At 41.8% G+C, this 72,089-nt stretch overlaps 2 protein-coding genes and 1 long non-coding RNA gene across 5 annotated transcripts; 2 read left to right on the forward strand and 1 right to left on the reverse strand.

Moving 5' to 3' along the window:
• Positions 1-14,465: 14,465 nt before the first annotated feature.
• ercc4 (excision repair cross-complementation group 4) lies at positions 14,466-24,764 on the forward strand. 2 transcript variants are annotated; one of them, XM_017687890.2, is made up of 12 exons: positions 14,466-14,898; positions 15,438-15,618; positions 16,934-17,129; positions 17,477-17,684; positions 18,256-18,436; positions 18,538-18,660; positions 21,004-21,111; positions 21,211-21,360; positions 21,481-21,778; positions 22,435-22,527; positions 23,531-23,643; positions 23,818-24,764. In XM_017687890.2, the coding sequence occupies exons 1-12, from the start codon at positions 14,722-14,724 to the stop codon at positions 24,558-24,560; spliced, it is 2,571 nt and encodes an 856-aa protein (XP_017543379.1). In that variant the 5' UTR covers positions 14,466-14,721; the 3' UTR covers positions 24,561-24,764. The 2 variants fall into 2 exon arrangements, with proteins under 2 accessions (XP_017543379.1, XP_017543378.1); XM_017687889.2 differs by having other exon boundaries at positions 14,467-14,898; positions 21,211-21,778.
• Positions 24,765-56,196: 31,432 nt separating this feature from the next.
• On the forward strand, positions 56,197-64,704 carry LOC119264943. Of its 2 annotated transcripts, XM_037543939.1 has the most exons (18): positions 56,197-56,832; positions 57,592-57,917; positions 58,052-58,166; positions 58,274-58,336; positions 58,428-58,811; positions 58,911-59,009; positions 59,085-59,317; positions 59,827-59,997; positions 60,106-60,199; positions 60,344-60,691; positions 60,814-60,876; positions 60,986-61,040; positions 61,155-61,246; positions 61,342-61,456; positions 61,534-61,644; positions 61,925-62,092; positions 63,033-63,185; positions 63,326-64,704. In XM_037543939.1, the coding sequence occupies exons 10-18, from the start codon at positions 60,359-60,361 to the stop codon at positions 63,529-63,531; spliced, it is 1,296 nt and encodes a 431-aa protein (XP_037399836.1). In that variant the 5' UTR covers positions 56,197-56,832; positions 57,592-57,917; positions 58,052-58,166; positions 58,274-58,336; positions 58,428-58,811; positions 58,911-59,009; positions 59,085-59,317; positions 59,827-59,997; positions 60,106-60,199; positions 60,344-60,358; the 3' UTR covers positions 63,532-64,704. The 2 variants fall into 2 exon arrangements, with proteins under 2 accessions (XP_037399836.1, XP_037399835.1); XM_037543938.1 differs by having other exon boundaries at positions 56,197-57,917; positions 60,106-60,205.
• A 3,133-nt stretch (positions 64,705-67,837) lies between these two features.
• LOC119265034 lies at positions 67,838-69,848 on the reverse strand. The gene is made up of 3 exons (XR_005131354.1): positions 69,777-69,848; positions 68,222-68,265; positions 67,838-68,037 (listed from the first exon to the last, which is right to left on the reverse strand). It is a non-coding gene; the product is annotated as an uncharacterized LOC119265034 (long non-coding RNA).
• Positions 69,849-72,089: the final 2,241 nt, after the last annotated feature.

A 72,089-nucleotide genomic window follows, 5' to 3' on the forward strand; every position in this document is an offset into this window, starting at 1 on the left:
GTCCCATAAAATAGGCAAATCAAAGTCTTATCATATCAGACAACCATATTCCTGAAGAACAATCTCTCCTGCATTCATGACATGAGGAAATAGTGATATTACAGAAGGAATTTTGAGTAATGTATGTTATGTCTAATTGTCTAGCACTTTTTGAAGTCCCATAAAATAGGCAAATCAAAGTTTTACCATATCTGAAAAACATCTTCCTAAAGAACCATCTCTAATGTAGTGTTCCTACGAGGAACAAGTGTTAATACATCAGGAAAGTCTTATCATATCAGACAACCATATTCCTGAAGAACAATCTCTCCTGTATTCATGACATGAAGAAAAAGTGATATTACAGAAGGAATTTTGAGTAATGTAATGGCAAACTTGTGAAAATTGTCAGTGTGATTCTGTATATAGCAGTATATGAAGTCCTACAAAATGGGCAAATCAAAGTTTTTTCATATCTGACAACTATATTCCTAAAGAACAATCTCTAATGTAATCTTCATACGAGGAACAAGTGTTAATACATCAGGAATTTGAAGTAATGGCATGGCAAACTTGTGAAAAGTGTGAAAACATTTCTTTATAGATCACAATTTGACGTCCCATAAAATAGGCTAATCAGAGTATTTTAATATCAATCCATGATATTCCTGAAGAACACTCTCATTTGTATTCATGATATGAGGAAGAAGTGATACTACAGTAGGAATGTGGAGTAATTGAAAGGCAAACTTGAGAAAATTGTCAGTGTGATTCTGTATATAGCAGGATTTTAAGACCCATAAAATGGGTAAACCAAAGTGTTATCATATCTGACGAATTTGGAGTATTGGGATGGTAAACGCATGAAAATTGTCTGTGTGCTTCTGTACATTCCATTATTTGAAACCCCAAACAACACACGAATCAAAGTTTTATCATATCTGCCAACCATATTCTTAAAGAACAATCTCTATTTTAGTGTTCTTGAGAGGAACAAGTGTTAATACATCAGGAAATTGGAGTAATGGCATGGCAAACTTGCGAAAAGTGTGAATACGTTTCTATGTAGATCACAATATCTTCTTCTTTCGGCTGCTCCCTTTAGGGGTCGCATTGCGGATCATCTGCCTCCATCTTGCCCTATCCACTGCATCCTCTACCTTTACACCAACCATCTCCATGTCCACCTTCACTACATCCATGAACCTTCTCTGAGGTCTACCTCTTCTCCTTCTACTCGGCAGCTCCATCTCTAACATTCTTTGACCAATAAATCCACTATTCCTCCTCAACACATGTCCAAACCATCTCAACCTGGCCTCTCTGACTTTATCTCCAAACTGCTCCACCTTCACTGTCCCTCTGATCTGCTCATTTTTAATCTTGTCCATCCTTGTCACTCCCAACGAAAATCTCAGCATCTTCATCTCCGCCACCTCCAGCTCAGCCTCCTGTCATTTAGATAGAGCCACAGTCTCCAAACCATACATCATAGCAGGACACACTACTGTCTTGTAAACCTTCCCTTTTACTCTTGGTGCTATCCTTCTGTCACACATCAGCCCTGACACCCATCTCCACCCACTCCATCCTGCCTGCACCCTCTTCTTCACCTCTTTTCCACATTGTCCATTGCTCTGGATGGTTGACCCAAGATATTTGAAGTCATCCACCTTTACGACCTCTACTCCTTGCATCTTCACCTTTCCACCTGCCTCCCTCTCATTCACACACATGTATTCCGTCTTGTCTCTACTGACCTTCATTCCTCTCCTCTCCAGTGCAAACCTCCACCTCTCCAGATTCTCTTCCACCTGCTCTCTACTCTCACCACAGATTACAATGTCATCTGCAAACATCATGGTCCATGGAGCCTCCTGTCTGACCTCATCTGTCAACCTTTTCATCACCATTGCAAACAAGAAGGGGCTCAAAGCTGATCCTTGATGTAACCCTACCTTCATCTTGAAACCATTTGTCACTACAACTGCACACCTCACCACTGTCTCACTATCCTCATTGCAAATCATAAACAAAAATCAACTCTTTTAGATCCCATCAAATTACAACTGTACAAGTCCTTTAAACTCACTAAACACCTCAGCAAAATGCCATCAAACAGTTGTCATCAATTTATCTTATCAGATAGCGGGCATACAATTCATCAAATTTATCAAATAGCAAGCACACAACTTATCAGATCTATTACAGCAAATAGCGGGCAAACGATTTCTCAAATTTTTCTTATCAAATTGCGAGCATACAATTTATCTAATTTTTCTCATCAAATTGCGACCACACAACTCAGTGAATAGAAAGTTTTTATCCCACAAAATATTAGCGGAACATTGTTTGTTACTAGGCCACCATATGTCAGGACCAAAGAGCTCCCCATCCTCCTCTCTGAAGTACCTGACGATGTGAAAAAACATTACTAATTAATTAAAGTTAAATCAAAGTTTTAGTTTTAATGTAATCTGTTCTCTAATGTAAAAAGTGGGTAGTGAATTAAAAAGATTGAAAAAGCATTCTTGCAAAAGTTAAAGAAAAGTGAAGAGTCAATCTTGCAAAAAAGTCAAAGTCAGATGAAAAACCACGGTTCAGTTCGAAGGAGAGAAAAGGCCCTCTATTAGTTCCAATGTGACAAAACGGCACCCGCAAGTCCAAATGCACAGACACTTCAAAAACCATATTTTTTATACTACTCTTGGGCGAGATCATTGCCCCACCTTTTTTGATACATCCTGAAATCACCTTGGTTACCAATAGAACTGTATTTTGTAGCTTTCTTAGGAACCCTTGTTCCTAGTCTTAGAAGTACAAGGCTCATTTTGAACTTGTGCACTATGCTGGAGCAGTACCATATCATATCTTTGGATGGCTGGACAAAAACAAGGACCCTCTGAATGAAACAGTTGTGGGCTGCTTCAAAAAATCCTCCAACAAGCTGCTAGCAAGTCTCTATGAAAATTATATCAACTCAGACACAGCCGCTGACCCCAAGGCAGGAGGTAAAGAGAAGAGGAAAAAAGGCTGCATCATTTCAGACGGTTTCACAGCTGCACAAGGAGAATGTAACTGAAGTTTAAGTTGACACTATGCATATTGAATTTACTGTCCTGCAGTTTTCCTTTGTTATTTATTTTCTATCATTCTGTGATGAATGACTGCAAATATGGAAGGACTTTTATTTTGACACTGTTTGGAAAAAGTGAGTGAATGACTCATGCAGTTTAGCAGAACAGGCGCGAAGGCTGAAGGAGACAGGGAAGGGAGGAGAGAGAGGATATTCAGGAGAAACACGGCAATTTATGCCCCTAGCTAGAGTGGGAACAAGGTATTTTGTTCATAAACAGTGTTTTTGTAGCACATATGTATATTATCTGTGATATTTGTGAAAATTGTAATTTGTTTTTGTTTCTTTCATAGCTCTTACAGTGTGTTTGTGAGACCACACAGCATTAAACCTTCATAAACCATCAGTTGGCTTTACTATTTTCTGGCTGGGGGGCTACAGTAAGAGCTTGCCCTTACATCGATCCTGGTGGCCCGCTGTTATCTACCACAAGGGGTTCTATGCTGAAGGATCTTCATGGTGCTACACTGCTTCATAGGCTGGTGGACACTTTAACGTAAGGCACAGCCTCTTCCAAGTTCACTTCTGCAGCATATGGAACAGCAGCCTATAGGACTCGGTGTAACGGTCAATTACGGAGATATTTGCTACATATCCAAGGAAATTAAAGGCAGCGGAACTGTGAGTAACAATGGCCAAGTGAGGTGCTTTTCAAAGTTCATCATAAAAAGTGGATTGTAAACATTTCACCCTCATTTCACGTCTCCTGCACCAAGTAATATATCCAAGTCTAATCGGACACCTTTGTAAGGATATTATTGCAGTAGTTCATTCAAGTGTTTACGGACTGCTTTAAACAGAGTTTACAGTTAGGTAAGACACATCATTACATTGCTTTCAGTACTGGTGCATAAGGGTTGTATAATTATTAAGTATTTCACTAGTGATTTTCAACTCAATCATTGTGTTGAAGCCTGTCTGTTTCATTTCACTTAATGTATCACTTAATGTAATTAAAAATGTCTGAATCAGAATCAGATAATTCAAATATAGAAGAGTTTGAGGAGCAGGATGATAGTCTCCAACATAATGTACAGCATCCTGGGGCTAGGTCAAAAGAGTCATTTGAGAGGCTTGACCTTCAAGGAGCAGTTTCAAGCAAACGTGAAAAAGAATCACAAAGAAAAAAGACTGACAAAACTCCACTAACTCGCTGCTCTAGTCGACCACATTGCCCTACTGAAAAAATGCTTGCCTTTCAAAAAGAGGAAGCCCTGCGAAAGGAAAAAAGACTGCTTTCCATGTATGAACAATGGAAAATTCACGCACGCCAGGCAAGAGAACAGCTAATGTCAGAAGTTCCAGAGAGCCAGCTAGGGCTTCTTATTGACACACTGGAGAAAAATAAGGGTGATATTAAGAAAATGTATTCAGAAATTCGGCACACTGCAACACCACCTGCTGAGTTAAAACGACGAGTAGATGCCTGTGAAGCTGTCACAAAGGACATTGTCAAAATTGCCTATGAGAGAATTGTAGAAGTTGATGGTGAGTTTAATGCAGAGCATGAAAAGGGTCGGCTACAGGAGCTGCTAAATTGTGACTATGCACATTCAGTGTATGGGTCAGTCGTATCAAAGAAGAGTTCTAAGTCAAGTCTTTATTCTGCTACATCACTGGTGGTAGCAAAACGGGCAGAGGCTGCAGCAGAACTAGCAGCAAGGGAGGCTGAATTTGAGATGCTAATAGAGGAAGAGAAACAACTAGAAAAAATAGAACAACAACAAAGAGCTCTGGAGGCTGAGCGCCGTGAACTGGAGCGATTGCAGGCAGAAAAAGAACTGAAAGCTGCAAGAGCCAGGGTAGAAGCTTATGAACAGGAGGCCACTCGAGAAAGTGTCATTAATATTAGCACAAACCTCAGCAACAGATGTAAATGGGAAACAATCACTACACCTCCAAAGGCTGTTAGTCATTCCAAAGAGACAGCATCTCCTCTTGTAGAGGTTTCCCTTTTGGCCCAAGCCTTCCAAGATAGCGTGGTACTAAACAGACTTCCTGTTCCTGAGCCATTTGTGTTTAATGGAGATCCCATTCAGTTTATGGAATGGAAGTCCAGCTTTCAGTTCCTTATCGACAAAAGATGTATCTCTTCTGCTGAAAAGCTATTTTATTTAAAGAAATACGTAGGTGGCCCTGCTTGCAAAGCTTTAGATGGCACCTTCTACAGGAACGACAATGTGGCCTTTCAGGATGCGTGGTCCAAACTGAACCAACGATATGGCCAGCCGTTCACCATCCAAAGAGCCTTTCGAACAAAACTTGCTAATTGGTCAAAGATTCAGCCAAAGGATGCATTAGGGCTTAGAGACCTGTCTGACTTCCTCATTTCTTGTCAAGAAGCTATGCCCTATGTCAAGGGTCTTGAAATACTGAACGACTGTGAGGTGAATCAAAAAATCGTTCAAAAACTTCCTGACTGGATTGTCTCACGTTGGAACAGACAAGTCACACAAGCCCTAACTGAGAAACAAGAATTCCCCAGTTTCAAAGACTTTACTGCATTTGTGGCCATGGAAGCTGAAGTTGCATGCAACCCAGTAACTTCTTTTCATGCACTCCATTCCCTGGATCCCTCTTCTGATAAGCGTAATCCACGAGAACATAAAAAACCCAAGGCTAATGTTCTCAGCAGTCAAGCAGTTACAGACAGTGAGGGTCAAAATTCATCCAAGAAAGGTGTGAAACTCTCCTGTGTGCTATGTCAAGATCCTAGACACCAGCTACATGGCTGCCTCAAGTTCACAGCAATGTCCTTAGAAGAGCGCAGAAATTATGTGAAGGAAAGAAAGCTGTGCTATGCATGTTTGAAATTTGGCCACAGTGCAAAGGAGTGTCGTCATCGCCATACCTGCAACACTTGTAAAGGAAGGCATCCAACATGTCTCCACGACAACAGCTATGTAAAGAAAGAAGCCTCTGCACCTTCTGACACATCTATAAATAAAGCAAGTGAGAGTACAACCTCAGTGTCACTCAGCATAGCTGGAGAAAGTTCTCACCACACATCCATGATTGTGCCAGTATGGGTGTCAACAAAGAGTAATCCATGCACGGAAAGGCTAGTATATGCTCTCCTAGATACCCAAAGTGACACCACATTCGTTGATCAGGGTGTAAGTGACATTTTGCAAGCTGAAAAGTACCCAGTGAAGCTGAAGTTGACTACTATGAGTGGAAAGGGCGCAATCTTCCAAAGTGAAAGGGTATCAGGGCTTTGTGTGAGAGGCTATAGCTCAGCCATACACATTGATCTTCCACCAGCCTATACAAAAGATTGTATACCCGTAAACCACATGCACATCCCCACTTGTGAGTCAGCCAAGAAATGGGCCCATCTTTCAGACATAGCCGATGAGATCCAACCATACAAAGACTGCGAAATAGGACTGCTGATAGGCTACAACTGCCCAAGAGCAATGGCACCAAAGCAGGTTATACTGGGAGGAGACGACGAACCCTTTGCCATTCGCACAGACTTAGGATGGAGTGTTGTGGGGCGTTCTTCACCCGCAATGGATTCTCCCCCTCTCACTAGCTTATATCATCGCATTTCTGTCAAAGAGGTGCCTCTTGTAACTCCTGCAGATGTCATTCGTGTTCTAGAGTCTGACTTCAAGGATGGAAGGGATGACAGCAAGACGGTGTCTCAAGATGATGTCATGTTCCTGAACAAGCTGGGTTGTGGTATACAGAAGAATGCTGAGGGTCATTATGAAATGCCTCTCCCCTTCAAAAGAAGACCCAGTCTACCAGACAACAAAAATCTGGCTATCCTGCGACTCAACCACCTTAAAAGGAAATTGTCAAAGGACCAGAAGTACAAGGAACACTATGTCAAGTTCATGGAGGATGTCATTAGTAAGCGAGATGCAGAAGAAGTACTTGACATTGGACTTGAAGGTGAGAAATGGTATATCCCACACCATGGCGTATACCATGCGAAGAAGCAGGACAAGCTTCGAGTAGTGTTTGACTGTTCGGCACAATATAAAGGAACCAGCTTAAATGACCATCTTCTCTCTGGGCCCGACCTGATAAACAACTTAATTGGCATTCTTATCAGGTTTCGACAACACCCCATTGCATTAATGTGCGATGTTGAAAAGATGTTCCACCAGTTCCATGTACATGAAACTGACAGAGACTTTCTGCGCTTTCTTTGGTGGAGTAATGGAGACTTTAGCACTGAACCCAAGGAGTTCCGTATGAGGGCACATCTATTTGGTGCTGTTTCCTCCCCTGGGTGTGCCAACTACGGACTGAAATACCTGGCCAAGGAGAACAAGGACCAATATCCTCTCGGTGCTCAGTTTGTTACAATGGACTTCTATGTGGATGATGGGGTGGTATCTGTGAATAATGTCGAAAATGCCATTCAGGTCGCAAGAGAAGCACGTGATCTTTGTGCCAAGGGCAGTCTTAGATTACACAAGTTTGTGTCCAATGATCGAGCTGTCTTAGAGAGCATACCACCATCCGAGCGATCAGCTGATGTGGGGAACCTTGACCTCGCCTTTGATGACCTGCCACTGGAGAGGGCACTAGGTGTCCAGTGGGACCCACAGTCTGACCATTTCAAGTTCAGTGGCAGCCTTAAAGAACAGCCTGCAACTCGCCGTGGAGTTTTATCCACAGTTGCTTCTCTGTACGACCCATTGGGATTTGTAGCTCCATTTGTGCTCAACGGGAAAATGATACTTCAAGAGATGTATAGGTGGGGAACAGGCTGGGATGATCATATGGGAGATGAACTTCAACCAAAATGGGAGCGCTGGAGAAAAGATCTAGCCATCCTGAACCAGGTCACCATACCCTGTAGTTATACACCTGTTGGATTTGGTAAAATTACCAAGACTGAACTGCATCATTTTTCTGATGCAAGCACAAGAGGATATGGCCAGTGTTCGTACTTGAGGTTTTACAATGAAAGAGGAGATGTGCACTGTGCCCTTGTCATTGGGAAATCCAGAGTAGCTCCAACAAAGGTCACGACCATCCCTAGGCTGGAATTAACTGCTGCTCTTGTTTCAGTGAAGATAAGCAGCATGCTCAAAGAAGAATTTTGTTCTTCTGGACAGACTCCAAAGTGGTTTTGGGGTACATAAGGAATGAAGCAAGACGTTTTCACACATTCGTCGCAAACCGAGTTCAGAAGATTCACCTTGGCTCACATCCACAACAATGGAGGTATGTTGCGTCCAATGAGAATCCTGCAGATCATGCCTCCAGGGGCCTTACCCTCAGAGAACTCCTCGCATCCACCTGGCTCACGGGTCCGGAGTTCTTGTGGAAAGCAGAATTTCAACTGCCAGCAGATGAGACTCCAGAGCTGGATATAGGAGATCCTGAAGTTAGAGCTGCTCAGTCTTTAACAACTGAAACAACAAAGCAATTTAACATAGCTGATCGCCTGTCTAGGTTTTCTTCGTGGTCACAGGCAGTTAGAGCGGTAGCATGTATCCTCAGATGCATCAGCAAGAACAAATCAAACAGCCTCACTACAGTGGAGGAAAGAGAAAATGCAGAGAGTGTCATTATCAAGAATCTACAGGGAGAAGCCTTTCAAAATGAGTTGGGTCTTCTGAGCAAAGACATTCCTCTACCATCCAACAATAGGTTGCACCGATTAAATCCATTCATTGACAGGGACGGGGTGCTTAAGGTGGGAGGAAGATTATGTCTTGACAATTCATTCAAACATCCCATAATTCTCCCCAAAGATCACCACATCACAAGGCTCATCATCGCTTACCATCATGAAAAGGTGGAACATCAAGGCAAAGGTCTCACCCTTAATGAAATAAGGGCAAATGGTTACTGGATGCCAGGAATCGGACGTACATTAGCATCTTATATTCGTCGCTGCGTAAACTGCAGAAAGCTCAGGAAACCTGTAGAGGAGCAAAGGATGGCCGACTTACCCCCTGAGCGCGTAGAACAGTCTGCTCCATTTACCTATTGTGGAATGGACTGCTTTGGCCCCTTTCCTACAAAACAAGGGCGGAAAGTGTACAAAAGATATGGTCTTATCCTCACTTGCTGTTACTCAAGGGCGATCCACATTGAGATGCTCGATGACATGTCGACCGATGCATTCATCAATAGCCTTCGATGTTTCATTGCTATCCGTGGTGCAGTACGACAGATAAAATCAGATCAAGGGATCAACTTTGTCAGAGCAAAACGTGAACTCAAGGAATCCCTTAACGAAGTGGACCCAGGACGCATAGCTACATTCCTGGCAGAGAAGTAGTGCGACTTTATCATGAATGCGCCATGTTCAAGTCATGCTGATGGTGTCTGGGAGAGACAAATCAGGACAGTCAGAAATGTTCTCCGGTCCACAATTGCTCTCTCATCAGACAAGCTAAATGATGCCTCCTTACGAGCCTTCCTGTATGAAGCTATGGCTATTGTGAATAGCCGTCCACTTACAGTTGACAATCTCACAGACCCAGACAGCCTTGAACCTCTTACCCCTAATCATCTCCTCACCCAAAAGTCCAACAAAGCTCTACCACCACCTGGTGAATTTATTAGAGAGGACATGTATGGAAGGAAGAGATGGCGACATGTCCAGTATCTAGCTGAACAGTTTTGGAGCAGATGGCGCAAGGAATACCTCGCCACCATTGCTACCAGACAGCGCTGGCACTCGCCCAGGAGAAACGTCCAACCTGGTGACATTGTGATTTTAAGAGATGACAATCTACCCAGATATGAATGGCGACTAGGCAGAGTGTCAGAGACCACCCCTGATAAGGATGGGCTCGTTCGTAGAGTGCGAGTACAATTGGGTGATAGGCGTCTAGGTAAAAAGGGTGAACGTCTGAGCAAGTTGTCAGTCGTAGAACGGCCAGTTCAGAAGCTGATCCTCTTGCTGGAGACAAGTTGAACTCTTTCCTTAACTCTCCTCATGACTCCCATTCTCGCAAATTTATTTGTTTATCTAATGTTTTGGTACGGTTCGAGTTATGTTCTCACTCATAATTTTAGAATGGAATCAATAGGGAATCATTCATGCTTATAGGCTTCAAGCTCTGTTATAAGTCATTAATGATTGGTGGGAGTGTAACTGAAGTTTAAGTTGACACTATGCATATTGAATTTACTGTCCTGCAGTTTTCCTTTGTTATTTATTTTCTATCATTCTGTGATGAATGACTGCAAATATGGAAGGACTTTTATTTTGACACTGTTTGGAAAAAGTGAGTGAATGACTCATGCAGTTTAGCAGAACAGGCGCGAAGGCTGAAGGAGACAGGGAAGGGAGGAGAGAGAGGATATTCAGGAGAAACACGGCAATTTATGCCCCTAGCTAGAGTGGGAACAAGGTATTTTGTTCATAAACAGTGTTTTTGTAGCACATATGTATATTATCTGTGACATTTGTGAAAATTGTAATTTGTTTTTGTTTCTTTCATAGCTCTTACGGTGTGTTTGTGAGACCACACAGCATTAAACCTTCATAAACCATCAGTTGGCTTTACTATTTTCTGGCTGGGGGGCTACAGAGAATCTTAATAAGTTGATGATGAACCTGCGCAGCACTCAGCCACATTTTGTCTGCTGCATTATACCAAATGAGACAAAAACACCAGGAATAATGGATGTGTTTTTGTTCTTCATCAGCTGCTCTGTAACAGAGTGCTGGAGGGGATCAGAATCTGCAGGAAAGGATTTTCCAACCGCATCCTATATGCAGACTTTAAACAGCGGTACCATATTCTGAACCCTCACGCTATCCCTGATGATAAGTTTGTAGACAGCAGGAAAGCAGCTGAAAAGCTGTTAGCTTCACTGGACATCAACCACAACCAGTACAAATTTGGACACACAAAGGTGTTCTTTAAAGCACGACTTCTGGGGCAGCTGGAGGAGATGAGGGACGAAAGGCTGGCAAAAATTCTTGCGCTGTTGCAGGCTGTCAGCCAACAGAAAATTATGAGGATGGAGTTCCAGAAGATGATTGAAAGTAACCTCTGGGTATTATGTCCATCCTTGAAGAAGAGTGCATGTTCCCCAAGGCCACCGACAATAGCTTCAAGGCCAAGCTGTATGATAATCACCTCAGCAAATCTCCAAACTTCCAAAAGCCCAGACCTGACAAGAAGAGTCAGGAGACTAGAGCTTCAGCATTGACTGGAGTTTATTTCCACATACAGAGCGCAGTGGATCAACAGTCAATCGGCAGGATCAGGAGTCTAGTCTAACAAGAATATTTTGGAAGAACCTTACATACATTGAAAAACTAAGGAGGGGGAAAAGGAGTTTGAGGAGGGATAAGGAAGGGTTGCAGAAGGAGAGATGTAGGGGGTCGATATAAGGGGGTGGGGGGTGATTGTTATCACCTTAAGGTCGTGAGACAAAGGGTCATTTCAATACAAAAAGAGATAGGGTGCAAGGAGAGAGTGTGAGAGTTCTTACCGCTTAGGCAAGCGAAAGACCATTTGCTAGCACTGGTTAAGATTGTAAGAAAATAACAGAGCATGAAGAGGGAATTACTTTAGAAAGGAAAATGACATATGGTGACCATATTTTCTCTCACTAGGGATATCAACATATATTTTTATATATACTTCCTTTATCCTGACACACTAGGTCATCTCGACCAAGTATTGAGTGCTCTCCTCATTAATTTTGATTTATGGACTAACTTCTACCAGCTCTTATCTATTTCGTTCACTAGCGGCTGGCTTGTTTTCCCTGAATGTGCAGCGCTTCTCAGGCTGCTAGGCCAGGTGCACTCACCATCAAAGATCTCCTTTCATAACCTACAGTATCTGCTCCTGGAGCGGAAAAAGCCCGTATTTGGAAGTTTTGGGCCTGCTGTGCCAGCAAATGGGTCTGTTTCTCTCTATGTCTGTTTCTCTCTGTTAAATGCTCATAACTCTGTCTTTAATCATTTCAAAGTTAATGATTATTACAAAAGATTTATTAAAAGCTGATTTAAGGACATATTACTTAAAAAAAACCCAACATCCCCTACTATTTCATGAAAAGCTAATCATGAGATTCCATACTTATCAGCTCATTTGCATAGATTGCATAGATTATGGGTGCCATGGTTACATGTGAAAAAATACAAAGTTTGTGAAACTACTTGTGAATATAAGTCATACTAATATCAAACCTGGTTAGTAAAGTGAGATTAAGTACATCAAACTGATTAATAAACAATATTAATGTAAGTGTTTAAAGTTAAAATTTCAAATAAGAATTAAATCAAGTAAAACTTCAAAAATTATAAAAGTAAAAGTGTTATGGATTGTTATATCCTAAAAGGGTGCATAATTGATTACGTGAGGACATATTTCTTCTAGGACATAACTCTTCAAAAAACCCTGACAACTCTGTCATGTATTCAAGCTATGAGGAAAAAGTGATATTACTGTAGGAATTTGGAGTAATGGTGTTGCAAATTTGTGAAAAAATGTCTGTGTGATTCTATATATATATCACTATTTGAAGTTGCATATAACAGTAAGTGTTTTCATATCTGACCATCATAGTCCTGAAGCACAGTCTGTCATATACTCATGTTATGAGGAACAAGTGATATTACAGTAGGAATTTGGAGTAATAGGATGGCAAACTTGTGAGGAGTGTGAATTCGTTTCTCTATAGACCAATATTTAATGTCCCATAAAAGAGGCAAATCAGAGTGGTATCATGTCACACCACGATATTCATGAAGAACACTCTCTTATGAATTAATATTATGAGGCACAAGTGATATTACTCTAGGAATCATGAGTAATGGGATGGCAAACTTGTGAAAAGTGTCTGTGTGCTTCTGTATATACCACTATTTGAAGTCCCATAAAACAGGCAAATCAAAGTGTTATCATATCTGACAATTATAGTCCTGAAGCACAGTCTCTCATATACTCATGGTATGAGGAACAAGTGAAATTACAGCAGGAATTTGGAGTAATGGGATGGCAAACTTGTCAAAAGTGTCTGTGTGATTCTATCTATACCACTATTTGAAGTCCCATAAATCATGCAAATCAAAGTGTTATCTTATGTGATCATCATATTCCTAAAGCACAGTCTCTCATATACTCAAGGTATGAGGAAAAAGTAATATTACTTTAGGAATTTGGAGTAATGGGATGGCAAACTTGTGAGGAGTGTGAATTTGTTTCTCTATGGACCACAATTTGACGTCCCATAAAAGAGGCAAATCAGAGTGTTTTCATATCAGACCACAATATTCCTAAAGAAAACTCTCTCATGTATTCATGTTATGAGGAACAAGTGATAATACAGTAGGAATTTGGAGTAATGGGATAGCAAACTTGTGAAAGTTGTCTGTGTGATTCTGTATATAGAAGTATTTGAAGTTCCGTAAAAAAAGGCAATCAAAGTGTTATCATATTCGACCACCATATCCCTAAGGAACCCTCTCTCATGTACTCATGATATGAGGAACGACTGGTTTTACTGTAGGAATTTGGAGCAGTCGGATGGCAAACTTTTGAAAAGTGTGAATACTTTTCAGTATAGACCACAATTTGAGGTCACATAAAATAGGCAAATCAGACTGTGATCATATCAGACCACCATATTCCCGAAGAACACTCCCTCATGTATTCATGCTATGAGGAACAAGTGATATTACAGTAGGAATTTGAAGTAACGGGATGGCAAACTTGTGAAAGTTGTCCGTGTGATTCAGGAATATAGAAGTATTTGAAGTTCCGTAAAAAAAGGCAATCAAAGTGTTATCATATGAGACCACCATATTACCAAAAAACACTGTATCATGTACTCATGGTATGAGTACCAAGAGATTTTACTGTACAAATTTGGAGTAATGGGGTGGCAAACTTGTGAAAAGTGTCTTTATGATTTTGTATATACAGCTAATTGAAGTCCCATAAAACAAGCAAATCAAAGTGTTATCATATCTGACTATCATATTCCTAATGCACAGCCTCTCATATACTCATGGAATGAGGAACAAGTGATATTACTGTAGGAATTTGGAGTAATGGGATGGCAAACTTGTGAGGAGTGTGAATTTGTTTCTCTATAGATCATTGAAATAACATTCCTAAATCAGTCAAGCTGCCACCTTCATATCACTGCATCACTATCTACTTATACCTAGGCCAGAGAAAGAGCTTCTTCACAAAAAGATTTCTCATAACTTGCTCAACTTGGCAGAAGCCAGTGGAGAAAGCTGTCACTTTGTCTGTGATGGCTTTGATGAACCCATTCTTGTTATTTTGTCGGTATAGTCTTAGAATAAAGGCTTCCTGGCAGGAGTCAATTGTCTTATGGGCAGACCAGGATAAGCATGCGGTTATGCACCATTCCAGTGCAGTAGGGGGCGCTGATGGTGCATTACCGTATGCTTCTTCGAGCCGTTGTGTCACGTGATATCAAGCGTCTGGGTTTTATTTTTAAACCTTTTCAATGCGATACTGTGTTGAGTCTGTATTTAATGGGTTGTTCAGAGTAAGATGGTAATAGTTAGCTTGTTAGTTCGTTAAACACGTATAAAAGACTTGCGGACGTGAGCCAAAGCTGACTCTAATTATTATTAAATATAGAGCATCCAGACTTTGTTGACCGCCTGCAGCCTGAGAGAGATGGCGGGACCTCTGCTACAGTATGAAACCGAAATGTTTCTGAGCCTCTTCAGCACTGATGGTTTACTCGTGTCTGCTGAAGGACTCGGTATTGACCGTGTTTTACTGCAGTTTATGAAGGTTTACTCCGAGGAAGGAAGTCTAGTGCTGTTGCTGAACACAACCACCCCTGAGCAGGTAATATAACAATGCTACATTGCAACTAACAGTAAACAAACCTGTATTTTCAAAGTAGTGTAATACAGCTACAGTAAAGTCTATGCGCAATAAGTTTTAGCCACCTTTGTGTGAGGCGGGTGTTGCTAGACTTTGAAAAATATTCAAATCACACCTTTCAAAGTAAAAGAAAACGGGAGTCTGTCCCATCTACTGTGGGCATGTGCTGATTGGCCTGTTGATAAATTTGTATAGTTACACCTTGGGTGGTGTAACTGTTATTTTATATTGTTTTGCTAAAAGCAGTAGTCCCGTGTCACTGAAAGACAAGACTGTTGAGTCTAGTATGACGAATTAAGTGACAACTCACTATGTAAACATATAATGTGGTCTATATATATGCATTATTTTAGATGAGCTCAACAAACAAATGAGAAAATGCCACATCTGGACATATGGTTAAATATCCTGCAATAAGTACCAGGTGCTTCTGGTAATTCAATGTTAATTTGTAGGAGTATGTTTGAATGCGAGTTAACTAATGGTGGTAAATCCTGCAGGAATACTTCACAGAGCAGTTGAGAGCTGAGGGGGTGAGTCATCTTCCCCAGACTGTGAACAGTGATGTACAGAGTAGTGAGCGCTACCATGTTTACACACAAGGAGGAGTGCTGTATGTGACCAGCCGCATCCTGGTGGTCGACTTCCTCACCGACAAGATTCCTGCTCACCTCATTTCAGGTAATATGCATACTAGGGTTGCACTGAAATGGATTTTATTGCATTTTAATATAGGCTCTATACTATACTAAATACTATAATCCATTTTTAAATGCTGTAAGCAGATTATTTCAATGAGTTTGAAAAAAAATAAAAATAAAGGCCCTCCATTGTTGATTATACATGCACCAGTATGTGGCTTAGCACAAATTATATCACTTAAAATTATTGACTGTAGTTCCAGTACCAGACTGATAGTAATAACTAGATGTGCATTTCCTGAAGGAAGTCACGATATTCATAAAAATAAACCTATTATTGCATGTTATTACTATAATATTACAATTTTGCTGGAAATCTCCTATGTATCATATGTAGTACATTATTCCAAACAATTTTGCAAATGCATGTTTATTACAAAACTGTAAAGTTTTTTGTAATTATTAACTGTTCGAAAACCATACTTTTCAAACTAGTGTCTGGATTTTGATCCAAACCTTTTGAAATTAGTCTAGAATAACTAGCAGGTAAATAGCAAAAACATGTTGAGGTCTACAGATAAACAATTGATGCCATGTGACTTTCTAATTACATGTTATGTCAGAAATTGTACTGTTTGTCTGGTGTTTTGGCTTATTCATTCAAAGACTACATTATACAAAGGCTTATTATACAAAGGTCAAAAGGTCAATCTGACCAAAACTTGGTAAATGCATTTGCTAAAGGTCCCTGATCAATACCAAATTGAGGCCTGTTCACAAATTCTGACCCAGTTTCACTGAGCTGCTCTACACCAAAAGGACCCGTTATGAGTGCATTAGACCTCACATTAAGTCAAAGGATTAAATATAGAACCAAACCTCTGTGCAAGTGCTACTGTGTGAAAAATGCTAATATTAGTCATGTAGTTTTGACATTTATGTTGACAACCTCTTGGATATTCTACAAACCAGTGTGTATCATTACATATGAATAGAAACATATGTGTTTAAAGACCTCTGCGTATTGTTTATGGCAACTGAAGGCCTTTTGATTAACTGACATCCTTTCAGTTCTATTCACTCTGCCTATAAATTAGACCCAAACAGCTTGAGGCCTTTTTAGGCATAATGGGCTAAACCTGCAGAAGGGCCCGTACTGCTGGTGCGTACTTGAACCCGCTCGTTGCCGTTTGCGGCTATATTTACATTTCTGATTTAACAGGGAAAACATATTAGTGCCGTTATATTGTGCACCCTTTCTATATACAGTTATTTTACTCTGCATTGTTTGTTGCTTATTTAATGGAATGACAGTTGTGAAATGGTTGACATGCACTCTACTGTTACTCTTGCAGGGATCCTGGTCTACCGTGCCCATAAGATCATTGACTCCTGTCAAGAAGCCTTTATTCTGAGACTGTACCGACAAAAGAACAAGACTGGGTTCATCAAAGCCTTCACAGATAAAGTGACAGCTTTCTCCACTGGCTTCTGCCAAGTTGAGCGAGTTATGAGAAACCTTTTTGTGAAGAAGCTCTTTCTCTGGCCTAGGTATAAGTAGATAATGATGCAGTGATATGAAGGTGGCAGCTTGACTGATTTAGGAAATTCTGAGACTGTTTCCAAATGTAAAAATAAAAGCATGTTTGTGTATTGTTTTTATTATCTATATCCTACTACTGTGTACGTTGTTTCTACTGTTTGAAAAAATAATTCTGAATCATGCCAAAATAATCAGGTTTGTTGTGAACTTTGAGATTTCATGAGGCACTGAACAATTTCCCAGTGTACTTGTTGTAGTATGAGAGAATTACAACCCTAATATATCTACAGTAGGCATTTTGAAAATTGTTCCCTTGTTTCAGTAGTATGTTTCTTTGTGTGTTGGTCTCACTCAGGTTTCAAGCATCTGTGAGCACTGTTCTGGATCGACACAAGCCTGATGTGGTGGAGCTGCACGTGCCTTTGACTTCTGCCATGAGGGCCATCCAGAGCTCCATTCTAGACATCATGAACGCCTGCCTGAAGGAGCTCAAGCGATACAATCCAACTCTCGAGGCTGAGGACCTGTCTCTGGAGAATACACTTGGCAATGCCTTTGAGAAAGTGAGAACGTTAGCTATAGCCACTATGCTCATGTATTGAAGGTCTAAAACTATGACTGCTTTATGATTCTATTTACTGCTTATTATTTATGATTCACTGTAAAATTAAAAATTTCACCAAAGCTTGATTTATTTTGTTTGATTCAGAATTAGTTTTGAATCTACACTGAAGATGCAAATGTGTCTGGAGGAAGTATTTAAACATTAGGGGAGTATAGTTAACAGTAAACACAAACAGACACAGATTTGTGGGACACTTATGTCTGCAAAAGAGTCAGAGATTTTTATTTTATTTTTATACTTGTGTGTGTATTTCAGTGATGATGATAATGATGATTATTATTATTATTATTGTCCAGAATAACCTTCCAAAAGGCAGTACAGTTTTATCCATACCTTTTTTTTTTTAATTATTATTTATTTATTTTAACTCCAGAGTGCTTTTCTGTATGATGTAGTAAAAATTTTAATGTGCCTGTACAGTGCACTTGTCTGAAGACTACCTACATTAGTTCATTACCAAAATAAGCACATGTTTATGGGATGTTTAGTTTTCTGTGCTGTTTGTTTAGACCATTCGACATTACCTAGATCCCTTTTGGCATCAGCTGGGGACCAAGACCAAATCTCTGGTGCAGGATCTGAAGATTTTACGCAGTCTGCTCCTCTACCTCACCCAGTATGACTGTGTCACTTTCCTCAACCTGCTGGAGTCTCTGCGCTCCAGCCAGAAAAACTTTGGCAGTAACTCGGGTACGGCTGATGGAGCTGTTTTGATACAGCGGATATTTATCAAAGGAGTGCAAGAAGAAAAGCACCTGATCCTCTTTGTGATCTCTTCTCTATCTCTGTAGGATGGCTGTTTCTGGACTCAAGTACATCTATGTTTGTGAATGCCCGTAGCCGTGTTTATCGAATGTATGAAGGAAAAAAGAAGCTTAAAGTTGGAGAAGTGGACCAAAACCCGTGTGCCTCTGGTATGCTGTTTCAACTGTTGTTTCAGTAGATGGGCTGGGCAAAGTCTCTGAAAGGCCTTTTTCAATTTGCATGATGGACAATGTGATCAGTCATAACATAGTAGGACCATCATATCAGTTCAGTTAAATTCAGAGCAATTCATAAGCAGCTTTCCCTGTCCAAGTTACGATATAACGCCGACCTGACGGCATTACAGTGAATTCACTGGGCAGAATATAATCGGATTAAGTGATAATTCCTTTTGCTTTCTGAGGCACTTGTTTCCCCCAACAGAGCCCAGGTCTTGGATTCCAGTTATCTTTGAACAGGTTTTACAATACCATTCAGGATATTCTTGGAAGCTAGAAAGCTTCCAGCTGTCTGTATACATAATAAAAAGCAAAGACGACAGGACATAACCCTGAGGTGCACCTGTATTTGAGACCATGTTGCTGACCCTTCACCCAGACTTGCTGAATTCTCTCGGTCTAAAAATCTAAAAGCAACACCAACAGCTGATCATGTAATTAAAAATAAAAAGCTAGTCACTCAATCAAAATATGAGACTGGAGCTGAAGGAAAAAATAAGCGAATAAGAGTCTCACATGAGATTTGGGTCTGTCAAGGTGCATATACAACCTATCAACGATAAAATGTTTTGGATCCTCTACAACCTTACCAGTTTGGTAGGCAAACTGACCTAATTTGCTACCAATGAGAGCGAGAACCATTTCTTTTAACATATTTTCAAAACTTTTTAGAACAAGGGATATGAGTGCAACCTGTCTAAACTCACTTAGTTCCTTCAATTTTGGAGTAGGTATTCTAGTAGACATTTTCCAGATTTTAGGTATCTGACCACGTTCAATACACAACTGGAAAAGTGTAGTAAAAACCTTGCAAAGCTGGTCAGTGGAAATAGCATCAGGACCAACAGCTTTGTTCATATGCACCCTCCTAAATAGACCCATAACACATTTCTGAGTCATCACAATCTCATTCTGAGATACGAGAGACTCTCTAAGCTTAGAAACCTTCTCAGAAAACTCAGGCCTTTCAAAACGAGAAAAAAATGTATAGAAGGCATTTGGTAATTCAGAATCATCCACTACATTTATCCTAATAAGTTGTTGTGACTTATTTACTCCTTGATTGATAGAGGCCATGTTAATACCTTGTCAGGTTTTTCTAAGATTATCCCTGCCTTTCTATTGTTTCCCTATATTTCATTTTTGCCCTCCGTATTTCATTTCGCACTTCTCTGGAGATAAGCTTCTTCTCCAGCGGATTTCCGGTATAAGAAACATCTGTACAACCAAACATGCTTGATGAGAGGAAATACTTCTGACCATTTTTACTTTTCTCTCCTTACGCTCAAGGCGTCTGAAAGACGATTTATAAATAGGCATCAAATACACACTATTGTGATAGAATGCACCAAAAGAAGGTATCGACAAGGATTTATAAGCACCAACTAGAGAACCATAACAAAGATTGAACATAGAGTTTCGTGTGGTGGTGCAACTCGCATATGTTCATATGTCCTAAGAGTTTTTAGTTTACAGTGGTTAAAATCACCAAGAATAAAATTGAGATCACTGGACAAATTGAGTCCAACCTATGCATTACATCGCCAGTCAGCTGGGCAGCTACAGATGCATTAGCTCGTGTTTGTATTAACACAAAAAAAAAATCCTGTTGAAATTAGTGAGGTGAATAATAAGGATGAAGTGAAATTGTCACCAGTTCAATATCTGGTGTACACATCCTCCCCAGAACCAGGACAGTGTTACAGTAACTCTTGTTAATGTAGAAGCACACACTTACTCCATAGTGCTTGTTGGGTGACCAGTCCAGTTTAAATGGGCTAGCTATCTATCTAATATATATTTATATCTATCTATAAATATCTCCACAGCCTCGATTATAACTTGTTGCTTCAGTAGTTCTCAAAACATTTTAGGTGCCATTTGTCATGTTACCAGTCATATTTGTGGCTGTGATAGTAGTAAAATCTACAACCACCTCCTGAGTAGTCCTAGCATGATAAAATACCCACTTATTGTAACTGCACTAAGAAGCCATTAAAACTAGTAAAGGATGAACAGGATTGTATTGTACTGCACAGCCCAGTGGAAATGCACAATATCTCACTCATTCATGTTTTTTTTTGTACCATTAAATATGCATGTACTATCAAGTAACAAAGTTGTTGATTATCATCTCTAAGTAAAAAGTAAAATTCATAGTTAGATCTGTTGACATTGTGATGGTGCTGTCAACTTGCTCAAGCCTAAGATGTAGGCCTTCTACTGGTACAAAAGGATGTCAGATATAAAATGTAATTTTGTGTGTGTGTGAAGCGCCTTTGAAAAGAGAGTGTGTGCTGGAGAAGAATCCAAAATGGGAGGCTTTGACCGAGGTTCTACAAGAAATTGAGCAGGAAAATAGTAGGTCTGAGCATGAACCAGGTAAGGCTGTTACACATGGAGCAATAGATTAATTCACAATTTCAGATGTTTGTGCTTGTCTGGCTTTGAGATGTTTGTACGTGTGTGTTTGTTTTCCAGGACATGTCCTGATATGTGCTAGTGATGACAGGACATGCGCTCAGCTGAAGGAGTATATCCAGAGAGGAGCAGACTCTTTACTTAACCGCCTTTATTCACGCACTTTTGGAAAAGATGAGCCAGCAGCAGCGCATGATAAATCTAAGCAAGGTAACAGCTGGCCCAAAAAAGGCATAGGAAAATCCTTAAATGGCAAGAAATCTAAAGCCAAAAACACTAAATCCAGCACAAAGAAACAGAAACTTTCACTGACCCTCACACAAATGGCAGGGCAGGAGAAAGAAGTTGAAACAGCACAGATGGGAAGCAGTGGAGATGAGGAAGAACATGAAGTGGAGGAAGAAGAAAAAGGGCGGGAGGAAGAAATTCTTTCTTCAGATTCCTACTATAGTATTGTCAAAGAACCGTTGACTGTCATTCATCCACTGAAAGGATGCTCTGATCCTTACAGTCTAACGAGAGTATTACAGGAAGTGGAGCCCATGTTTGTTGTGCTGTATGATGCTGAGCTCAGCTTTGTGCGCCAGCTGGAGGTTTACAAAGGTAGCAGGCCAGGAAAACCATTAAGGTACTAAATTCTTCACTTTTTTGAACAGACAAAATACATCAGAAAAAGGCTGCAAATCTGTACAATTCAATCGTTTTCAAAAATTGAAAGCCTCTACTTGTTACTATGGTGGCACGGTGGCACTGTGGGTAGCACTGTCGTGTGTGTGTGTGCACACTTTATACATCCATCCATTTTCTAAGCCGCTTCTCCGTCAGGGTCGCGGGGGGGTGCTGGAGCCTATCCCAGCAGTCTTCGGGCGAAAGGCTGGATACACCCTGGACAGGTCGCCAGTCCATCGCAGGGCAGGCAGACAGACAGACAGACAGTCACTCACACCCAGGGGCAATTTAGCATGTCCAATTGGCCTGACTGCATGTCTTTGGACTGTGGGAGGAAACCGGAGAACCCGGAGGAAACCCACACAGACACTGGGAGAACATGCAAACTCCACACAGAGAGGACCCCAGTCACCCGGCAGGGGAATCGAACTTAGGCCCTCTTTGCTATGAGGCGACTGCGCTACCCACCACGCCACCGTAACACCCTTTATACAGTTACTTTAAATTGGTTGTTGTTCACAGGCTCACTGTATTTGGTCTAAATCTGTCTTTTTATGATTCATACAGTTGCCTTATTTATTTTAATTACTCTGATTTATACACTGTCCTTCATAGGGTGTATTTTCTCATTTATGGTGGCTCAACAGAGGAGCAGAGATATCTCACAGCTCTGTGTAAAGAAAAACAAGCATTTGAACATCTGATAAGGTCTGCATAATTTTCTCCATTTCAACTAAATTTTAAAAAATTATTAACTGTTGTTGATTTATGTTTAATGTCATTGTAGCTGAATGTCATCAAACCAGCCATTAGGGGTGTACTTTGTGTACTTCTGGTGCCGGTCCCAAGCCCGGATAAATGGTGAGGGTTGCGTCAGGAAGGGCATCTGGCGTAAAACTTGTAATCTGTGGTGAGAGTAGAGAGCAGGTGGAAGAGAATCTGGAGAGGAGAGGAATGAAGGTCAGTAGAGACAAGACGGAATACATGTGTGTGAATGAGAGGGAGGCAGGTGGAAAGGTGAAGATGCAAGGAGTAGAGGTCGTAAAGGTGGATGACTTCAAATATCTTGGGTCAACCATCCAGAGCAATGGACAGTGCAAAAAAGAGGTGAGGAAGAGGGTGCAGGCAGGATGGAGTGGGTGGAGACGGATGTCAGGGGTGATGTGTGAGAGAAGGATAGCAGCAAGAGTGAAAGGGAAGGTTTACAAGACAGTAGTGCATCCTGCTATGATGTATGGTTTGGAGACTGTGGCTCTGTCTAAAAGACAGGAGGCTGAGCTGGAGGTGGCGGAGATGAAGATGCTGAGATTTTGGTTAGGAGTGACAAGGCTTGACAAGATTAGAAATGAGCAGATCAGGGGGACAGTGAAGGTGGAGCAGTTTGGAGATAAAGCCAGAGAGGCCAGGTTGAGATGGTTTGGACATGTGTTGAGGAGGAATAGTGGATATATTGGGCAAAGAATGTTGGAGATGTAGCTGTCAGGTAGAAGAAGAAGAGGTAGACCTCAGAGAAGGTTTATGGATGTAGTGAAGGTGGACATGGAGATGGTTGGTGTGAAAGTAGAGGAGGCAATGGATATGGCAAGATGGAGGCAGATGATCCGCTGTGGCGACCCCTAAAGGGAGCAGCCGAAAGAAGAAGAAGAAGAAGCCGAATATCATCACTGATTTCTCCACTTTAAGTTATTTTCTTGATGTATTTTGAATTTAGAGAAAAAGCCAGCATGGTAGTTCCAGAGGAGAGAGAAGGCCGAGAGGACACAAACTTGGACCTGGTCCGCAACTCAGATCCTGCTTATGCTGCTACCAACACCCGGAAAGCAGGTAATGTGTTTTTGGCTGATCTAATACATTTGGTGCAGTTTCATTTCAGATTGAATTGCCATTGGTTGAATATTTTTTCAGTATCTATAAATGCATTTGGTAAAGTGTCAAATTAAATGTCATTTATATTTGTGTTTTTGTGTGTTTTTTTTTTTTTTTTTTTTCGTTTCTCAGGTGGACAAGAGGTGGTTGAGGAGCCGTCTCGGGTTATCGTGGACATGAGGGAGTTCCGAAGCGAGCTCCCTTCTCTTTTGCATCGGCGTGGGCTTGACATTGAACCGGTCACGCTTGAGGTGGGCGATTATATATTGACCTCCAATATCTGTGTGGAACGAAAGAGTGTGAGCGATCTCATTGGGTCACTGCAGAGTGGCCGATTGTACACGCAGTGCCTCTCCATGAGCCGCTTCTACCGCCAACCTGTGCTGCTTATTGAGTTTGACCCAGCCAAGCCTTTCTCTCTGGTGGCTCGCAGTGACATGCGCCAGGAAATGTCTGCCAATGACATCACCTCTAAACTGACCCTCCTCACCCTGCATTTCCCCCGCCTCAGACTGCTATGGTGCCCCTCCCCGCATGCCACTGCTGAACTCTTCCAAGAGCTGAAGCACGGCCGGCCAGAGCCAGAGGCTGCTGCTGCCCAGGCTGTCACAGCAGAGTCAGACATGGTGGAGGAATCAGCTGACCTTTACAATGCTGGACCCTATGATTTCCTCATCCGCATGCCCGGAGTGAACGTCAAGAACTTCCGGGGGCTTGTAAAACATGCAGCCAACCTGGCTGAGCTGCTCACTCTAAGCCAGGAGAAACTAAGTGAAATACTGGGCAGCACCAGTAATGCCAAGAAGCTCTATGAATTCTTACACAGCACCATGAATGGAGCTTCTGTTCAGAAGAGCAAACATACTTCAAAGTGATAGACAAGTATAGTGATCTAATCTGAAATTTGAGTAATGTTAAAATTTTAACTGTGCCTTCAGCTACACTTGAGTGGCAGGTGTTTTTGTATAAATGTGTCATGTATTAGTGTACTGTCCATGAATTTTGTCTTTGAACATCTTTGTATTTAAGGATTTTGTTACAAAAATATATGAGGGAAAATAAAATAATTTTGAATTGCATCATCAGATTATTATTTGCCGACTGTAGATGATTGGGTTTTCATTGGAAGCAAATACACTATTTCCAGAAGTGTTCACTTACCGATCCAAATCATTGAAATCAGGTGTTCCAAACAATGGCCACAAGTGTATAAAACCAAGCCTCTAGGCATGCAGCTCCGACACAGCACTCATTTCTGAGCATGAGGTAGGGGTGTGGAATAGATTATTTAACATACTGTGATCTGTAGTAAACACATTCAGATTACATACGTGTTCAACAAACAGCTAGGATTTTCTTCTTAGGGACACAGACAAGGAGGAAAATATGGCTTCACATTAGTGTGGGGACCATAAGCACCATTGAAATAGCAATGCATTGTGACAGAATAATTGATTATTATCAGTATTTTTATGATTTGAAGCCAAGTATTTTACAGTATCATTCACTAGGTGTCAGACAGTTTTCATCTGTGCCAGAAGGGGGCGACAAAGATAAAACCTTTTCACAGACTCTTACAGACAGGGAAAAAAACACATCAAAACAAAAGTGTAAACATTAACACTAAAACTGTTTTATCCAGCCAAGAGCGTCCTGTGACCACTGATGAAGGAGGATGACCAACACAAACTGCAGCAGCAGATGAGCTATCTTCTCTGACTTTACATCTACAAGGTGGACTGACAAGGTAGGAGTGTCTAATAGAGTGGACAGTGAGTGGACACAATGTTTAAAAACTCCAGCAGCACTGCTGTGTCTTATCCACTTGCACCAGCGCAATACACACTGACACCACCCAAATAGTACCTGCTCTGTGGGGGTTCTGACCACTGAAGAACAAAGTATGCAGAGAAACAGATGGGCTACAGTTTATAACTGTAGGACTACAGAGCGAAACTATATGGTCAGTGTAGCTGATAAGAAGGACAATGAGTAGAGATACAAGGAGGTGGATCTAATAAAGTGGCCAGTCTGTGTATTATATTGCATTATATAATATACTACATGGGCCAACTTCTATAGCTGACATATGTGCAATCACAGTAGCTATTTAACTGATAAATACTGATAAAGTTCAAAAACTGATGGTGTGTATATTCACCACCTGTCAGTCTTGCTGTAGACATTCCTCAAGGCTCCTTGACTCCACATTCGTCTTACATTTTTACCTAAAGGACCAGGTTCCTTCTTTTTTCACACTGTTCTAGTCAAATAAACCAGCACTTTAGAACATATATCCTTACAGACTGTATGCACTGTTAGATAACTGCAGCTACCAGTGCTGTCAAGCTAGTTTTAGCCAGTGTTTCACTTCATTGCAGCTTTTGTATTTAGCCGTGTGTAATAAGTTGAATGTAGTTCTACACTGACCCTCCCTGCTCTCCTCCACTGTGAACCTCACTGTAGTTTATTTTTATTTCATTAGTTTATTCTGCTTATTTGCAGGTACAGTCTGATCGGCATAATGCTGAGAGTAATTAACACTCTGGTGGCTAAATAGGGTAAAACAGCAATTTTTACATTTTTTTATTTTTGTTTGTACTCTTTTCACATTTTACTTTTGTTATCGGATAAAACCGACTGTTGAAAGATCTTGGTGATTTATAGACAGATGTGGCTGCATAATTGCTGCATTTATAAGCATCAGTTTTAATATCTTATTGGCCAGTTATAAAGTTGGAAAATAAAAGTGTATGTACTGTGCTGTAATGTCTGAAATGCCACTCTAAACTGAGGGCATTTCAGACATTACAGCACAGTACATACAGTTACGGCAGATTAGACATTAATCATTTTATAGAGATGTTAGAGCTGCATGTGATGATGTCCTGAAAACATTTGTAGTGCACAGAGAAGTTTGAATCTGACACTTCAGTTAAGTCTAGAAAGGCACCTGAACCTTGATGGACTCCGTGGAGAAGCTCATATTCTACATTTTCCTTTAATGCGCTTATAATATGCACAGGTTTATGTATCAAAAACAGTGTTGTTCCCTGTGTGTGAGATGATGCTCTGTTAAAATAAACAGCTTGTCTGTATCCTAAAATTTAAGACCATGTCAATTAAAATGTAAGACATTTTAATGCGTATAAAGGGTTTTAATTTGTAGCATGTAATTTCACATAAATTAAGAAATTTTAATGTAAGAGACATTTCTCTACCCCACAGGGTCATTTTATCACCTTTATTTTGTCACTTTACCAGAATGAACAGAAAGTGGACAACAAAAATGTCACATTATGTACATATTAGTCAGTTGAATAAGATGATTCAAGTCATATTGGGTGCAAAAAATCTATTAGGCCAGTAACTACAGAGCTTCTATCTTTTATCATTAAGAAACACTGGATTAAAAACAATTAATGAACATCATGAAGATCAATACTGCACCCGAAGCAGTATATCAACACTTCTACTCTGTAAGTTTTGGGGATTTGGAGACCCCTCTGGTGGACGTGTGTAACTGCAAGAAGAGTGTGTGGAAGAACATTCTGTAGTATGGGTTGTGCTTCGGCCCCCTTCCCCGAGAGGATGAATCAGATGATTGGAAGAGAGTTCAAAGAGAACTCAGTGTAAACTTGGTGAAGGAGCGTCTTCTGAGGATATGAGTGGATTATCTACTACTGTTATCACACTGTCATCAGTATAATGTTCATTTTGAGGTTATTTGAGACCTAAACATCGAGCCAGACCTTTATTTTGAGTCTGTGTATGTCATGTTATCATGTAAAGTGGATAACATGGTGTGAAAAACTCCCAAATGAATGCCTCTGAACCCCCCCCCCCCCCCCCCCAAATCTTTTTATTGCCTTTTGTAGAATCACAGACATATTACACTTTTCAAGTAAAACAACAAAAAGTGAATTTCTGCATCAATCCCTTATCCTTAAACCTTAACCCACCCACCCCCTTAGAACACCTACTTCCACCAAAGCTGCGCCTGGGGATCAGCTTTACAGAGATAAACAGAATAATTACCAGAACAGGAGTGGTCTAAATCAGTGTGTAAATAATACTAAATATAAATAATAAATTACAATATGTACAAATATCAATAACATTAGAAGATTAGATTAAATAAAAATAAATAAATAAATAACACATAGCAACAATAATGATAAAAATAATAAACAAAAGAGAAAAGGGCAACACATACCTCTCAATTCACATATTTAGGCATTGCTATCTTTGAGTAAAACAGAATTGTTGATAAACTCAAGCATAGGATCCCAGGTCCTGTGAAAGAATCTCAAGGAACCCTTCAGGGAGAATCTTAGCTTTTCGAGCTTGATGCAAAATAAGACATCCCGGATCCAACTACCGTGCGAAGATGGAGAGGCCTGTTTCCATTTAAGAAGAATGGCATGTCTGGCCAGCAAGGTTGAGAAAGCAATAACAGATTGTGAGGTTGCAGGGAGGCCCAAATCAGGGGTGATGCCAAATAGGGCTTAGGATTAGGGCTTAAATTACAGTTGAGGACTTGATTGAGAGTCAAATACACTTGACCAGAAACTAGTAAGTTGAGGGCACGTCCAGAACATATGTACATGGTCAGCCGGAGATTGCTTACATCTCTCACAAGTGTCACTTTGGTTTGGAAATATCTTTGCCAGCCTAGCATTGGTAAAGTGAGCTCTGTGGAGCACCTTACACTGCAGTAGGCCATGTCTAGCACATATGGATGAAGAATGAACCTGGTCCAGGATGTGAGCCCAGTGGTCGTCTGAAATAGTAATTCCCAAGTTCTCCTCCCAGGATTTTCTAAGGGTTTCAGTAGGTTCTACCTGTATTGATTTAATTAAATTATATATAACAAATATGAGTCGCTTTTTGGAATAATCAAGAGTAAGAAATTGATCAATATAGGTTTCAGGAAGACAATTAGGGAAGTGGGGAATAGTTTCTGAACAAAATGTCGGGCCTGAAAAAATCAAAAGAGGTGACTCGTAGATATCTCATAGATAAGTCTGAGAAGGATGAAAAGACCCAATCCTTATTAAATTCGAAGACTGTAGTAAGCCCCTTACTTGACCAGAAACAGAAAGCCGAGTCAGAGCATGATGTAGAAACAAGTGATTTTTTTTTAAGATAGGCATATGGATTGAGGCACTATGAAAACCAAAATGTTTCCTAAATTGGAGCCAAATTTTAATAGCACTGATAACAACTGGATTCATAGAAGCTTTGTTAACAGATATGGGGAGCTGGGAACAAAGTACAGTAAATAGGGAACTACAAGAAGATGAGATCTCAATATGAGCCCAAGGTGGAAGGCCATTTGGTGCTTTCCAATAGGCCCAGTAGAGTAATTTATGAATATTACAAGCCCAATAGTATTGACGAAAGTTAGGGAGCACCAAGCCTCCTTCAGACCTTGAGAGCTGGAGAACTGACCTTTTGAGACATGTGGGTTTGTTGTCCCATAAAAATGCATTCAGCAAATGATCAAAGTTGACAAAGAAGGATTTACTAATAACCACTGGGATATGTTGAAAAGTATTTAAGAATCTAGGAAGGGTGACCATTTTAATCAAGCTAACATGGCCCGTAAGGGACAATGGAAGGGAGGCCCACCTGGTTATGTCCGATTTAAATGTGTCGAGGAGAGGCTGAACATTTTTGGGGAAAAGGTCATTAATTGAGTTGGTAAAGAATACCCCCAAATAGTTAAATCCCCCTGCTGCTATTTTAAATGGAAATATCGACTGCAGAAGGGACTTTGCTAGAGAGTTTACAAAAAATAGCTCACTTTTTTGCAAGTTCAGTTTATAACCAGAGAGATGGCTAAACTGGTCCAGAATTTCTAATATTGGTGGAAAGGATGAGGCGGGCTTAAAATTTAAAGAAGAAGATCATCTGCGTAAAGGGAGAATTTATGTACTACATTATAACGTGCAATGCCCTCAAATCTGTCCTGGCTACGAAGCCAGATTGCTAAAGGCTCTATTGCCAGGTTGAAAATCAAGGGGGGATAGTGGGCACCCCTGGTGTGTCCCACGGTATAAAGGAAAAGGTGGTGAGTTCATACTGTTAGTATAGAGGGAAGCAGTTTGGGCAGCATATAACGGGCGGATCCAACGAATAAAGTTAGAGTCAAAACCAAATTTGTATAAAATGAAGAACAGGTAACCCCATTCCACCCTATCAAAAACTTTTTCAGCATCAAGGGACACTACAATTTCAGGAGAGTTGGAAGAAGGGGAATATAAAATATTAAGTAATCTCTGGGTGCTGAAGAATAAGTGTCTGCCCTATATAAAACCTGTTTGGTCAGGGGCAATAAGGTCTGGCATAATCCGCTGAAGCCGACGAGATAGAACTTTAGCCAGAATTTTAAAATCTACGTTTAAGAGTGATATTGGTCTGTAACTGCTGCAAAGGGTCGAGTCCTTGTCTTTTTTGAGTAACAAAGAGATATTCACTGCAGATAAGGTTGGAGAAAGTCTGCCTTTGTCAAATTAATCATTGTATAACCTTGTCAAGATTGTATTAAGTTGTGTAGAAAACTCTTTGTAGAATTCTACTGTAAAATCATCAGGTCCGGGAGATTTTCCATTTTGAAGTGACCCTATTGCCTCTTGTATCTCCAGGGTGGAAATGGGCCTACCCATGTCCACGGCCAGAGTCTCGTTAACTTTGGTGTAATTTAGTGCATCAAGACAGCGGTGTAACTCTAAGAGGTTGAAGGACTGTTCTGACTTATAGAGGCTGGAATAATAATCAAAAAAGACTTAGATGATGGGTCTGAGGTTATATTGCCCAAAGTTAACTTAATCTTAGAAATCAACCTGGATGCGTAGGCCTCACAGGCTTGGTGTGCAAGCAACTTCCCCGCTTTATCTCCCTGTTCAAAGAATAATTGTTTAGATTGTTGCAGTTGTCTCACTATTTTGTGTGTCATCAAAAGGTCATGTTCTGAGTGTAATTGAAGGCGTTTCTTGTAAAGAGTGGGAGAGGGTGTGGAAGCATAGACTGTGTCTAGTTTAAAAAGTTTGTCTGTTACCTCTAAGGACCTAGCTCTCGCTGCTCGTCTCACCTGAGAAGAATAAGAAATCACTTGCCCATGGATAAAAGCCTTGAAGGCCTCCCATATAATGTCACTACCAACCTCTGGGGTATCATTAACTGCAAAATAGAAGCTAATCTGAGCATCAATAAAGTTCCTGAACTCATTATTGGATAACATAAATGAACTGAATCTCCTTTGCTTAACAAAATTTGGGGCAGAAGGAAAACTGATATCAACTGTTGTGGGGGCATGGTCTGAAATGACAATGGTGTGATAGTTGCATGATTAACATGTTGGAGTAGTCTGTTATCTAGCAAGAAAAAAATCTATCCTTGATGTGGCAGAGCGGAGGGGTAAATTAAGTAGCACGACTACGCCACCTAGGGGAATTTCACCCCTAGGAAATATACCTGGGACATAAGCCCAAGGCAGAAGGACACGCTGGTTCGACACACTTGGACAGAGACGTAATGCCAATGTTCTTTCAAAGTTTATTAAAGATTATTTAAAATCTCCCTCCCAAGACAGGTCAGGACACAAGCCCCCTACTGGACCCTGGCACAATAAAAAGACACAAATACAATTAAATTTAATATCCTATGGATCCATATACAATTTCATAAAATTCTGGTGGCAAACGGAACAGGGCTAAGGGGCTCACCACAGCAGAAGAAAGTATGAGAGTAGAGGGGGGGGAGCACCTACACTACACACCACAGGTGATCACACTACACACCTCAACGCCACACAAAGTGCTCTATACTACAGGGAAGGTGAAAAAGGGACTCCGCCACCCAAATCAGTCTGCCTCCCGCTTTGGCCCACTGCTCCTGTCCAACCAGAAGAAAAAACAAAAAATAGTTACACCAGGGTTTGAGGAGGAAGGCTAACAGCATTGGCTAATAAGTGCCACTGTCCTTACCCCCTCATACAACACCGTCCAATAACCCTCATAAAACACACACACACACACACACACACACACACACACACACATATAACAAAATCAACACTACAGCCCAAGAGCCAAATTAGAACAAAGTAAAAATCACAAAAAAACAAATAAACAGACAGAGAAACAAATTAGAAAAGGACAATATTACTAAACAAACATAAAATAAACCAAAATTAAAGAAACAAAAACAGTCCTAAGCCAACCCATGGTAATACAGCAGGAATCTGAATCCCAAACGTAAATTCCAGACAAAACAGCAGCACCACAGAGAGCTGGAGACACCAGCAAACAGTTCTGGCCAGAAGACCTGCAAAACACACAACAGCAGCTAAAATGGTCAACGCAAAATACTGTCCAGCTTACAAATTAACAGGGCGTATACCTACCAGCATACAGCACAACAGTCTCCCCCGCAGGAAGGATAGGAACACAGGCCCCCCAGCCACAGCAAGTAGTAGCCACAGCGGCGCAGCACAGCCCTTATTCTTACTTAACTGCAAGTGAAACTGTGCCGGCAAAGCCACAGAGCACCAACACCGGCAAGAACACCGCAAGCCAACGGCACTATAACAAACCGCGGAAGCGGATTAATGATTAAAACCCGCATTGGAAGCCTTCCATACAAAAACCCAAAAATACGGGTACCTTATACTCGTTGAAGAGTGAGCCAGAAAGGAGAATCAAATGCGTCCACGCCAAACACCGCCACGCCGGATGCCGTAGACCCGGAAGTAAAATGCCCCGGAAGGGAGAGGGGGGGGAACAACAGGTAGCGCACCTACAGGCAGCGTTCTCCTGCCCAGATATAGTGTGCCAAGGACCCGCCCAACAATTTAAAGTGGGTGTTTGTTAAACAGGAGGTGTAACAATTTAACCACCTCCTGCTACATTGAGAAAGAGTAATGCACATGAGAGAAAAAAGAGAAGACATTGCCCTGTGGATTTTTAAATCTCCAGGGGTCTGACAAACCTAATCGGGATTGGTGGTTTAATACAGCACTGGCCGATTTCGACAAGGCGACCTGCTTAAGTGACGACCTATCAAGACTCGCATCCTGGACGAGGTTAAAGTCACCGCCTATGACTATGTAGTGACTATCCACATTTGGGAGATCGGAGAAAAAATTCCTCATCATCCCAAGTAGCATACAAACAGGCCAGGATCACTGGCACATTATAAAGTAGGCCTGAAACTATGACGTAGCACTCATCAGAGTCTAGAATGGAATTTGTTGGTTCAAACATGATGTTTTTATGAATGGTGATAGCAGCCCCCCTTGTCCTGACAGGAAATTTAGAATGAAATAAATGTCCCATCCAGCTTTTCTTAATACAAGAGATTTCTGTATTTCGAAAGTGTGTTTCTTGCAAAAATATGACATCACCTCACAGTTGTTGTAACTGTGTAAGTTTTGATGGGATTATTCATCCCTTTAGTATTCCAGGAAATTAGACCAATAATACGTGTTTAGCTAGTGATCTTAACATAACTGTGTTCGCCAATGATGCCAATTCTGACAGCTAAATGGCTGAAGCAGGCTTCAGACCAGAGCTAGCAGGTAGCTAGTTCGTAGCACTCAATTAGCATGAACTTTTATGCTCTCGACAATGTTTACACAACATTAGCTCAGATATTCGTTAGGTAGCTTTTAGCCTCCTCAACTGAAGCAAGTCTCCTCTTACCCCCGTCCTTGGTCGTGATGATAAGTTTAGCCGGGAATAACAGCACAGGCTTGAGACCGATGTTGTAGAGATCTGCTAGCACCTCTCGATACGTGGCACGCTGTTAGAGGACCTCGGGGGCATAGTCATCGTAGATAGCGATGGGGCTGCCACAGTATTGTAGCTTGCCTCTCCTGGCTCTGGCCTCGCGGACGATTCTCTCTTTCTGTTGGAAACGGTGTAATGGGATTATAACCGCCCTCGGCTTCTCCCCTGAGCCCGGCTTACTGGTCAGTGCCCTGTGCGCTTGGTCAAGCTCCCGAGGAGAGGGCAAAACCTCACCACCGAAAACCTCCGCCAGGAGCTCAGAGAAAAAAAACTGTAGGACGAGGACCCTTGATCGATTCTGGTAAGCTGACGATTCTGATGTTGTTACGATGGCTTTGAGATTCCAGGTCGATGACTCTTGCTGAAAGCTTGGCATTGGCGTGGAGCACATGGCTTCAAGGGCTAGCAAGTGCTCGTATAGGAGGCTGGCATTGGATTCCAGGGAGAGAATCTTGTGGTTATGTTCGAAAACCATGGTATGGATGCTGTCGAGTGGTTTCAAGAACTGAAATTAAGGACCTGAATTCTGCAGAGAGGGAATTTTTATGTTCTACCAGGAGGCTAGCTAGCGACGACATGTTGAGGTCGTTGCTCGCCTCTTCTTTGGAGTCAGCCTTGACACAGAGTTCCTTCTTGCTTGGTTTTGTTGACTTGGAGGATATATTTAGATGAGATGCAGCAAAGCAATTGTTTTTGTCCTGTAAACTGTAGAAAAAGAACTGTGCAGCAGGTTTTGAAATGTAGAAAGTCCAAAACGACACTGGAGCAAGACCACTACACGTCTATTCCATTCCTGCTCCTAACCGGAAGCTCTCGCCTCTGACTTTTAAAAGTGATTTCAAGCTTTACAGGGCAACTTTTAACAAAAAGCTTACATACTGCAGCTTTAAACTAGCTAACTACACTTTTATATCGCTGTTGTCGGAACAAAACCTTGTATCTCCATTTTTGACATAATTTGAAAATGGAGTGAAGACCCAGACTAACACGATCCAAAGTTTATCTCCATGCATATCGTACATAAAAAATCGTGTACCCTGCCCGGGAAAGGGTCACCGGGACCTACCCCTGGAGCCAGGCCTGGGGGTAGAGTTTCACGCCGAGAGCCATTGTGGCCGGGCAGCCCATGTAATCCGGCCGGGCTCAGCCCGAAGAGGCAACGTGGGGAGGCCATGTGGGCCCACCACCCGCAAGGTCCAGCATGGGGGATCGGTGCAGTGCCATATTGGCAGTGGGAGATTGCGGGGAGGCCCTAGGTGGCCTAGGCCCCTGCAGCAGAAACTAGCTCTTGGTACATGGAATGTAACCTCACTGGGGGGGAAGGAGCCAGAACTTGTGCAGGAGGTTAAGAGGTACCAACTAGATATATAAACTCCTGGATAGGGGTTGGTCTCTCTCCTACTCAGGGGTTGCACAGGGTGAGAGGCGCCGGGCGGGTGTGGGGATACTCACAAGTCCCCGGCTGGTGACCAGGCAGTTGGAGTTTGTCCCGGTGGACGAGAGGGTCGCCTCAATGCGAATTAAAATCGCAGAGAGGAAAACTTTGACTGTTGTCTGTGCGTATGCACCAAACAACAGGTCAGAGTATTCGGCCTTCCTGGAGCGAGTGGGGGTTCTGGAAAGGGTCCCGTCTACAGACTCCATAGTCCTACTGGGAGACTTCAATGCTCATGTTGGTAATGACTGGGAGACCTGGAGAGGCATGATTGGGAAGAACGGCCTGCCCGATCTAAACCCGAATGGTGAATTGTTATTGGACATCTGTGCCAGGCATGGATTGTCCATAATGAACACCAAGTTCGAACACAAGGATGTTCATAAGTGTACATGGTACCAGAGCTCCTTGGATCAAAGGTCAATGATAGACTTTGTTGTCGTTTCATCTGACTTGGGACCATATGTTCTGGACACTAGGGTGAAGAGAGGTGCTGAGCTGTCAACTGATCACCATCTGGTGGTGAGTTGGATCAGATGGCAGGGAAGACTGATGGTCAGATCTGGTAGGCCCAAGCGAATAGTGAGGGTGTGCTGGGAATGACTTTCAGCGGCCCCAGTTCGGAATGATTTCAACTCCCACCTCCGGGAGAGCTTTTCTCACGTCCCAGAGGAGGTAGGGGACATGGAATCTGAATGGACCCTGTTCAAAACCTCCATTGTGGAAGCTGCCAGGCGTAGCTGTGGCCAAAAGCTTGTGGGTGCCTGTCGGGGCGGTAACCCAAGAACCTCCTGGTGGACACCGCAAAATCCAGGGCATGGGAGGAGTTTGGTGAGGCCTTGGAAAAAGACATTCGTTCGACCTCAAAGAGGTTCTGGACAACTGTCCGGCGACTCAGGAGGGGTCGAGGTGGCTGCGCCCAAGCTGTATTCGGCAAGGGTGCAGAAATTCTGATTTCGAATGAGGATATTGTCGGTCGGTGGAAGGAGCACTTTGAGGAACTTCTTAATCCGGGAGACGTGCCTCCCTCACGGGAGTCAGGGCCAGAGGCTTCTGGGGTGTCAAGTTCCATTTCCCTGGTGGAGGTCACTGAGGTAGTTGGTAAGCTCCTCAGTGGTAAGGCACCAGGGGTGGATGAGATTCATCCAGAAATGCTTAAGGCTCTGGATATTGTGGGGCTGTCATGGCTAACACGCCTCTGCAATATTGCATGGACCTCGGGAACAGTACCCTTGGACTGGCAGACTGGGGTGGTGGTCCCTATTTTTAAAAAGGGGGACCGGAGGGTGTGTGCCCCTGCTCAGCCTCCCTGGGAAAGTCTATGCAAAGGTGCTGGAAACGAGACTCCGACCGATAGTTGAACCTCAGATTGAGGAGGAACAATGTGGATACTGTCCCGGCCGTGGAACAATGGATCAGCTTTTCACCCTCTCACAGATTGTTGAGGGGGCATGGGAGTTTGCCAACCCAGTCTACATGTGTTTTGTGTGTGACCCCTGGTTACCTTATTTAATTACTCTTTTAGTAATCAACTCAACCTTCATAAGGCACACAGAAACGGTTTGAGGCTGAAGCGTAGAAAATGTATTAATAAACAAGAATAGTCAACAATGCGGTCACAACCAATAACATTTAGAAAAGGAACATTTCTATTAACAGGAAGTTACAGAGCCAAACTACTAAAGCAGCTAATTGTTTTTCCAAAACATTCCACCATAAACAATAAAAAAGTTTACTCTGGCAATTCTCCCACATATACAAAATCTGAACCCACAACAAGGCTGTTACCAATGGATTGCTGGATATTTGAAATTACGGTGGCAGTAAATATCGAGCAATTATTTCACAAGGCCAGGTGTTCAACCCACAAGTATAAAAGAAAATACACAAAACCAAAAAATATCCAAAATAAATAATTACATCAATAAATAAATCACAAATACAATAAAGCAAATGCACTCAAACACTCCACACAGTGACACAGCAAAAATAAATGGGGAGAACCCTACTCTCAAGGGAGCAACCTGCCGCTTGGCAAACCAAGCAATTAATCCTAATACTCAAATTTATACTTAAAGGGCACCAGATAAAAAGGAGATATATGGCCAGAGCGGTCTTGGGTCAAATAGCAGTGTCTGAATATTCTAAAATGTACCTTATTAAGTTTAAATCTTTAAAACCTATTTAATGGCAGAGATCATAACCAGAAAACAAAACAGTGGCTGTGATCACTGGCTGGTCTGGGTCAGTCCAATAGAAAATAGTACAGTAAGGAACTCAAGTACACTTCCTAGCACCTTCCGGTATTCCCACGTGCTCCATTAGCATCTGCAAGCACACACACAGCAGGCTCCTGAAGCTCCCAAAGTCACTGTTCAAATTTTAACTTCACATACTGAGTCAGCTGGCTCATCAGATAACACGTCCCCGTAGTCCACTTTAGTTATTCCAACACAAATAAAACTCTTACCATCTAGTTACTTTAAAACACAGCTTCACTATGTGGAATTATTAGCCTTAGTATTGTTCATATTACTCTTTTAAGATGTATTAAAGAAAGCTTATGTCTAGCATTGAAAGCTTAATGGTCATATTGTACAATTCTAAGAGCTAAGAGTCAGCACATAAGGCTGTGTGCTGACTAATGGTGGAATACACAAGGACGTCAGATAACAGGTAATACCTCGAAGCTGATAGTAGTAGACACTGGGATTAGCACACCACACATGTGGTTCATCTGGTCAGATAAGCAGAGCCATTGTCTGGAAAACGGGGGGAGTTGGTAAACACAGGGAATACCTTAAGTTGACCTTGCAGACGCACTCACGTCTCGAGCGCATCCTTAAACTTTTATGATGTGGATTGGTGAGATGGCCTAACGCACACATTGGAGGCTGGGGTAAGGAAGGAGCGGTCATGCGACTATAAAAAGGAAGTCAGATGAGAAGGGGTCAGAGCTTACTTGGGAGATACATGATGCATGTTCTCTGTTTGTAACCTTTCCAGAATTCTGTAATAAAACCGTTTGTTTCACTTCAGTCTGATCTACTCATCTCATTTGTTTTGCATCAACGAACACGCAGGACTGGTTTCGTCCACAACTATCAACCTGCTTTTTCCCACCGGAGCTTGTGCATGCCGCCACGAGAACAAACGCTACTTTGTTTAATTCCAGCGAGACTTTAAGCAGTGCTAGTCCGCAGACCGGCCGATCATGCCTGTCAAAATAAAAGTCCTCTCTTTCAAAGCCAACAATTGGGCTCTATGGGGCAAGCTACTGTTGAGCTGCCATGTTCAGAAATAAAAGTCCCTATTTTACATAACCAAAATCGCTCCCTGGCACCTCAAAATGTGTCTACTTTCCACATCCACCCCGACATTGAAAGGTCACCATACGGTGACTAAGTGAAACAACTGTCACCAAGGTCTAAAAAAACACTGCACAGTACTAAGAGAGGATTGAGCTGTAGCCCCCAAAACCTCACGTTGGGATGCCACTGGTCAGGGTAAGTTGTATGGGTTAGAATGCTGGCCTGCTGTTCTACGGGCAGAACGCCTTAAGGGCACTGGTTCCTCTGATGGAGACATCCCACACTCTTGCTGAACATGGTCAACTTCTGTTTCTGGATCGTTAACTAATGCAGGGATGGCCTCCTGTCTCACCCACTGACCAGAATAGGAGTCATCCAGCTCTTCATTGCAACTTTCTGAACAAAACTCACTCCTTGATACAGGACTTACTCTGTCACCATCTACTGGAGACACCATTTGTCCAGGGACCACTCTCAGCTCAGATCTGTGGAGGTTCTGGGTGGGACCCATACCCTCTACTGGGCGAATGGTGTAAACTCTCCCACTGTCATCCAGACACTTTACCACTTGATATGGTGTGCTGTCCCATGTGTCCTGGATTTTGTGACGACCTTGCATGTGATTCTTTCTATAAACTATGGTGCCACTAGGAAGTACAGGGGCAATTCCTTGCAATGAGGTTGGTTCTCTTCGCTTAGCTGCTGCTGTTAGTTGTCGCTCTGCACTCGCATAAGCAAAATGGAGGAATTCTTGTTGTTCTTTCACCCAATCCTCTACAATACCTTCCACCATTTCTTCTTCCACCGTACCCAGTAGTGCATCAATGGGTAATTGGGGTTTCCTTCCAAACATCAACTCGTACGGTGAGTGACCTGTTGACTGGTGCACCGTGGTGTTGTAGGCGAACAGTAATTGGGGTAGATGTTGTGGCCACCTTCGCTTTTTCTCAGCTGGCAAGGTTCGCAGCAGATCATACATGGTCCAATTGAACCTCTCACATTGGCCGTTTCCAGCTGGGTGATAGGGGCTTGAATGGCTTTTCTCCACTCCGTATAGTTTACACAATGCCTTGAGCATCTCTCCTTCAAAGCATCGCCCTTGGTCTGAGTGTATTCATTGTGGTACTCCATAGACATAAAACCACTTCTCTGTTAAGATGCATACTACAGTACTTGCTTTTTGGTCAGCCGTAGGGAATGCTTGAGTAAATTTGGAGAAGAGATCCGTCACCACTAGCACGTTCTCACGACCATCACTGGCCCTTTCAAGTAGGGTGAAATCTATGGCCACAATTTCTAAAGGCTTGGAGGCCGACAAATGACCTGGAAAAGTTCGTACTTTTGGGATTATAGCTTTTGCTGCAACACAGCGAGCACACTGCTGAACCCACTGTTCAATGTCCCTTCCCATCTGGGGCCAGTAACATCTCTGCCGCACCAAATATGCTGTGCGTTCACACCCTTGGTGGCCGTGGTTGTCATGAAGAGCAGTTAAAACCTCTGGCTGTAAAGCTTCTGGTAGCAACAACTGCAGCAGTTCCTTGTGCTCCCCAGGCCTATGGGTCAGACGGTACAACACTCCCTCTTGATCCCTTATCTGTTTCCAGCACTTGACCAGTTCTAAGACTGTTACTGAGCCACAGGAAAACTAATACCCGCTGGTGTTAAGAGCCAAGCATCAGATGGGGATATTAAAGGCTCAATATTGCCATCCAGTAATGTCATCAGTGATAGGACGTATCACTGGTGGAGATGAAGCAGCCTACAGGAGGGAGGTGACCAGACTGGTGTCATGGTGTGATGATAACAACCTCATCCTCAACACGGACAAGACGAAGGAGCTGATAGTGGACATGAGGAAGGAGAGGAGACCTCATCGGCCACTTTTCATCTGGGAGCTCGAGGTGGAAAGGGTGAGCAGCTTTAAATACCTGGGTGTCCACATCAGTGAAGACCTCACATGGTCACTGAACACCAAGCAGCTAGTCAGAAAGGCTCAACAGCGGCTGTACTTCCTGAGGAGGCTGAGGAAGTTTGGGATGTCTCCGGTGATCCTCAGCAACTTCTACAACTGCGTCATTGAGAGCCTCCTGACCAGCTGCATCACCGTGTGGTACGGCAGCTTGACCGTGATGGATCGTAAATGCCTACAGAGAGTGGTGAAGACTGCAGAGAAGATCACCAATTCTCCACTGCACTCTCTGCAGAACATTTACAACCATAGAGTCCAAAGGAAGGCTGCCTCCATCATCAAAGACCCCACCCACCCCCAGCACGGTCTGTTCAAACCTCTGCCCTCAGGCCGGAGGTATAGGAGCATGATGTGCAAGACCTCCAGACTAAAGAACTCCTTCTTCCCCACCGCAATCAGAGTTCTGAATCAGAAATAACTATTCACACTTCGGTCTGCCAGACTTAGGTACAGACGTGTGATGTGTATCCCACTGGTAAAGAACTCTTTCCTCAGGAATAACCTGCAACTGAAGCGTAGAAAATGTATTAATAAACGAGAATAGTCAACAATGCGGTCACAACCAATAACATTTAGAAAAGGAACATTTTTATTAATAGGAAGTTACAGGGCCAAACTACTAAAGCAGCTAATTGTTTTTCCAAGACATTCCACCATAAACAATAAAAAAGATTACTCTGGCAATTCTCCCACATATACAACAAGGCTGTTACCAATGGATTGCTGGATATTTGAAATTACGGTGGCAGTAAATATCGAGCAATTATTTCACAAGGCCAGGTGTTCAACCCACAAGTATAAAAGAAAATACACAAAACCCAAAAATAAATCCAAAATAAATAATTACATCAATAAATAAATCACAAATACAATAAAGCAAATGCACTCAAACACTCCACTCAGTGACACAGCAAAAATAAATGGGGAGAACCCTACTCTCAAGGGAGCAACCTGCCCCTTGGCAAACCAAGCAATTAGATAGATAGATAGATAGATAGATAGATAGATAGATAGATAGATAGATAGATAGATAGATAGATAGATACTTTATTGATCCCGAAGGAAATTTAGGCATCCAGCAGCAACAACACAATACAGTAAGAAACATATTCAACATCTATTAAACACAGAAGAATAGAAAATATATAAGGGTATAAAAACTTTCTGTACAAGGTAAAGAACTATCTGATAGATGGAGCAGTGCAGTAGATTTGCTAACAGCCAATAAATAAATTCACAGAGCAAAGTGCAAGGTGCAAACGACATTAGTTATAAAAATGACTGATGTGCCATAGAATTATTAATATGTACATGTAAAAAATAGAGTTCTGTAAAGTGAATATGTGAATATATGAATATATGAATGCCACACCATGAGTAAATGTACTTGAGTGTAAGTGTAAGAGGTTGGGGAAGTTTAATTGTGAAAAAATAATTAAGCGGTTGAGTAGTTGAATAATGTCCATGTAGTGTGACTGGGTTAAACTCAGTCAGCAGCAGCATCCCGTCCCCAATGGGAGGAATTGAAGAGTCTGATGGCTCTCTCTTCTGAGTCTGTCTGTTGTGCAGCTCTGTGACAGCAGTCTGCCACTGAACACACTCCTCTGCTTCATGATGATGGTGTGAAGTGGGTGACTATCATTGTTCATGATAGAGAGCAGTTTATCTCCTATCTGCTATTGTAACCAGAGAGTCCAGCTCCACTCCCACCACTGCCCCGGCCCTCCTGACCAGCTTGTCCAGCCTTGATGCATCTCTTCTCTTCATGTTGCCTCCCCAGCAAACCACAGCGTAGAAGAGAATGCTGGCCACGATTGAGTGGTAGAACATCTGCAGAAGCTTCTTACAGATGTTAAAGGACCGCAGTCTCCTCAGGAAATAGAGCCGACTCTGTCCTTTCCTGTACAGGGTGTCCGTGTTTGTTGACCAGTCCAGTTTGTTGTCCAGATGCAGACCAAGGTACTTGTAGGTCTTGACCGTCTCCACATCAACCCCCTCAATGGAGACTGGCTGCAGGGGTAGTCCAGACCTACGGAAGTCCACCACCAACTCCTTGGTCTTGGATATGTTCAACTGCAGTTGGTTCAGTCGACACCAAGCAACAAATTCCTCCACCTGTCTCCTGTACTCCTCCTCCTGACCACCCTTGACACATCCAACAATGGCAGTGTCATCTGAGAATTTCTGCAGATGGCACATCTCAGAGTTGTACTGGAAGTCTGATGTGTAGAGAGTGAAGAGGAAGGGGGAGAGCACAGTCCTCTGTGGTGCTCCAGTGCTGCTGACAACAGTCTCAGATGTACCGTCAGTCAGCCTCACGTACTGTGGTCTGCAGGTGAGATAGTCCGTGATCCAATGCACCAGGTGAGGATCCACCTGCATCTTCACCAGCTTGTCTCTGAGAAGTGGGGGCTGGATGGTATTAAAAGCACTGGAGAAATCAAAAAACATGATTCTCACAGCACTATTCCCCTTGTCCAGATGAGAGTAGGTTCGGTGGAGGAGGTAGGTGATGGCGTCCTCGACACCAATCCTCTCCCGATAGGCAAACTGGAGAGGGTCCAGTGCATGCTGTACCTGGGGTCTGAGAAGAGGGAGACGCAGTCGCTCCATGGTCTTCATAATGTGGGACATCAATGCAACTGGCCTGTAGTCATTGAGCTCACTGGGGTGAGGTTTCTTGGGAACAGGGACCAGGCATGAGGTTTTCCACAGCGTGGGAACCCTCCCCAGCTGCAGGCTCATGTTGAAGATGTTCGACAAGGGTAACCCAAGTCCAGAGGCGCAAGCCTTAAGAAGTCTCGGGTTCACCTTGTCAGGTCCAGCTGTCTTCCTTGAGCGGAGTCTCCTCAGCACCCCTGTGACCTGGTCTGCAGAGACGTGGGGGGGGGGGGGGCGGGGGGGGGGGGGGGGGGAATGGGTGTGCTGACAGTCTGTGGGAGGGAGATCTGTGCAGCACTGAGAAGAGGGAGTGAGGTGTCCGGAGGGGCAGAGGCTGAGGTTGCTGTGATGGCACGGCAGACAGAAGCAGATGAGGATGAAACAGGACAATCAAACCGGTTATAGAAGAGATTGAGTTCATTCGCTCTCTCCACACCTCCAGCTGTTACACTGTCACTCCTTGGCTTGCATCCTGTGATTGTCCTCATACTGTCCCAGACCTCCTTCATGTTGTTATTGTGTAACTTCTGCTCAACCTTCTTTCTGTAGGTCTCCTTAGCCTCCTTTAAGCAGGACTTGAGTTCCTGCTGAACGTTCCTCAGCTCCTCCTGGTTCTTGTCTTTAAAGGCCCTCTTCTTTTTGTTTAAGAAGTCCTTTACGTCACTTGTAATCCAGGGCTTGTTATTAGGAAAGCAGCGAACAGTTCTTACAGGAACCACAGTGTCCATGCAAAAGTTCAGATAGTCAGTTGTGCAGTCTGTTACCCCCTCAATGTCCTTGCTGTGAGAGTCATGCAGCACACTCCAGTCTGTGGATGCAAAGCAGTCCCTCAGGGTCTCCTCTGCCTCCTTAGACCACTTCCTGAAGGAGCGTGTTGTTGATGGTTGCCTCATCACACAGGGTTTGTACTGAGGCTGCAGGAAAACCAGATTGTGGTCAGATTTTCCAAGTGGGGGCAGAGGGATGGCCATGTATGCATCACTGATGTTAGCATACAGGAGGTCAATTGTCCTGTTTTTCCTGGTGGGACAGTCCACATACTGGGTGAATGAGGTCAGTGTGGAGTCCTGCGTGACATGCGCGACGAAGGCATCCGGGTGTTGTGTCTGAAGCGTAGCGATGGTCGCGTGTATGACATCACACGCCACCTCCGCGTCCGCTCGGGGGGGCAAGTACACACAAACAACAATGGCGTGTGAAAACTCCCGCGGGATGTAATATGGTCTTAAACTCACCGCAAGCAGTTCAACATCCCGACAGCAGACAGTCTCTTTAACAGTCACATGTCCAGGATTACACCATCTGTTGTTAATGAAGATAGCGAGCCCACCGCCCTTGCTTTGCCACTGCGCACGCAGTCTCTGTCCGCCCTCACCGTGACGAATCCGGGGATGTTTACATTAGTGTCGGGGATGTTAGCGGTTAGCCAAGTCTCTGTAAAGCAGAAGAGACTGCATTCCCGGTAGATCCTCTGGTTCCTCACTAATGCTGCAAGCTCGTCCGTCTTGTTGACCAGCGAGTTCACATTGCCCATCACCACTGCAGGAATACAAGGCTTGTATCTCCAGCGATTCTCCCGTTGTTTAGCCTTTAGCTTAGCCCCGGCTCTGCAGCCCCTGAAGCTGCGTTTAAATCTTTAAAACCTATTTAATGGCAGAGATCATAACCAGAAAACAAGGAGGACAAAACAGTGGCTGTTATCACTGGCTGGTCTGGGTCAATCCAATAGAAAATAGTACAGTAAGGAACTCAAGTACACTTCCTAGCACCTTCCGGTATTCCCACGTGCTCCATAAGCATCTGCAAGCACACACACAGCAGGCTCCTGAAACTCCCAAAGTCACTGTTCAAATTGTGACTTCACATACCGAGTCAGCTGGCTCATCAGATAACACGTCCCCGTAGTCCACTTTAGTTATTCCAACACAAATAAAACTCTTACCATCTAGTTACTTTAAAACACAGCTTCACTATCAACCTGCTTTTTCCCACCGGAGCTTGTGCATGCCGCCACGAGAACAAACGCTACTTTGCTTAATTCCTGCGAGACTTTAAGCAGCGCGAGTCCGCGGACCGGCCGATCATGCCTGTCAAAATAAAAGTCCTCTCTTTCAAAGCCAACTATTGGGCTATATGGGGCAAGCTACTGTCGAGCTGCCATGATCAGAAATAAAAGTCCCTATTTTAAATAACCAAAATCGCTCCCTGGCACCTCAACATGTGTCTACTTGCCACATGTGGACTTGGAGAAGGCTTATGACCATGTTCCTCGAGATATCTTGTGGGAGGTCCGGGGCTACTACTCCAGGCTATCCAATCTCTGTACTCCTGGAGTGAGAGCTGTGTCCGTATACTTGGCATTAAGTCAGACTCTTTCAGTGTTAGCGTTGGACTTCGCCAGGGTTGTGCTCTGTTTCCACTCTTGTTCGTGATATTCATGGACAGAGTGTCAGGGCGTAGCCTGGGTCAGGAGGGCATTATGTGTGGAGGCCGGAGGGTGGCGTCTCTGCTATTTGCAGATGATGTTGTTCTTTTGGCGGAATCACATGGATGCCTCCAACGCTCACTGGAGCGGTTTGCAGCTGAGTGTGAAGCGGTTGGTATGCGGCTCAGCACCTCCAAGTCTGAGTCCATGGTCTTGGCCCGGAAAAGGATGGCATGCCCACTCCAGGTAAGGGGAAAGGACCTGCCCCAGGTGGAGGAGTTTAAGTATCTTGGGGTCTTGCTCACGAGTGACGGGAAGAGGGATCGTGAGATCGGCCGTAGGCTGGGACAGGCGGCAGCAGTAATGCGGTCACTGTACCGGACTGTAGTGGTGAAGAGGGAGTTGAGCCAAAAGGCGAAGCTCTCTGTTTACCAGTCGATCTACATCCCAACCCTCACCTATGGTCATGAGCTGTGGATAATGACCGAAAGAACGAGATCATGAATACAAACGGCGGAAATGAACTTTCTTCGTCGGGTGGCGGGCTACACGCTCTGCGATAGATTGAGGAGCTTGGTCATGCGGAAGGAGCTCAGAGTAGAGCCGCTACTCCTCCGCATTGAGAGGAGGCAGCTGAGGTGGTTCGGGCATCTGATCCGGATGCCCCCTGGATGCCTCCCGGTGGGGGTGCTTCACGGGGACAAGACCCCGGGGTCGCCCTAGGACCCGCTGGAGGGATTATGTCTCCAAGTTGGCCTGGGAGCGGCTTGGGGTCCCCGGGAATGAGCTGGAGGAAGTTGCAGGGGACATGGTCATCTGGGATTCTCTGCTTTCCCAACTGCTACCGCGACCTTGTTTGGACTAGCGGTCAACGATGATGGATGGATGGATGTTGGCCTTTATATTGTTTGTAAATTTCATGAAGGATGGACCAAAATAAATGGGTACAAACTACTTGGAAAAAAGTCTGGTTCCATTGCCATAGGCTTGTCCTCATTTGATATCATCATTTGTAGAAATGTGAATAAACACAGGAAGATTAATGAATATTTCTGTTTGTTTTGTATATTGGGCTAACTTCATTCTGAAAGTAGACTAATTCAAGAGCTATAAATCTAACGTCTTCTAATAAGATATAGAAGTGTGCACTGTAGACATTCAGAGCACCACGGTCATTCTAGTCATCTCAGGTTTGTACCACCGTGAAAGGAAACAGACTGGATCACTGAACACATCTGCACTTGGTGTCATGCTCATATAAGGAGCTTCAGGTCAAAGTTGGTTTTCTCTGTGGGGAAAAATTAATGGAGCTGTCTTGGTCTGTGTTAAACAGAAATGCCCTAAAGCCAATATGTTTACCAGTCTTTATACCACACCACTAGCACCAATGACAGAAGTTCAGTTTAACCACCAGAGGACAGCAAAGCTATTGTTTATTATTGACCACAGTGTACAGGGCATTGAGATTACAAAATAGCCAAAGCAGGAGAATCTACAAAGCTTTTAATCAGGTTCTACAGAGGAGAAACAACACTTTTTGATGTATTACCTGTGTTCAAAAATGTGACACTCTGTGCTTACATTTATGGTAATTTTTATATATTTTCTTTTATTTGACATTTTTATGAGTTAATGTATGGGTAAGAATAACCCCTGCCATTTGGGGGTGCTGTAGCAGTGGCAGGTGCCAGTTTGGGGCTTTAAGCAGGTCAGAAAAAAATCTCCAGTGCAATTGGAAGCTTGAACACAAAGCCACTGCTTCACCATGTTCTTCTTTATATGTCTTGTCACACAAGTAGGGGAATGAAATAAGTTCACGTAAGCGCTATATGATGAGTTAGTAAGTAGCTTTGATAAGAAGAGCTCGTTAAAATGTGAGAAACATTGAATTTGTGTCAATGATAGTATGATTTTGTGATGTACGTGCAATCCAGGTATTGTGAAATGGCGGACACTCTGCCTAGTTGTTAAGTTTTAAAACATTTAGTTTAAATAGTTTGTGATTGTTCCATATACTGTCGAAGAGAATAGGTGGAAAATAGGTAATTCCTCATAGACTCTAAAGCTTATATTACTAGCGCTAAAGAGGAGTAAGAGCTATCGTATCTAATAATCCTGTTAATCTTTATAAGCAAGCTGGAGCCCCGCTGCCTTTAACCACCACTAGTATAGTTTAGCCAGTTAGCTTGAATGGACAAAGTATAGCCTCCGCTACCTTTAACCACTGCTAGCTTTAGCCCGTTAGCTAGAATGGACAAACCGTAGCCTCCTCTAGCTTTAACCACCACTAGCTTTAGCCTGTAGGCTCGAATGGACAAACTATAGCCTCTGCTAGCTTTAACCACCGCTAATGTTAGCCTGTTAGCTCTTACAACTCTTCTTCTTCTGCTTTCGGCTGCTCCCTTTAGGGGTCACCATAGCGGATCATCTGCCTCCATCTTGCCCTATATATTGCCTCCTCTACTTTCACACCAACCATCTCCATGTCCACCTTCACTACATCCATAAACCTTCTCTGAGGTCTACCTCTTCTCCTTCTATCCGGCAGCTCCATCTCCAACATTCTTTGCCCAATATATCCACTATTCGTCCTCAACACATGTCCAAACCATCTCAACCTGGCCTCTCTGGCTTTATCTCCAAACTCCTCCACCTTCACTGTCCCTCTGATCTGCTCATTTCTAATCTTGTCAAGCCTTGTCACTCCCAACGAAAATCTCAGCATCTTCATCTCTGCCACCTCCAGCTCAGCCTCCTGTCTTTTAGACAGAGCTACAGTCTCCAAACCATACATCATAGCAGGACGCACTGCTGTCTTGTAAACCTTCCCTTTCACTCTTGCTGCTATCCTTCTGTCACACATCAGCCCTGACACCCGTCTCCACCCACTCCATCGTGCCTGCACCCTCTTCTTCACCTCTTTTCTACACTGTCCATTACTCTGGATGGTTGACCCAAGATATTTGAAGTCATCCACCTTTACGACCTCTACTCCTTGCATCTTTACCTTTCCACCTGCCTCCCTCTCATTCACACACATGCATTCCGTCTTGTCTCTACTGACCTTCATTCCTCTCCTCTCCAGTGCAAACCTCCACCTCTCCAGATTCTCTTCCACCTGCTCTCTACTCTTACCACAGATTACAATGTCATCTGCAAACATTATAGTCCATGGAGCCTCCTGCCTGACCTCATCTGTCAACCTGTCCATCACCATTGCAAACAAGAAGGGGCTCAAAGCTGATCCCTGATGTAACCCTACCTTCACCTTGAAACCATTTGTCACTCCAACTGCACACCTCACCACTGTCTCACTATCCTCATACATGTCCTGCACCACCCTAACATACTTTTCAGCTACACCTGACTTCCTCATACAGTACCACAGTTCCTCTCTTGGCACCCTATCATATGCCTTCTCCACAAAGACACAATGTAGCTCCTTCTGACCTTCTCTGTACTTCTCTACCAACACTCTCAATATAAAAATTGCATCTGTGGTACTCTTTCTGGGCATGAAACCAAACTGCTGCTCACTGATCTGGACATCTCGCCTTAGCCTTGCTTCAACAACTCTTTCCAATACCTTCATGGTGTGGTTCATCAAATTTATACCTCTGTAGTTACTGCAGCTCTGCACATCACCCTTGTTCTTAAAAATGGGGACCAATACACTGCTTCTCCACTCATCAGTCATCCTCTCACTCTCCAGGATTTTGTTAAACAACCTGGTTAAAAAATCCAATGCCTTCTCTCCTAAACATCTCCATACCTCCACAGGTAGGTCATCTGGACCAACTGCCTTTCCATTCTTCACTCCACTATCTCTCCCCCTGTTGTCCTCCTCTCTCTCTCGTTTTCCTCATTCTTTAGTTCTTCAAAGTACTCCTTCCTCTACTCAACACTCCTCACTAGTACATTTCCCTCTATATCCTTTATCAGCCTAACCTGCTGTACATCCTTTCCAGCTCTATCTTTCTGTTTAGCCAAACGATACAAGTCCTTTACTCCTTCTTTACTGTCCAGCCTCTCATACAGCTCATCATAGGCCTGAGCCTTTGCCTTTGCCACCATTCTTTTTGCTATGCGACTAGCCTCACAGTACTCCTGCCTACTTCCTTCATCTCTCTGGTTATCCCACTTTTTCTTAGCTCCCTTCTTCTTCTGAATACTCTCCTGGACTTCCTCATTCCACCACCAACTTTCCTTGTTTTCTTTCCTCTGACCAGACGAAACACCCAACACATTCTTGCCAGTTTCTCTCACCACCCTAGCTGTAGTTTCCCAGTCCTCTTCCCTCTTCTGAAAATACATATTCTTCCCTCTTCTGTGGTGAATGGATGTTCACCACAGCCATTTCCATTCTCTTTGCAAAATCTACAACCATCTGACCTTCCGCATTTCTGTCTTTCACACCATACATACCCAGCACCTCTTCATCCCCTCTGTTCCCTTCACCAACATGTCCATTGAAGTCTGCACCAATCACCAATCTCTCCTCTCTAGGGACACCATCTACCACGTGGAGAGAAACTGGCCCAGAAGCTTTGTAACTTCAGACACCCTAGGTGGCTTGAGTGGATCAGTAGGAGGACCATCCTGGTCCTTTGGACATGCCCCCTGGGCTGTGTACTCCACTTTTGAGTCCATTGTGTCCCACTGGTCATCTGTGTCTGACTTTGCTGCAGAAGACTTTGGCTGTACAGAACACACCTTTTGTGACCATAGCCTAGTTCTCTTTGACACCTTCACTTTCTTGCGGTTTGCCATCTCATCACTGCCCCCATCTGTCACACCTTGCTTGCAAGTGAGGGTAGATATGCTTGGACAAGGTTGTGAGTTATAAGAAAAAGCGATGGCAAACCACAATAGCACATTGAGTGCAAGGATGTTTATCTAGTGAAAGGTGTCAAGAAAATACCTAAATGTTAAGAAAAAGATAGAAGTTAATAAAAACAAAAAAAAAGCTAATTACAGAAGATATTTTAAACTTTGAGGAAGCAATTGTTTCCCTCAAAATACATTGGCTTAACAATCAACCAACCATCTCCTTCTTGGAGGTGTCAGAGCCTGTGTCAAGCAAAAAGGGGTGCGTCAGATGAAACCCCGGTTCGAGGCTTGTATCGTTACCATTAAAATCACGTAAATGTTCACAAATGAGGCCTCGGATTCTGTGGGACATGTGATCGTTTCATTTTGAGTGTTGCTACCGCATAAAGAGGGTTCGAGCCTCGCTGCACTTCGTGGGTTTTGAGTTGGCATTTGGTCTTGGTGAGAGGTAGGCTATTGGAGTGTGCATTGGGTAAGTGTCAGAGTTAGTGGTTAAAATTCAGTTACTATATTATAGATTATAACACCTATTATTATTATTACATTGCATTAGATTATATTATATTATTCTGAAAGGGCATTCTCTAAGGCTGGGGAGATTGTATCAAAGAAAAGGAATCGCCTTGACCCCAGCGCAATTAAAAAGCTTTTCTGTAAAAATAAGAATCAATGTTATATTTGTCCCTTTCCCCATACTGCTCTGTTGCAGTTTACTGTTCTTCACTCCCAGTTTCATAAGCACGCTTGTATTCAGTGTCAGTGTATATCATTGATGTACACTGCTCAAAAAAATAAAGGGAACACTTAAACAACACAATATAACTCCAAGTAAATCAAACTTCTGTGAAATCAAACTGTCCACTTAGGAAGAAAGGCTGATTGACAATCAATTTCACATGCTGTTGTGCAAATGGAATAGACAACAGGTGGAAATGATTGGCAATTAGCAAGACACACTCAATAAAGGAGTGGTTCTGCAGGTGGGGACCACAGACCACTTCTCAGTACTTATGCTTTCTGGCTGATGTTTTGGTCACTTTTGAATGTTGGTGGTGCTTTCACACTTGTGGTAGAATGAGACGGACTCTACAACCCACTCAAGTGGCTCAGGTAGTGCAGCTCATCCAGGATGACACATCAATGCGAGCTGTGGCAAGGTTTGCTGTGTCTGTCAGCATAGTGTCCAGAGGCTGGAGGTGCTACCAGGAGACAGGCCAGTACACGAGGAGATGTGGAGGAGGCCATAGGACGGCAACTACACAGCAGCAGGACCGCTACCTCCGCCTTTGTGCAAGGAGGAACAGGAGGAGCACTGCTAGAGCCCTGCAAAATGACCACCAGCATTTGTCTGCACAAATGGTTAGAAACTGACTCCATGAGGATGGTAGGAGTCCACAGATGCGGTTGTGCTCACAGCCCAGAACCGTGCAGGACGCTTGGCATTTGCCAGAGAACACCAGGATTGGCAAATTCACCACTGGCGCCCTGTGCTCTTCACAGATGAAAGCAGGTGCACATGTGACAGAATCTGGAGACGCCGTGGAGAGCGATCTGCTGCCTGCAACATCCTTCAGCATGACCGGTTTGGCAGTGGGTCAGTAATGGTGTGGGGTGGCATTTCTTTGGAGGGCCGCACAGCCCTCCATGTGCTCGCCAGAGGTAGCCTGACTGCCATTAGGTACCGAGATGAGATCCTCAGACCCCTTGTGAGACCATATGCTGGTGCGGTTGCCCCTGGGTTCCTCCTAATGCAGGACAATGCTAGACCTCATGTGGCTGGAGTGTGTCAGCAGTTCCTGCAAAATGAAGACACTATGGATTGGCCCGCCTGTTCCCCAGACCTGAATCCGATTGAGCACATCTGGGACATCATGTCTCACTCCATCCACCAATGCCACGTTGCACCACAGACTGCTCCAGGAGTTGACCTCATCAGGAGCATGCCCAGGCGTTGTAGGAAGGTCATATAGGCACATGGAGGCCACACACAATACTGAGCCTCATTTTGACTTGTTTTAAGGACATTACATCAAAGTTGGATCAGCCTGTAGTGTGTTTTTCCACTTTCATTTTTCCAGGCCTCCATTGGTTAATAAATTTGATTTCCATTGATGATTTTTGTGTGATTTTGTTGTCAGCACATTCAACTTTGTACAGAACAAAGTATTCAATGAGAATATTTCATTCATTCATTCATAGGATGTGTTATTTGAGCGTTCCCTTTATTTTTTGAGCAGTGTATTTATTTTGGGTGTTCACTATCACAACACTCAACTAATAATAATTTCATGCAAACACACACACACTTATATATTCATTGAGACAGAGTGGCAAAAATAGTTTTATACATAGACATTCCAGGATACTCTGGCTCAGGATTAATGTAGTCTCTCATATCCCTTTGCACAGCAGGTGTCACTAGTGAGACGATTCAATGTTGAGGCTTTGAGTAATGAACCTTTTAGCAAACGTTTGGGCTGGAAAGCCCCATTAGTTTAAGAAGCATTTTGCCATCACTACTTCGCACTACAGAAATGTTTTGCTCCTTAAATAGACATCCACTGGTCTACCCAACCCAGCACATGCTAGTCCTTCACCTCTGCAAGGGGAAAACAATAATAACCAGCAATAATAACTTATGAAATACATATAAATCAAAGAAAAGCTTGTTCACAATGTATCCTTACACCATAAGCATAAAAACACACAAAATGAACAAGATCAAATGAGGGAAAAAAAAAATTAATATATTTCATATGAACCCCATGACCCCCCCCCCTCCAAATGGATCACTCCAACAGGGTTCTACTGAGCCTGTCTGTATTTTGCCCAGGCATTATTTAAGGACAGCCCAAAGCAAGCTTGGGCCTTTTCCCAGACCTGGAAGTAATGCAAGTCATGTAAGTTATGTATGTTCTAAACCTGCTGCTGGTATCATGATGTAAAGTCCAGTAGTATACTTTAACTGTAAAAGGTGATGTTATGTACCAAGCCAGCAAGGACTGAGATTGCAGTGAGAAGTAAACAGCAACATTAGCTGATAAAATGGTGAGAGAGAAAAAATGTATGAACTACTGCAAGACTATAGAGCAGGGGCAGAATGAGACAGGAAATATGAAGGGAAATGGATTTAACTCGGGAAACTATTTTGTTTGTTCTGTCACACAGAACAAAAATGGTACAAAGGCAACATATCAAATGTTGAAATACTTTGTTTTTTAAAAAAATATTTTCCTATTTTGAATTTGATGCCAACAAGATGTTCCAAAAAAGTTAGTATGGGGGACAAAATGCCGGTAAAGTTGTGTAATGCTAAAAAAATACACCTGGTGGTTGATTGGCAACAGGTCAGTAAAATGATTGGAAATAAAAGAGCATCTGAGAGGGGCTGAGTCTTTCAGAAGATGACGAGGGGTTCACCACTCTGTGAAAGACTGCACAATCAAATTTCTCAACATAAAATAGCAAAAGTTTTGCTTATCATCTATGGTACATTAAAACATTCAGTGAATTTGAAGTGTAAGGGACAAGGCCAAAAAACAGTTGCTGGCCATGACGTTTGGGCCCTCAGATGGCACTGCATTAAAAACAGACATGATTCTGTAGTTAAAATCACTGCATGTGCTCAAACACTTCTAAAAACCACTGTCTGTGAGCACAGTTTGTCACTTCAGCAACAAATGCAGATTAAAGCTCTAAAACACAGAAGAAATAAATACAAACAGGATCCAGAAATGTTGGCTTGGAGCTCCTTTTAAAATGGACTGAAGAGAAGTGGAAAAGTGTTCTGCGAGCTAAAGCTACTGCGCATCAAAAAGCTATTCGAAGCTCAGGCGGGCTGATCCGCTAATCTGATGAACTGTGCTAGCTTATCGAAGCATTCTACTGTAGCGGGTATACTCGGAAATAAAACCTCTAGTTGGGATATTTTCATAGCCTAAAACTCCTTATACTACCCATGTTAAAGCTACGAGGCTGAATTTATCTTCTGTGTTCGCAGCTTCTTGTTTAAATGTTCCCGTTCCACCTTAAATGATGCAGCTGCTGTGATTAGCCATCACAAACACTAGCAAATTAGACAAATACTGACCTGTCGGTTCTGTTAAACAGCAAAATAAGTCCGTCACTCAGCTGTTCAGCAAAAATAGAGAAACATCCTCATATCAGGCCTTTCAACCCTCCATGAAGCTGAACTCACTTCTTTTTCACAGCTGCTTGTTCGAATTTCCCCGTTCCAACTTAAATTGTGCAGCTTTTCACTGCTGCAACATTTAAGGTGGAACAGGAAAAGTCGAACAAAAAGCTGGTGAACGTGTGGTGAATTAATTCTATAATCGTAACATTATTTTCTATCATATTGGTTATTAGACTGTGTAGATTCTGGTTGAGTTTATCCTGTGGGCCTCTGACTGAAATAGTAGTGGAGTTGATTTAGGAGGCAGCTGGACAGGATAGGGGCCCCCCCTGAACGTCATCAAATGCTATATATGGGGGTTAGGCGACTGGGGCCATTTTGGAGAAGAACATATGTTTATACCAAATTTGGCTAAAGAAGATCCATACATCGAAATTTTGACAGAAGCCAGATGTCCACACCGGTATAAAACCTGGAGTTGTAAACGTATGTGTCAGAGAAACAATTGGCTCTTCTCTCCAAGCTGGTTCGTGAAGGCTTGTCTGTGACTTCGACCTCTCAATGCTAATAAACATCTTTATATGCAAGAGACGAGTGTCACCGAAGAGTTTGTTCCTACACCTTTACAGCATCGCAACGAAAGAAACCACAAACGTACTGAGAAAATGCTGTCAGTAAAATGTTACTGGCATTAAAATAATGATGAGGATATCCTAAGAGCCGAAATCAGTTTACCAGGGCAGTGGTTCTTCAGCCGAATCTACTGGATCCGCCTTAGTACAGGTCCGTTTGTAGATCACTTCAAAACCAACTAAAAGGAGTGACTTACCATGTTTCAGTGAGCATCAGATGATCAGAGAACTGCAGGGAAACCTGGTGATTTAGTTCTGACTCCTTCTCATCTGCTCTTAGTCTGAACATGGAAATGTTTACTGCCAAAACCATCTTAAGGAGGCTGCCTGTTAAGATAGCTATTGGCTGTCCTAAAAGTTGCCTAATTTGCATGTATTTGAAGTTGTAGAATAAAGGAATAACAGTGTGGGAGAGAAAAAAAGTGAGTAAAAAACACCCTAAATATGTTAGAACTACAAATGAACTCTGAATAAATGAACTTCTTCTGTTGATTTTTTCTTTCTTTTGCCTTTGAAATAGGCCATCACTTCTCAAAATAACTTCATAAGTAGACAGCAAATGTGGTGAAGCACAAAATAGTAGACCGCCAATGTAGTGAAACACAAAATAGTAGACAGCCATCATGGTGAAACAATAGTAGACAGCGAACGTGGTGAAACACACACACACACACACACACAACAGTAGACAGCGAACGTGGTGAAACAAAACAATAGACAGCGAACATGGTGAAACACAGAACAGAAGACAGCGACCATGGTGAAACATACCAACCCGGTCTCACTCCCTATGCGTATGAAATCGTACGCAAAACTAAACACTGGGATGCGTTCTCATGCGTACGCAGAGAGCTGCGTACAAATGTTACGCCGCTATCAAATACATGTAAATACTCGCCGATTCCCGACAAAATCGATCCCTAGGCTATATTTAGGTGTCCAAACTGATCGTAGTATCTACTCTGTACAGTATATTAACGCAAACGCTAAAAAAAGATGAGACATTTGACGTTTTACGAGTTGAGAGAGAGAGAGACATAGAGAGAGATGCACTTACTGAGCGAATGCCCAGAATACAGTGGGATTCGGTCAGAATTCTTCACTAAAAAGACCAACATAATCGCTTTATTAAAACCCTTCCTGTGCAATGATGTCTGAGGTAAATATAAGCGTGCTATACACTGGAGCACAGTATGTTCAGGCCTACCACAGAGTAAGGGACGGAGATACACACCAATGAGCACACACGTTATTATTAATTAATAATAATAATAGTATTAATATTAGTAATTAATATATTATTAATAATTCTGTTATTAATTAATAAACTATGAGAGTTTAATAGTTTCATAGTTTAGGGTTTGTTCGGTTTGTTTTTGGCTACTTTTTTCTGATGTGTGGAGACAAACGTAATTTTCACCTAAACGTATTCCTTCTTTTATTCTCTGTTTCTGGTTCTTCTCAGGTTCTGATATGCCTAAATGAACTGATTAGTATCCAAGCTCAAATAATGATGGATTTTACATCTTCAGAAGTGATGTGCGAGGTTGCCAATTTAACAAAGGAATTTACTTTTAGTCATTCTTGTTCGTTTTAGTTAACCTCACTTGTAACAGGAATTCATTCATAATAGACCACGTATGGAAACATCCCAATATATGTATGTATTTAGTTAACAAGAATGTGCTCAGACAAAGACTCTTACTGTGAAGTTCTGGTTGCATTGGTAAGGTTGCTATCCAATTTGAGCGCGATTGCGACCATCGATATCAAGGTTTTGAAGCAAAGATCGTTTAAGGGAGGGTCTAAGTTAGGGCACTACATTTCATACAGCCTCATTTATGAAAGCTAATGCATTGAAGTGAAAGTGAGCGCCCCCCATCTTTCGGACTGTGTGCACTTCCGCCCGATCCTCTGGACACGGAACCACAGCTCGCTTTTCCCTCCACACGGTGAGTGTGTAAGCAGTCCGGTGCTTAACTTGACTTCGTTTTAATAACAGACACATGCAATTCTGAATACATTAACAGTTTTTTTTCATTAATATAAACTTAAATAAAATGCAATATTAAGTAGGAGCTCGGTTTAACATCCCAAGAGTATAAGACAAATGTGCACAGAGCTGGTCATGCTGCTAGCTAAACTAGTAAACTAGCTTAGATTAGCTAGCATGCCTTTAATAAACTTGAGATTTTAATCACTCTTCCTTTTGTAAGTATCGCAATTTCTATAAAGTTATGTTGCCCTGTGCACCATCTAGTAGTTTACTTTTGACATGCTAAGAATGCGTGTCGGTGTTTAACAGGTGAAAATGTTCTTTGCTAGCTAGCATTAGAGCTGGCCTAATTAGAACATGTGCCTAATATGTATACCTAAATAATCCACAGGTCTACACTAACATTACTCAAACTGTATGTCCATTAATGAATGATATAGAAATGACATTACAGCTAGAGCTGGTTGATATGTGAATTGTGAAAACATGAGTAAGAAGTTTTCATGATACGTGGTAGTATTTAATAAATGAGTTAAAATATTTTCAGAGTATAAACGCACAATGATATTTTTTTTAAACATTTCACACACTGTGCTCTACCAAATCTAGTTGGAGAGGCCTAATTACTTTTATTACTGACAGTATCTGCAATATGCTCCGAAAAATTATATGGTAACATTAAATGTTTTGACATCTTTTTTTTTTCTTTTCACAGACCTTTCAGATCCCTCCTCACATCCATCTATCTCTCTATCCTTTATAGCGACCCAACGGCACTTTTAAGAGCCACTCGTCTGTCTGTCTATCCATACATCCATTCATCCATCCATATATCTGTCTGTCTGTCTTGGTGTTTATCTGTCTACCTGTTTATCTGTCTGCATTGTCTGTGTGTGTGCATCTGTTGTCTGTCTGTGTATCTGTAGGTGTCATATTTTTGCCTTCATTTACACCATGGACTCTGAAGGAGACTCTGGTAATAAATTCCACAAGCTTCTTCAGGAAGCACAGAGACTTGCAGCAGAGCTCAATCCAAAATTGGTAATACTGTGTTTTTTTTTCTTTTTACATGTTGTGGTAACAGTATGAGCATGGCATGATCTTTATTATGGATATTTACTGAAGCAGTTTAGTGAGCCTGGGTATGTGTACTAATTTTTATTTTACAATCATAGGCAAAGAAAAGAAGGTCGGCAAAACCCGTATCTGGTGTTGTTAGTTGGAGACAGAGGGATAATTCAGGACAAATTATTCCAAAATTTCCCCCAAAGACTTATAACTCGACTACACGTAATAAATGTTCTTTTTGGTCTCTAAATTTGAATTGTACAGGTCTTCTGATAGTTTAATAATGAAAATGTACCTTGGTCTCACATTGCTTTTTGTTCCAAACTCAGGTAAAAGGAGCAGTTCTGAAGTGGCTGAACCAGTATTTCAGCAGCCTGAGCCAACACCTTATGGTCAGTAGAAATCTGTTACACAGATTATACATACCTAACTGTTAGTCACACATTTAATAATTTAGTAATATTTTTTGTCTTACATTTACAGATAGTGCTCAAGAACTTAATGCACTGCAAGACCTTCTCAGGGACATTCCTCCACAAGAGAAGGGCACTGTGCCACTAAGCTGGGCTGAACGGCAAGCTCAAAGCTCAGAGAAGTGGAATGCTTCTAGATCAGCCATGGTTAAAAACATATTTCTCGCAGAGCACACAGACACCTATATCTGTGACATCTGCCTGCAAAACACATCTGTTGTGAGGTGCAGAGATTGTTTGCCAAGACAGTTCCTGTGCAGTTCCTGTGATACACAGATACATCAGCACATCCTCCATAACCGAGAAGCCATGTTTGAGGGATTCTATCAACCCTTAGCCCCAAACATGATCATTCAACTTCAAAATGATGGGTCACACCAGATAAAGCATGAAGGTTTTAAATTCTTTTAAATAGTTGTGCAATGTGTTTGCCATCTGTTTTTTCAGCTCTGATTAATTTTGTTGCCATTAATTTTTTTCTTCTGTGTTTTAGTTCGACTGTTGCCGGTTCGTCTACCTCAACAGTGTACCTGTTCTCCCAGTCAGCTAAAGCTGACCTGTGGCAAAGAGGTCATCCTTGTTGGAATTAATGGTAAGTACTTGGTTCAGTTCAATTAAATGCAAACGACTGAATTCATGCTGCTTACACAGCTCTTTTTGATTTCAGGACGGTACCAACTAAATTTGCCAACATTGAGCTGTTCTCAGTGGATGAAAAGCTGGACCACTGGACTTGATGAACTAGTACAATGTGGATATTGGCCTGCTACCATCAACCACCAGACCATCTTCCATGTAGACCTGTTCCAGTCTTTCCAGGATCTGAAGCAGCTGGCTCCTGGGCTTTCTCGTCAAGCATTTATTGGAATGCTTGATGAAAGAACAAAGTATTTTGGCAGAGTAAGCGTGCATCATATTTCTTTGTTGTAGATCAGGGCCAGTCTTATCCACAAAGGGTCACTGTGGCTGCAGATGGTCTTTCCAATCAAGCAGAACCTATTTCTATTTGTTTAAAGGTGCTGTAGAATACATTTATCTATTTTACATTATTCTCTAATTTGTACATAGAAGGTATGCGACCTTGGTTGGGGTGAAAAATGCCCACATGAGGTTTTTACATGCCCATTTACAGGTTAAAATGTGTTGGTGGTTCTTGTTATATTTTGAGGTAAGGAACTCTGGACCTGGATGCCCTGATAGTTTTGCACAGTTTGGTAATTTTATTCCTGCTCAAGCACCCCTGGTTTAACTCATCAGCTAATTACTTTACTGTGCTGTACTCTGGCCGTCAGTGTGGTGTATAATGTGTGGTACACAATGTGTTGAAGTATTTTTTAATTACATGTAATGAAGAAATGTATGTGTACAATTAGTTCATCACCTTTGTGTTTTTTCTGTTATTTTGCAAGACCGGAAAAATATGTGGTGACACATTCCAGCGGTCATTTCTGGAGTGGTGCTACGCGCAGCATGAGGTGGACAAACTGTTGGAAGTTGAGGTGTACAGCATGTTCACCACAAATGCATGCTGTATCAGTGGATGGAAATAGAAAATTATACCGATTTAAGAATGCATCAGGGTATGAAGTTGTGTTCAGAATACTTATTTTTTCAAACAGAACACATGTTGTTTCAAAAGCTGTTCATGTTTGTAGCATTACAGAAATCTAGCTTTTTCTATTGTGCAGAAGTGCCACAAAGGGACTTTTTGATGGCACCTTCCTGGCCAGAAATGAGGAGGTGTCAAGTTTTGTTGCTCAAATCCAGTAGGCAACCAAACATGTAAATGTACACTAATGTTTTTTTTTTTTTTAAGAATTTATATTTTGTGTTCATTGATCTGTTTAAATTAATCACTTATTTGTGTAACACATTCGTTTTTCTTTTCTAATCCTTGCATTTTTGTGCTGTTTTATTTAATTATAGACTCCTGGGAAAGGAATGTGCAGATCATCACAATGGACAGCTGCAAAAGAGCATTCTGGGAAATCTGCCTCAAAAATTGATGAGGAGGGGCTGGAAATCGCTGTGCGCCGGCATGGGGTGCTTTTGAGAGCACTGAATATGTTCAGAGGGGAGATTTATGCTTACCCTCTGTATCTGCAGAAGGAACTGTCCCCCTCAAATGTTTCCTTTTTCTGTTCAGATGTGGCATGCAAGTATTATCCGTATTTGGAAAAGGTCTCCAATAAGTGCTCTGAACTGCAGGGACTATTGGAGATGCATCCACTTCTTTCAGTGATGCATGCCAAAGCACACTCCTGGACATGTGAGGTAAGCAAAGGTTGTATAAAATCTCAACAGCTATGTGAAATCTGTTGGCTAAACAAACCAAAATATGAATTTTAAATCAATTTGAAAACTATTCCCAAGATTTCTCAAAAACTGTGTTACAGTTGAAATGGGGTGGACGCAATCAAGAAAGCGCTGGCAATACCATTGGTGAGGAAGTGGAGCAGGTAAAGATAATTTAAAGCACTATGTAGCTGTTGAAGTGTAGAGGTTGTAATGAGACTTGATAGTTCGAGCATGATAATGAAAAATTACTGACATTTATATCTATGTTAGGTAAATAGCTTCCTGTCCAGGGCTGGTATCTCCACAAAATACATGTCTAAAGGTGGTAAGTATTTTTTGGTATACAATAAACCCATCACATGTATTTGTGATACACAGCCATTTACATAATTTACATAAATTACAATGAAGTTAAATGTTTCAAACTTTTTGTTTACAGGAAGAACAGACATGCTCACAGTTCTGGCAATGGGGTGGAACAAAAAGAAAATGAGTAACATGGACAAAATATTGGCCCAAAGATATGCTAAGGTACCCCATTTAACTGACTGGAACTGTTCTTAACGCTTTTAAAATGTTACTGAATACTGAAAAATGTTTGGTGATATGATTTGGTAATATTAAAGGCCGTCCAGAGAGTGGCAGATGATAAGCTTAAGCTGGAGGAGCTCAAAGCTGAGTTAAGGATTGATGATGCTGTTATCCAACAGTGGGTCACTGAGGTGCAACACTGGCCTGAAGGTAATATACTGAAGTAAATATTGATCTTGTGTCCTTATTCAGTAATATTTTATTCTAAAGTCACTTTTTCCTAATAGCAAATTCTAGTTTGGAGGGTGAAGCCTCAAGGGAGGTCATTCTGAAGAAGAAAATTGAAGGACTGTACCTTAGTGTCATGCAGAGGAAACATCGCCTTTACCGTCAGACAGGTATGATTCCTCATTATTTAGCAATATTTCTTTCAGCCAACTGATTGTTTCTTTCTTTTGTAATGTACTAAACATAACATCATGTAAATTATGTAAATATTGTTGTGCATGTTATTCAGGTCTTTATATTCAATTCAGGTCAACTTTATTGTCATTATGCCTATATAGGATTGTACAGTACAACAAAATACTGTCAGCCTATTTCTCCAGTGAAGTGAAAGTGAATAGTGATATTGATTAAGTAAACTTTGAATAAGTAGACTGATATTTTCTTTCGCAGACAGCAACAAGAGACGACATAAGTTGCGCCAGAAAATTGCAGAGGAAAAGGCAGCTTTATCTTCTGCTATTGAAGAGCTACGTGAACAGACGGACATCATTCTGCCTGCTGTTGATGAGCTTCTCTTGACTGAAAATTTTGTGTGGTCCTGGACTTATCTTGGACCCAGTAAGAACATGTACAATACAGAGCTCAAATGTAGCTTTTGCATACTAAATACATCCTAAATAACTGCTTGTGTTGCTTAATAGGTAGAGCCAGCACTTGCCAGACCTGCCAACCTTTACGCATTTTGCGTAGCAGATACGCATTTAGACATCAAACTACGCTGCTACGATTTGTCACTTCAAAATACGAGAAAAGCCATCGATGGCTTTGAGTTCAACTGTCTGTGAATTTGCGCACTGGGCAGGTTGTCTATGGGTGTAACTGCATTGGGCAGCAACCAGTTGGGAAGACTTTGACCAATCATAGTGGTAGTTTTAAACTCTTCAAACAGGCTACAAGCGGAGAGCCGTCAAAACGAAAGTAACGAATTTAGTTTTCATCCCTCTCAGTCCATCTTCATACTGTGACTGGTTTTAAAGGGAGGACTGTACTAAACAGTTTCAGAGGTAACTGGCAGGATATGGGAATTGTGAATTGTCAATGTCAAAACTAGGCAACTCAAAAACAAGATGCAAAATATAAACTTTTTTTTTTTTTAAGTTTTAGCATTTCGCTTGTGTAAATATCCCCCTGCGAGCGTGAATGTGAAACTCGTGAGCACAGCAAGAAGTCCTGCGTGCGTGTTTATCATCATGTTGCGCTCAAACCGCCTTTTTCATTCTCGATTGTCTTCGCACGCCATGTGTCACCTTCGACTGCTTTCTGTGCTCGAGTGAAATGTTTGTGAAATGTTCGAGTATTGGATTGAGATGTTTTGTTTTTTATGCATGCATTCACTGATACCTGTTGCCCGAGTGCAAATGTACCTGACCTTGTGCCGTGCCTTGCTGTGATGTGCTGTGCCACCCCACCGCAAGAAGTTGCTACTCAAAAAGAATTCCCAGGTTGGCAGGTCTGACTTGCTGTAAGCTTACATATTTCTATTTCTTTCTATGAACAGCTGATCTCAGAACAAAGAAGGCCATCTTTGACCAGGTGATGGTGATCAGGAGAATGCAAGAGGAGGAGCAAATTGTAGTTCAGGAGATGAGGAGGCACTTGAACTCCCTCATAGGTGTTGCTGGGAGTCTAAAAACCTTACTGCTGGACCAAAGTAAGTTTTTCATCATTGCAGTTAATAGAATTTTTGTAGTATGTAGTCAAGAGTATGCAACTTGATTGAAGGACTATTTGTGCTTCAGCAAAACCTGGTGTGGGGGGCGTTGTTAATCTGCTTTTTCATCCAATTCTTAGGCAATGGCGCACACTGTGGATATCACAGCATGTTGAGGAGGAGATTGAGTGTTGTGAATGCCCAAGTACATCACACAAAAGCATCATTCAGCTTGGCTCTTCATGGAGAAATGACATCCCAAGATATGCTGTCTGAGGACAGGGAGGAACAAGTGTCAGATGTGGAGGACACATCTGATGATGACAATGACATTGATTCTTCATAAGTACATTGAGATTATTAAATACCCATGTCTAGTTCTTTGGGCTTCAAAACAGCTTATGGTGCATGATGTGGTGCATTATCACCACATCATTTACAGGTAGTTCTCGACTTACGTCCATTCGACTTTACGACCGTTTTATGAAAGGTGAGCTACGAATTTAAGAATTAAGAATTTAACTTATAATTCGTGCTTAGTTCTTTTTCTCAAATGAAAAGCGAATCAACAGCCGAATTCCAACCGAGACTTGCCTAAATAGTAGTGGCCGTTGGCATAGTGCACTACTTAGGCTTGCTTTCTAGTGTTGTAGTACGCGGTTTGAGATTCAGCTAAAGAGCGCACAATGGAAGAGAAGAGTATTTTGATTGACACTGGAAAAAAACAATCACGATCGGCACTCGGAATAACAAGGGGTTGACCATCATCCCGGAAGATATGTTATGTTCTGAATTGCAATTTTACTTTAAATTAACTGTAAAAAAAAAAAGAAAGTGTATTAATAGACGCTTCAAATGACATAAAATGAACAAAGAAAAGTATGACATATAACAATAATAAGGAAAATGATGATAAAATATGATTTAAAGATTTTCATAACATCATTACACAGTACTGTACATATAGCCTACTCGAGTTACGTCCAATCAGCTTTACAACGGGTTTGTTGGAACCAGTCGTCGTCGTAAGTCGAGAACTACCTGTAATTGCTTTGGCCAATTCTGTGTTGGGTGGAGAAGACATCTCTGGGAGTGAAAAACACTTTTTATTATTAAATTTTATAATCTGTTCTTTTGATCACAAAAATTACAAAGGACACCTACTCATTCACGTCTTATTCGAGCTGTGCTGAATTACTATATATGTATCACAGGCCTGAGAATAGCCTGAATTAATTTCATTGTTATATCTGTGTGTATGTGTGTAATTATATAATTGAGGAGGCAGTTTTTGCACAGGAGACAAGACCCCTGAAGCTTGTATATAGTCTTCATTGTGCATATACAGTTAAATTTGCATACTATCATGAAACGCGCTGTACACTTTCCAGTGCACATAACGGATACTGCTGAATTGGTATTATTCTGTGCATTTATCCTTAGTCTAATGTTAATATGGACAATTGTCAAGAAAAAAAATGCTTTACATTGTGAATAAATGGTACTGTATCTGAATCTTTATGGTAGAGAACTTGGTCTTTTTTTATTCACCATGAAAATGCACTATACATTACATTAATCTTCAAGTTATATTAATGGGCAAACATGCTGTGCAGGAAAAGTAGGTCACCAACACAGATGGAAAATTGTGCAAACACCGTTACATAGATAATCATGACGAGACCTGTGCTGTGTATTTTTGGAGCCGATAGGATTTATAGTTTTTAATAAATTTAAGTTTAAAAATTTTAAAATCCCCATAGGAATGAATGGGGCAGTTTTTTAAACCGATGATGCAGCAGTAGGCCACTCAGTCTCACAGACACGCAGGGTCCCTCTCCCTCACACTCATGACACTTCTGCTAAATACACATATACACTAACATGCATGCACACAGATACACACATAGTTAGGACTCTATAGCAACCACTTGGTAACACCCTAGCAGCCACCTGGGATACCCTAGCAACTACCTAGTAATACCCTAGCAACAACATAGTAAAACTCTAGTAACCACCTGGAATATCATAGCAACTGCCAGGTAACACCCTAGCAACTACTTAGCAACACCCTAGCAATGACATAGTAACTCCCTAGCAACCACCTGGAATATCATGCAACAGAGGACATAGGTATTTTTTACATGCTTCAGCACTCGGCAGCCCCACTGTGTGTTTGCACGGTGTCACGGGGGGTCGGCGTCCCAGCTCTGGGGACACGACTACTCCCTCCATTCCTGCCTCCACCTCTAGGGGAGCACACTTTACACCATCCCTACCCAATTCCCAATCACCTGAGTATTAATCCAAAACACCTAGTCCTCGTTGGGTTTGGTGTCTTGTCTCCCTTATTTATTTCCACAGGTTTCACCAGTCCAGCGCTGCGCATTGCAAAGCCTGCATATGAATACAGCGCTGTGCCTGGTGACCTTGTGCCTGTGCAACTCCAAACTGCCACTAGAAGCAATAACATAAGAACTGGGAAGAAGGGAACATTTTTTGGTATCAGACTCCCAGTATCTCTGCCTAGTTTGTTCTGCATGATAGAAGAGTCATATATACAGTTCTTAATGCCATTTGACCCCTGGAGGTCCAGCAACACCCCCAGGAATAACAAAAATTTGCACACTTTAAAAAACTCTAATTCAGCAACTAATTCACATATAAATGTGAAATTTCATACATTGATTATTTATATAAGAAATAAAGTAGGAGGCACCTTTCAAGCTTATATGAAAATATCAAGTTTATAAAAAAATGTTTTATCATGCTGATGAATTATGTCACATATTGAATTATGTGACATGATTTATGACCCTAAAAATGTAAATAAAAACAGAATGCTCAACAGTTTCTGCCTCGGGGACGCATTGCATAGGACCCCCACATGAACATATTGCAAGCACGGACACCTAGATCAAAGGGCAGACACGTGGCAAACCTTTCAAGGTGCCCTTATGGGCTATACTATATAGAGCACTATAGGGGCAAAATCAGGCATATAACATGCTTCTGCGGCCCAACGCTTGAATGCAGTCACATGCTGCTGCATGGACGCATTGTAAAGTCCCCCTAGATGAACATACTGCAAGCACGGACCCCTAGGTCAAAGGGCGGAGGCCTGGCGGTGATTTACATTTGGCTCTGTAGGCCTCTATGGCATAATCCATTCAAACACACTTACATGGCCAGACAGGGCCAACCGCTGAGCGCAGCTGAACCAAAATTTAGATACATCATATTAGATACATACATACATATATTACATCATATATCATAATGTAATATGGATTTGGGTGGTGCGGGCCAATGGATGGAGGTAGCTGCACCCCCTCATAGAGTGTTACTCTTCACTATATATACATGGTTAGTCCATTGTTACAAGCACCTAGCAACAAGGGCCTGCCCACATGAACATTCTTTGTGAGTGGGATGCAAATTCACATCTATATGAACTGTGTCAAATAATGTCAATTGGGATGCAAATTCACACCTATTTGAACTATGACATATAGATGTGAAGTGGGATCAAGAAATGGGATGCTAGTTTATTTTAAGAAATGAGCTTAAAACTCACAAACTAAGCATTAATTAACATAGTACATGTTTCACTGAAGCCATATATGTCTTCAGAGTTGTAAAATTCTACTGTACAAAACCCACCTATTTTGGTGACTTGAGTAGATTGGAATTGGGATTATGAGATCTCTGCTTTGGAGTGACCTACATTGAAAATAAGACCAGCACAGTCCAAGTTTGGGTCTCCCTAAGTCAGAGTGTGAGTTTGAAGAGGATTGGAGAAAGTCAAAAATTTGGTCCAAAGGGTTTTTTTGGACCAAAATTTTGACTTTCTCCAATCCTCTTCAAACTCACACCCTGAATTACAAGGGCACAGGTATATACATGAATGGTTTGGGGTGTCCTTTGTTCTATTTTTCCTTTCACAATGCATCAAACGTCATTTGTCGTTGCCAAACTGTGCACAATGCCAAATGCCATATGCACTTATCCACTTAGCCCTCTACCACATACCACCATGCATGCTGGCCTTTTGTGTTCCGATGACAAACCAGATGGTCCCTCTCCTCCTCTAGCCCGGATGATGATCCATGTCCATGATTTCCTTATTTACTTCTGAAACTCTGGGATGCTCTTTTATATCCAATCGTGTTACTGATCTGTTTTTATCATTACACAACTTTATCGTTTATGTTGAAGTACACAGCCAGTGTAGAACAGGGCCATGTCTATAAACCTGCGCAATACACTTCATGGTACAAAAATAACCCAACCATTAATTTTAAAGTATAATGATGTTTTAGAATAAGTGAAAATCATTACAAATCTAATGTTGGTGTAAGCATGTGACTGACTAATCAATAAAATAAGTGATAATGACCCAACAATGCCCCAGAGCTTTCTGCAGGTAATTGTATGACCAAAAGTTTTGATTGTTACTTTTGGCAAAACAGACAATATAGTGTATCACTGAAATTGCAAACATGACTGATTCTGAGAATGTGGTGCTACAAGTTAAGAACAATTAGAAATACAACATGAAGTTTTACAATATTATATCAATTTTAAGTGATATGTAGGTAAAGAAAAGGTGTGTGGGGTAAACACTTTAATTCCACATACAAGTATTGTTTTAAGATGTTGCACAATATCTTTATTGAACAATAATAACCTTATGAATGACAAGGGTAATGATGAATAAATAACACATCACCTAGAAATAGTTATGCTAAACATCAAAATTCCAAAATGAATAATTTAGAGTATTATTTCAAATCATTACTACGGGAATATCTCGTTGAAAGGCTCCCATGTGTCTTTCCACTTGATGCCACTGCAAAAAAAGAAAACAAAATATAAGGCATCACATTACGTAAAATACATTCTTATAAATCGGAGTGTGAATAGAAATGAGCCTTGTAATCCTCTCTATCCTCCGCAGTGACTTGCTTATGTAAGTACATAAACTTTCACATTTTAATTTCAGAATTAAATCACAAATGACAAAGTTCACATACCACCCAGAACACTGCTGCCAACGGACTTTGACCTCTTTTGTGCCCTATGATGAAATATAAATTATTCATTACACTCCACAGTCCAATTACAGTGTTACTGACCTGGTCTCGCTACAAATACACCACAACATCTTCTAAGACATTATGCTGAATCGACACACAATACCACAGTGGTTTCATTCAGTCTAGGACTTGGCTACAAATATTGTCATCTCAAAGACAGAACAATAAACAGCATCAGTTTCAAGATAATACTCATCATAAAATCACAAGATTTATACACCTCAAAGTAAAAAACATTATGACCACTCACAGATGAAGCAAACACCGATATTATGACAGTGACGCATGTCAAGGTTTGTGATACATTACAACTGAACAGTTGCTTCTCATAGTCAGCATGTTGGTTCTAGGGAGAAATCGGCAATATTGAAGACCTGAGTGACCAAATCATCAGAAGCCTGGGCATCTGGAGCATCTCAGAAATGGCAAATCACAAACCTGCAAGAAGGTGTTGGGTGCTCAAAGCTCATTGATGAGACAATGAAGGCTATATTGTCTGGGCTACTGGGTCACAAATAATAATTAAAAAAAAAACATTTAATACTAGCTACACAATGTATTGCACCTTGCTGCAAATTTACCCCTGTGGGATAATAAAAGGCTATCTTATCTTATATGTGGCTGTTTAGCTGTAGCTAAAGTCCTGTCAGAGTGTCCAGGCTTGTCCCATGCGCCCACAATGTGTCATGAGAATCATACCTTGGAACAATGAAAGAAGGTTGTCTGAGGGTTGCTCAATTTGACACATTCCACCTCCCTAAACATTGTTATGGGTCAGGTACAGGTTCCCTGATGGCAGTGATATCTTTCAGGATGACTCCTAATAATGCATCCTGCCACACTGCACACCGTTTGGGAACAGTTTGAGGAACATGCAAAAGAGTTCCCTGACCTCCAGATCTTAAGCAGATTAAGCATCTGTGCTTAATCATTTGTGACATCACATTAAGCATTTGTGATGTACTGCAACAGCAGGTCCTATCTAGCAGCTCTACTTTGCAACTTACAGGATGCAAAGGATTTGCAGTTAATGTCTGGGTACCGTATACCACGGAGCACCTTCAGAGGCCTTGCCTCAGCATGTTGGAGCTACTGTGGTGGCATGCGGCATATGGTCAACAGCATATAAGGCATGTGGTCATAATATTTTACCTCATCAGGGTGTTTGGTGTCCCAGACATTCAGAGAACACCTGTAGCTTTAAACATGTTTATACCAGGGTAGAACTGAGTCTTAAGTCAGAGCTGAATTACTTTTAATGTGTTCTTGGATTGGATACGTATCTGATTTGTGACGATGAGACATTCATTTTGGAATATAGCCTATATTTTTTCCCACTGTGCATGTGTTTATCCTCACACATCATAAAAATAGGACCCTTTATCTCAGTTTGCATTCAAAAGATGAATTTCCTTCAGGATCTGCAATTTCCTTCAGGATTAATAAAGTGTTATCTTATCTTATCTTATACACTGAAACAATGATCACTCACCTCTTTTGATACCCTCTGTGATAAAATTTTTTGGACTGGGTAGGTGTCAGCCATAGTGTGGACAGGGCATTCTAAAGTACAACCAGTACAAATTTCATTATGACCAGCTTTGTTAATGTATGTAGTCATATATTTAGATTAATTAAAGCAATGTCCTATAATGCAGTGGTTCTAGTACTCAGGGCCAACCTTTTTGCTGTAAACCTACCAGATATCCAGTGTTCGTAATGTACAGGTGCATCTCAATAAATTAGAATATCATCTATTAGATTTAGATTAGATCAGTCAGACAGATTTAGATTAGATCAGTCAGACAGATTTATTTCAGTAATTCAATTCAAAAAGTGTAAGCCATATATTGTATAGATAGACAATAAGTTAACAATAAGTACATATTAGTAGTATTACAAAACCCATGTATGTAAACAGTCCATGTGATTAGTTATTATTAGTTAACTTACTAGAAGATTGGTGGAATTTATCAGCTTTGAGGTGTTTCTTCCATTCAACATTTTTTGGGCCCATTCCTTTGATGTTTTGTCTTTGGCCTGCTGCAATTTCACTTTCTGGGGCTGAGAAGCCCCACACAGCTTGCAGTGTTTACAGCCAACATTTATTTGTGCCTTGCATGACTGGCAGGTCTTTTGGATTGAACCTGGCATGGTATCCAGTCAGTCAGACAGACAGATGAACAGCCAGAAAGAAAGCCAAAAAGATAGAACGACAGAGAGGTAGGTAGGTAAGTAGATAGAGAGATAGACAGATAGATATATAGATAGACAAATAGATAGGTAGATAGACAAATTGATTATCTATAATCAGATTATAAACGGATGTATGGATAGACAGACAGACGAGTTGCTCTTAAAAGTGCCGTTGGGTCGCTATAAAGGTTAGAGAGATAGATGGATGTGAGGAGGGATCTGAAAGGTCTGTGAAAAGAAAAAAAAAAGATGTCAAAACATTTAATGTTACCATATAATTTTTCGGAGCATATTGCAGATACTGTCAGTAATAAAAGTAATTAGGCCTCTCCAACTAGATTTGGTAGAGCACAGTGTGTGAAATGTTTAAAAAAAATATCATTGTGCGTTTATACTCTGAAAATATTTTAACTCATTTATTAAATACTACCACGTATCATGAAAACTTCTTACTCATGTTTTCCCAATTCACATATCAACCAGCTCTAGCTGTAATGTCATTTCTATATCATTCATTAATGGACATACAGTTTGAGTAATGTTAGTGTAGACCTGTGGATTATTTAGGTATACATATTAGGCACATGCTCTAATTAGGCCAGCTCTAATGCTAGCTAGCAAAGAACATTTTCACCTGTTAAACACCGACACGCATTCTTAGCATGTCAAAAGTAAACTACATGGTGCACAGGGCAACATAATTTTATAGAAATTGCGATACTTACAAAAGGAAGAGTGATTAAAATCTCAAGTTTATTAAAGGCATGCTAGCTAATCTATGCTAGTTTACTAGTTTAGCTAGCAGCATGACCAGCTCTGTGCACATTTGTCTTATAATCTTGGGATGTTAAACCGAGCTCCTACTTAATATTGCATTTTATTTAAGTTTATATTAATGAAAAAAAACTGTTAATGTATTCAGAATTGCATGTGTCTGTTATTAAAACGAAGTCAAGTTAAGCACCGGACTGCTTACACACTCACCGTGTGGAGGGAAAAGCGAGCTGTGGTTCCGTGTCCAGAGGATCGGGCGGAAGTGCACACAGTCCGAAAGATGGGGGGCGCTCACTTTCACTTCAATGCATTAGCTTTCATAAATGAGGCTGTATGAAATGTAGTGCCCTAACTTAGACCCTCCCTTAAACGATCTTTGCTTCAAAACCTTGATATCGATGGTCGCAATCGTGCTCAAATTGGATAGCAACCTTACCAATGCAACCAGAACTTCACAGTAAGAGTCTTTGTCTGAGCACATTCTTGTTAACTAAATACATACATATATTGGGATGTTTCCATACGTGGTCTATTATGAATGAATTCCTGTTACAAGTGAGGTTAACTAAAACGAACAAGAATGACTAAAAGTAAATTCCTTTGTTAAATTGGCAACCTCGCACATCACTTCTGAAGATGTAAAATCCATCATTATTTGAGCTTGGATACTAATCAGTTCATTTAGGCATATCAGAACCTGAGAAGAACCAGAAACAGAGAATAAAAGAAGGAATACGTTTAGGTGAAAATTACGTTTGTCTCCACACATCAGAAAAAAGTAGCCAAAAACAAACCGAACAAACCCTAAACTATGAAACTATTAAACTCTCGTAGT

This window comes from Pygocentrus nattereri, chromosome 13 (assembly GCF_015220715.1).
Source record: "Pygocentrus nattereri isolate fPygNat1 chromosome 13, fPygNat1.pri, whole genome shotgun sequence".
Taxonomy (NCBI): Eukaryota; Metazoa; Chordata; class Actinopteri; order Characiformes; family Serrasalmidae; genus Pygocentrus; species Pygocentrus nattereri.

What these genes read in the sequence shown, in the direction of transcription:
- LOC119264943 (XM_037543938.1), top strand. Translation starts at nt 60,359, where the DNA reads ATGTGCAGATCATCACAATGGACAGCTGCAAAAGAGCATTCTGGGAAA. An exon ending in TTGGTGAGGAAGTGGAGCAG is followed by an intron (nt 60,877 to 60,985) that starts GTAAAGATAATT and finishes TATCTATGTTAG; the next exon opens with GTAAATAGCTTCCTGTCCAG. An exon ending in GGTGCAACACTGGCCTGAAG is followed by an intron (nt 61,457 to 61,533) that starts GTAATATACTGA and finishes TTTTCCTAATAG; the next exon opens with CAAATTCTAGTTTGGAGGGT.
- ercc4 (XM_017687889.2), top strand. Translation starts at nt 14,722, where the DNA reads ATGGCGGGACCTCTGCTACAGTATGAAACCGAAATGTTTCTGAGCCTC. An exon ending in TCCTGCTCACCTCATTTCAG is followed by an intron (nt 15,619 to 16,933) that starts GTAATATGCATA and finishes TTACTCTTGCAG; the next exon opens with GGATCCTGGTCTACCGTGCC. An exon ending in CCAAAACCCGTGTGCCTCTG is followed by an intron (nt 18,661 to 21,003) that starts GTATGCTGTTTC and finishes GTGTGTGTGAAG; the next exon opens with CGCCTTTGAAAAGAGAGTGT.